Source organism: Carex rostrata, chromosome 32 (assembly GCF_964058835.1).
Source record: "Carex rostrata chromosome 32, lpCarRost1.2, whole genome shotgun sequence".
In the NCBI taxonomy this organism is placed as follows: domain Eukaryota; kingdom Viridiplantae; phylum Streptophyta; class Magnoliopsida; order Poales; family Cyperaceae; genus Carex; species Carex rostrata.
Window position 1 is genome coordinate 1,268,033 of NC_135949.1, and position 60,948 is coordinate 1,328,980.

A 60,948-nucleotide genomic window follows, 5' to 3' on the forward strand; every position below is an offset into this window, starting at 1 on the left:
TGTGCTACTGACAAAAACATGGTCGTTTAGTAATACCCCACTGACAATGGGGCTCACAAACTCGCACGCATATTGAGCTACAAGCTTCCACACACACACACACACACACACATAGAGAGAAGGGTTCAAATGCACCATCATTTTGGTGCTCCAATATGCTCCACGTCTTTTATCTCTATTTTCAAAGTCCGAACAGTTGATCCGAACCGTTCAACATGATCTTCATAATAAAATATTCTTGGAGACCAAATTTTATATTTTTAGATTTTTTTTTACTATTTTGGTAGATAGGTACAATGTGACTTTATCAGATGGTTCAGAATTTCCTTAAAAAGGTAATTTTGTATCTATCTTAAAAAATAGTAAAAAAATTCTAAAAAAAATATAAAATTTGGTCTCCAAGCATATTTTATTATGAAGATCACGTTGAACGGTTCGGATCGACTGTTCGGACTTTGAAAATAGAGATAAAGGATGTAGTCCATGTGGAGCATATTGGAGCACCAAAATGATGGTGCACTTGAACCCTCCTCATATATATATATATAGAGAGAGAGATGGGCTACGGTGAGTTGCGAAGTAAAGCGACTATTTTACTTCACACTCATATTTTGCGATTTTAAAGTACAAAATGTCGATCCGAACTGTTCATCTTATTCTCCATATTGAAATGTGCTTGGAGACCAAATTTTACATTTTTTGGAATTTTTTTACTATTTATTAAGCAATTTTGAAAGTCGAAGATCTAATGGTCCAAATTTTTTTACTGTTTTTTACTGTTCACAGCAAAACAGCAATTTTCAAAAATGCTTAATAAATAGTAAAAAAATTCCAAAAAATATAAAATTTGGTCTCCAAGCACATTTCAATGTAGATTAAACATCTAACGGTTCGGATCGGTCGTTTGAACTTTCAAAATAAAAATACGGCGTGAAGTAAAAATGCGTTTTACTTCGCAACTCACCGTAGCTCATCTCTATATTTATACATATATGAGTAAAGCTTAGGTGCTATGGATAGCATAAGGTCATTCCGTGCTACAGCCTCAAAAACTTATCGTATGACCTTCAAACTTTGATTTAAATAGCTCAATAAATTGGTTATATAGTAAACTTATAGAATACTAATTTTTACTATTTTTGAAATTTTTTTACTCAGTTCATTTTTTGCCATCTTTCGTAAATCATAATAAATAGTAAAAATTAGTATTCTACAAGTTTTTTATTATATAACCAATTTATTGAGCTATTTAAATCGAAGTTTGAAGGTTATACGATAAGTTTTTGAGTTCGTAGCACAGGATGGCCTTATGCTATTCATAGCACCCAAGCCTTACTCTCTCTCTCTCTCTCTCTATATATATATATATATATATATGAGTATGGCTAATGCGCTTCCTCTAGTATATTGACAATATGCTTCCGACTTTCAAAATCTATCGAATCGGCTTCAAATGACAAATCTAAACCGTTCAAACCAATCTTCTTAATGAGAGCTTCGTTTCCATATTAAAAAAATTTAAGTTTCAAATTTATTTACTATCAAGTCAAGTGGTCAAAAAAATGAGTAAAATAGTGCATTAAAATGCGCACAAAATCCTTCATATTTTGACCGCTTGACTTGATAGTAAATAAATTTGAAACATAAATTTTTTTTTATATGAAAACAAAGCTCTCGTTAAGGACATTGGTTTGAACGGTTTAGACTTGTCATTTGAAGCCGATTCAATAGATTTTGAAGGTCAAAAACATATTGTCAATATACTAGAGGAAGCGCGTTAGCCATACTCTCTCTCTCTCTCTCTATATATATATATATATATGAAGAAGCTTATGATGCTATATGCTTCTCCATACTATTTGTGATCTTATATATGATGATATATGCTTTGATTTTCTACAATGGATGATTTTCGATAAAATTTAAGAGTGCTAGCTTGAGGAATTATGTGACCCACAATATCGACAAATTCAGCACTTAAATTTCTAATTATTTAGCCACTAACCTTAGAAAAATGTAATTAATTTTCTATTTTATTTACTGTTTTTATCGGCTTAATTTGTTAATTATTCCAACAATTATTACGTAATGACAAAGTTCAAAGAAAAACTTGATCGCAGTATAACAGTTCTTCTTCTTTTTCAAAACCAGTGAAGCATTAAATCATGTTCTGACATACAATTTTGATTCCACATTGAACAAATTATATGTACCAAATATGCACTAATTTTTTGTGGGAAATTTTCTTTTCTAAATTTTACGTTTCTCATGAGGAAAACAATGTCATTTTTGTGACAATTGACGCCATGGTGATGAATAACTAAATTTTCAGAAAAATGCATTAATATTTTTACGTATTTAATATTGATCAGAGAATAACCAAACTCTATGAAGCAACTACTTTCTAAAAATATGTACATGCATTTTTTTAATATAAAAGCACACAAATTTTTCATGAGTAAACCAATGTAAATAGACCATCAAATAAGTATGATGTTTTTATCTTTAATATAATCCATCATCAATTACCCTTCCAAAATATACTAGCTGTTAAAAGATGCACCAAGAAAACACATTATCAAATATGTCTTAAAATTTTCTCATAATAAAAATCGATATTATTTTCCTACAATTTGGAGAAAAAGAAAAAAAAAATCAAAGAATAAAGTATCAGAGGAAATCAATGTTAACCATTTACATATTTTGGGCTTGAAGATGGCTAGCAACTCATCACTGTTGAATGGAAGAACTAAACTCCCCTACCTCTCCTACTTTGTCTTGAAATAGCAGTCTGATAAAAATATACCGCATCTAACAGACATTTTGAAGAGAAATGGAATTGGTAATCGGAATCTGACTCTTCATAGTTTTTCTTTTTCTGGAAATGATTGCTTGAAAATGCTTTATAATGTCTGGCATTGGATAAATTATTAATTGGTTACACATAACCTACTGAAAAAGAATTCCTTTTAGACTGCTCTGAGTGCATATTCTTTTTTGTGTGTGTATTGGGAAGGGGATACAACTGTACAAGTTCAAACCTGTTTGATATTATGTGTTGCTTGATCTAATTCAGTGTTGGTCATTTTGCACTTGTATGTATTTTGCCAGCTAATATTGTAAATGTGGAGTAATGTGAATACTGTAAAGTTCCTTTTGTTCCTTTTCTGATTCACTAACATAGCTCCTTATTATACTGGTAAGGCTTCATAGCCCAAATTGCATTACTAAATATTTTTACAGATACAGCTAAACAAACCTTATCCAGAAGTAAAACTAAAGAAAACCTGCTATGTGAACTAGCTATTGTGCAAGCAATAGCAAGGTTTCAGCTACTCTTTTGGCATCAATAGTAGCGCAGTCAGCATGGGACTCAAACCTATAACTTAGTCAATCCAAAAAAGACAACAGCTCAGATTGGTACCAACACTGGTACATCACAGCCTGGATACCAGCATCCAACGTAAAACATTCACAGTAAAACAGCATCTAAAGTACAACTCTGGTACAGCACTCATATCACAACATAGACTAAGCATTTGGCAATAGTGATACCAGTGGTACCATCTTTTGCTCAATTTCTTAAAATACAACGTTTAATAAGGAAGAAAAAGAACTTTCCAGTATTCACATTACATCAACGTTTACAAAATTAGCTGCTAAAGGCATACAAGTGCAAATTAATGACATCAATTTAGCAAATTAATTCCAACACTGATTTTGATCAAGCATCACATATCATAATATCAAACAGGTTTGAACTTATACCCCCTCCCCAATCCACACACTGACACACAAAAACTAGATGCACTCGTAGCTGTATAAAAGGGATTCTTCTTCAGTGGGTTATGTATAAATCATTTGAAAATGTATCCAATGCCAGACATCATTAAGCATTTTCAAGCAATCATTTCCAAAAGACGAATCACCCAAATCACCCAAATCACCCTCAGTCGGATTCAGATCAGCAAGTCCATTTCTCTTAAAAATCTGTATTAGATGCGGTATATTTTCATCAAACTTGCTGCCTATTATATCAACTGACTTCAGATTTTTGCATTGGAAACACAAATCACTCGACATGTTAACTGGTTCCACATCTTTCCAATATCCAGGAACCTACAAATAAAAAATAAAACAATCATACTACATAAAACATCAAGTGTTGCACTTCCAGGTGATACTATCTATCATGAGTTGTAGCATTGTGCCTGATAGACCAAAATATTCATGAATACTCAACAAGTAGTTGGAACTTGAACAAAGAAATGGTACCTCATTGCAGATTAGAGTAAGCTTTTCAAGAATAGGTGAGTGCTGAAGAAAGAATGTGACAGAAGCAGGATAACGGGCAACCCAATATCCACCAAGTATTAAGCTCTTCAAATTTGGGACATCTAGCTTCAAACTTTGGGAATCTAGCTTTAACTGGCGATAAAACTAAAGACAGAGAAAGTTATAGTTAGAACACACACCGAAATGGATCTCCACTTCATACAGGTTTAGCCCACCATACAATTACGTACCAATTGAAAACTAAGTTCCAATTTCAATATCATCTTTTCTTTTGTGTGGTTAACTCCAAGTTCTTGCCCAAAAAGAAGTTACATTAATAGTAATAAAAAGAGTAGAATAAAAGAAATCACTCCCTTCCCCCTCGGAACCCGAATTCATATCACCTAAGGTAACAGAAATTTTGAGTTTACATCAGGACCATCCGATCTGCCTTGGCACAAATATTAAAGGGGCACCCCGTGCATTCCACATAGGGCCAGATTGGCCCGGCTTCTGATCGGATGATCAGGATCTAAACTCAAATGTTGTGTTACCTCAGAGGATGCGAACTTCTCCGAACCCACCCACTAGACAAAGTACCTTTCCTTTCTCACAGATTCTGTAACTTGAGAGAAAGAGAGAGAGAGAGAGAGAGAGAGCATGAGATTTTCATAATAACTAAAAATCTAAGACTAGAGATATACCAAAACATACCCTTTCATTGAGCACGTCATAGGGCGAGGATACTTTATATTTTTGATTAAAACGCAATTTTTCAAGGTTAGGCGTACAAATGTAGAACTTGTTCAGTATTCCACAATTTTCCACAACCAAATTTCTCAACATCCTTGAAGAAATCCCCGAACAGCTTAACCAGCAATAATGCAAATTCAAATTTTCAAGCCTCGGGCACCCAGAAATTATCTTCTCCATAAAAGCTGACTTCACATCCATCCGTTGTAGGCTCAAAATTTTGAGTTGGCTTAAACTTATAACATTTGGTGTAATTATCCTCACTTTTGGAAAACAAAATAAACTCAATTCCTCTAAAGACTGGCTAGTTAACATAGGTCGGGATAAAATCACATTTTTACCAGTTTTAGGCCGGATTATAATGTGAAGAACCCGAACATCGTTCTTTAACACGTGAGTGATCCATCTTGCGCTTGCTGCACGATTAGTGGGAGAAGCACTGAACAAAAATGTTTTGAAAACTTGAAGATCTTGTTTTAAGCAGTAAGGCAGTGCGGCATTGACATAACTGATGAACTTATCGGACTTGTACTTGTCAAATTCATCAATGTAAAATTTCAGGCCTTGCATTGAGGCCCATACATGTCTCCACCTATGTGACAATATACTGGTACGGCCTGCTTGTTCTAGTGGGAGAAAGGAAAGGATGTGATGTAAGAGATGGTCTGGTAATTTACTTATCCTATCTATGGTACTTGAATTTTTTTTGGATCTGGTGCCAGTAGGTTTATGTGATGGTTTAGGTTTAGCTTTACGTCGAGGCATTGTTTTATTTGTAGATTTCAGAGAATTCTTCGACTTGTGATAATCAATGACTCGGCTTCTGAACAGAAGAAGAATAGAAGAACAGGAAATAAGTAACAGCATTGCATTATAAAAATTATAGTACTAGTGAGGCCTACAATAATCAGCTTACGTCAATAACCAGACCAAAAATAATTTAATTGATATTTGAAAGAAAAAAGCTAACAGAAAGTATTTGGATAGAGTAATGATCCAAAAATAATTCTGATTTTTCTTCACCTATTACTAGCTGTTTATTACACAAATTATGATCCAAAAATAAGTTAGTAATGCATTGCATCAATTAATTTAACAGAAATTGTGCCTTATTCTGTTGGAAAAATGGAGCAATGCCTGTCAATTTAATAAGAATCGGTGTTGAATTTAATTAATTAATTAATAAAAAAAAAGTATAGTTAAATGTTAAAGGCAATCCATATGGAAATATTACATCATTTGAGGGTACTATTGTAAAAAGTGAAGTTTCACGGATCAAATTGGAACCTGACCTAATTGTTTGGGAACAACAATCCAATCCCACCTAAAAATAAGAGGTTTAAATCTTATGTTTTGCATTTCACCCACACGAGTATTCAAAGACCATGATCTGGTGTGTGTGTGTGTGTGTCTGTGAGAGAGAGAGAGAGTAGGTACAAACAACCAACCTCGATAGTATAGATTGTTGATCGGCGATGGAGAACTGGAGAAGGAGAGAACAAGGAAGGGGTTCTAGAGAGATACGCTTCCAGGTCGAGAGTCGAGAGGCAAGAGGGTACAAGAAACTGGAAAGCGGAAACAAATATAACTCAGATAAAATAGAGTCCGCTTCCCCCGGTACCTGAGGTGTACTAGCAAAAAATGAACGGTTCAGATTAATTTTATTCAGACCTAGCTTAATTGGGTGGCTGTTAAAGTTGTAGCAGGTCTGCTTTGAGATTCGTACCAAGTGAAATGAACGGTTCAGATTAATCATTTAAAGCTCAGGTACCTGAGATGATGTAGATTCGATAAAATAAGATACAGGCTCATAATAACTTTCTTCATTTAGATATTTTTCCATAAAAAAATTTAAAATAGTTATTTCTTCGTCTAAATATTACTATATTATAAATATATCCATTCCATAATTAAATCAATTAAAATTAATTATTAATAGTATTAAATTATTAATAAAATAAAACGACAGTTAGTGTCTAATTGAGGCGATTGTTCGAGCCACTGTTATATACCAGTTATCAAAAATATATTTATGTGATATTGATTTTCAAAATCTATTGGATAAATTTTAAAAGATAAATTTAAACTGTTCAAATCGACCTACTTCATTAATGTATTTGCATGCAAAATTATCAAGTCAAGCAGTCAAAATAAAACCGATTATTTGGACTTTGAATCTAAACGATTTATAATCTAATGCACAAGAGGATCCCTCTAGAGAATTGTAAACTGTGTGAGTAGTAAACGTGTCTTTAGCAAAGTATTATGTATCAAAACAAGCAAGCAGTCAGCAGTAGCAGTTAGCAGTGGCAGTCTAGTGGAGGGATCCGATTACAATAATTTTGAGTTATCACAAAGTTATCATAATAATTTTTATATTTTCAAATTCCAATTCCCTGATCCAAACCGTTCAATATGATCTCCACAATAAAATATGCTTGCAAATCAAATTTTACATTTTTTTGAATTTTTTACTATTTATTAAGTATTTTACAAAAACTAGTCAAATTTAAACCATTGAATTTTGTACCCATCTTAATAAATAGTAAAAATATTCAAAAAAATGTAAAATTTGATCTGGAAACACATTTTATTGTGGAGATTATGTTGAACAGTTTGAATCGACGATTTGAATTTTGAAAATATAAAAAATGATTGTGATGACTTTATGATAATCAGATCCCTCCTCATTCTAGTGACTGGCATATAAAATCTATTTATTTGATCATAAATACAAATACAAATACAATTTGACCGATCCGTTCACCCTTGCATTTATCGCGAATTATGCAAGGGCTCGTTCGCGCTACGAATAATTGCGCTGCCAATATTTTTGTAACGAAGTTCATCTAAGAGATGGACACAGAGAAATAATGAAAAACAAAAAAAAAAAAAAATCCAAAAATAACTTCTTACAGCGAACTGAAAAACAAATCGCAACAGCACAAATCTCGCAAAGTTAAAGGAATAAAATTAGAAAATTAAGGAACTTTCTAGTGTATACATTAAATTAATCTACGTTTACAAAATTAGCTACTAAAGACATACAAGTGCAAAATAATGACATCAATTTAGCGAATTAATTCCAACACTAATTACATAACTTAATACAATGGCATAATTGGGACAATATTTTTCAATATGCATTATCCTTACCTCACTGTGACAGAATAGGACTCTTAGTAGTGTTGAGTGTTGCGTGTTGGATAATATGGAAACACATAAATGATATGTATTTCAATGACTGTGCACCTAAAACTGCTAGAAACCTTATATTTCTAATAAAATCTTTAATTGATTACTGGTCAGGTAAGATGAAGAAGAAAGCCAAGATAGCTACTCAGTCATGGATGCATGTGATAGAGGATGCCATACCACTGAACATCATTCCATCTAACATGGAGATGGTGCTGTACCAGCCTCCTGGAGTCTCTGACATTTCTAGATGAAGTTCTTCCAAAAATATTTTGTAGTTAATATAGTCCTCAGCCCTTTGTTAAGTAGCTTATGTTTATCCCTTTTATTGTACTTTTGGTTACTGGCTATTATTAGATGTTGGCTAATCTGTAGCTTGTTTGTTTGTTTTACTTTTGTGTTACTGGTGAACATTGTCAGCTTAGGGGGCTCTCCTGACTAATTTGATTTGTAATTAACTATTTCAGAAATGGAATGGGCCTATAAAGCCTTTAAAAAAAAAAAAAAACCTCATCACCTCTTTTTATCTTTTAACCCTAACATAATGCAAAATTTCATTTGCCAATGTTATCCACAATCAACCTATTTTTTTATAAAAGTTGCTTTAGAAGAGTCTATCAAATGATCAAACATTTATTTTCATTCTACAATTAATCAAGCTAATAGACCTAGTTTTTTTTAATCTCATTTGCATTGTCTTTATTGGAAATCAAACAAATAAAAGCCATATTAGAGTAAAAAAAAAAGCTTTGCATGAAATCCTAACTAACTACAGAGAACAAACTTTCATAAAATAAGAAAGCAAACCCCATCAGGGCCAGGGGCCTTTGATGGATTGCATTAAAACACTGTTTTAGTGATCTCATCTAAGAAAAGGGTTTTTCTAAGTTGTCTCTGTGTAAATGTTGCTCTTGATTGATGTTTTTGATGAATTTCTTGTTCTTTTGATACATCTTTCAAGTTTTTTGTTTCCTTCACTTCTAGCATTTAATTTACAGTATGATATGCATCATTGGTCAAGAATAAACATGGTTCCTTCTTTAAAATTTTTTTTTGACATATGGCCATTGCTGTCCATTTCATTCAAAAATTAATATCTTATGGTTCCTTTGGAGTTTATTCATGAAATTTTTACAGTATATCATGGATACTTTGATGCACTTTTGGTGAATTATTTAGAATTTTTGGACAAACGGATTGAGAGAAATTTTAAATAGAAAAGGTGAACTAATAATTGATCAGATTTGAAAAATTCGATTCTAATTCAAATAAAAACCAATAAATTCTCAAATGCATATTTTCATATTCTCTGTATGATTTTGAACTTCTGTGTTATAATAATTTTGCATAAAAATCCAAAAAATTGATACATATTGAAGATTTTCGATTTTTCTTCTTTTACAAAATTGATAAAAAAAGAATCTGATTTTTCCCTTTTCTCTATAATTCGAGGTATGATTGATAAAATCAATGAATACAAAAACACCTGACTTAAGCCCCAATTTTATAAAAGAATGATGCAAAATCAATGAATCCATGATTCTAAGAATTAATAAAGTTCTAGTGTGTCTATAAGTTATTTTTGGTCCAATTAATAAAGTTCTAGTGTGTCTATAAGTTATTTTTGACGGAAACTATAATAACTTTATCCTAAACTAAAATGTAAAGTAAATAGTAGAGTTTAGAGACACTTGATACGAGAGTTGTTTACGGAGTTTGGCACTAACTTCTACGTCTCCGGGGCCCGCGACTTTCGAGATAGTGCGCCTTTCTTTACCCAATGAGAAATGACTATAAGGTGGAACCGGTGAGCCCTTACAATCTTCTGGGAAGTCACATGGCCCGAACAGGAGCACTAAAGGCTCAAAGGAAGACAATATGATTCGCGATGATTCAAGGATTGCTAGGTGAGCACAAGGCTTGAAGTATTAATTGAATTGATCACACAGGATCACTCTAGGAGTTGTTGAATTAATTGAATAAGCTTGAAATTGATTGTGAGTATTGAAGTTGAAGGGCACAAGCAACAATGGCTTTCTCTAGATCTGTAAATACGAAATATTGAAGTTGGGGGGCGGCTAGAATGATACTCCAAACCTTGGTATAGCTTCTATTTATAAAGAGCTGATAAAAAGAAAGTAAGTGGTCCTGACCGTTGCAACGGTACAGGGGACCGTCACAACGGAATCTGAGCGGTTTGGAGTGTAACGGTGGATACTGTTGACAACGGTTCCCACAACGATCCATGACCGTTGCAACGGTTTCCACAACGGTGATCCTCTGTAATGGTTAGCGTTTGATGATGCTAAAACCTATTTTATGCATCACGGGATTTTCAGAGGATTTATTTATTCCGTTGCAACAGTTCCTGAACCGTTGCAATGGTAGACCTCATTTAGATCAATCTCAAGCTTATTTTACCAATTTTACAGATTTATTATCCTTAATCTTGAGTTAATACTTTTGCTATCCAATATCTTGTGCTTCATGACTACATCATTGATATTGTATTACAGTTCATTAATTCATCCTTGATGCATAATTAGTGAACCTTTAGTTGTCATTAACCTGCACAAATTCTCAAGAAGGAAAACTGTAAAATGTAATTATATATGTTTTGCAAATCCAGTCAAACGGATAAATCGAGGACTCCCAAAGCCAACAGAAATGTTTAGAATGGTTGTAACATATTTTTCATTCAAGTTGAAATGTTATATAACTAAAATAAAAACTTATACATAAATTTAATTTGTTTCATTGAAATAAAATATGCACCAAGTTTGTAATTTATAATTTCCTGTAAATTTTTAGTTTTTATTTATACTTTTTATTGTCAATCCAGAATTTTCATAGAAGTCTACTCTTATATAGTCACTATTGCTTTTCTCTTTTTGTTTTCACTCTTTTTCCGCGAGAGTAAAAACATCTTTTACCAATATTATTATCACAGATATCCCTGTCGGTACTACTGATATTATCATCATGGAGTTTGGCTCAATGCTATTGGAGGTACTGATGATTTCATATGCTCAGCAGTCAGCAGTGTTCACACGTGCACCAATTAAAAATGAAAATCAAATAAGGTCTCATCCTTTATCTTTACCTTACCCTAGCTAGCTACCACGCTACCACATAAATCAACACATGGGGGACAAATGACAATGGCCTGTACAGAAATTAAAACAAATTAAACATGCAGAACCTGCAAAAGAGCAAGCTAGGGACCAAAGAAAAAACATTCAATGCTGATAGTGATTTATTTATTAACTAACACATCAGCCTAGGGGTGAAAACGGATCGAATATGGATCGGATAGTGATAAAACCATATTCGTATCCGTTTTTATTTTCCGGATACGGATACGAATCGGATATTAATCGGATACGAATACGGATAGGATATTAATCGAATACGAATACGAATCGAATATTAGTCGAATACAAATACGAATACGGATATAAATCGAATTTCTAATTCGGATATATATATTACAACAAGATTATATAATATCAGTGGAGTGAATTAAATTTTTTAATTGTAAAACAACAAGTATCCACATTTGAAATCAGAACAAAACTAATTAACTAATGTGTTATTTAATAAAAATAAAATGACCCATCATAAACAATAAATTACATCAAAACTCAATTAATTAAATGAGAAAATAATTAAAAAAATGATTATTATTATTTTTGAAAATTTATTATGGATTTTTAAACCTAAGATTTAACTTAATGAGAGAAATAAAAATTTAAGATATTGTTTGAATAACGATGGGGTCTCATGGCAGGACTTCTCACTCCCGGATGGCCACATAGATCCCACCTCTTAATTCTCCTCTCTCTATTTCTATTACAAGCGGACCCCACTTGTATCCGAATATCCGAAAAATTATCCGAAAATTCAAAAATCCGGATATCCGAAAAATTATCCGATTATCCGAAAAATGAAAAATTCGGATATCCGAAAAATCAACGTATCCGGATTCGGATAATTATCCGAATCCATATCCGTATTCGCTTCCGAAATTAAAACCGAATTTGTATCCGTATCCGGATAAATCATATCCGTATCCGTATTCGTATCCGCAAATTATCCGTATCCGACTATCCGAATCCGAAAAATTCGAATACGAATCCGAATTCGGTCGGATAATATCCGACCCGTTTTCACCCCTACATCAGCCACAATTTTAGCAATTGAGGAGATCTAATTACATGTGCAACTCGATCTACATGTGTCATGGAATGGAATTGGTCATAACGAATTAAATGAAAAGACCAAACCAATCGGGTAACTTTCTTCGACCTTGAGAAGTGTTAAAATGTCCCACTTCTTTTATGCCCAACATCTTTATCTTTATTTTTCAAGTTTAAACAGTCGACCCGAACCACTCAGTATAATCTCCATATCTAAAATGTTCTTGGAGATCAAATTTATTTATTTTTTTTGGAATTTTTGGACTTTTTTTTTAGATAAGTATAAAATAATTTTTTTATAGTTCAGAAACAATTATTTTGTACCTATCTAAAGAAATAGTAAAACATTTTCAAGAAAATATATAATTTGGTCTCCAAGCACATTTTAATATGAAGATCATATAGAGCGGATCAAATCGACTGCTTAGCCTTTAAAACCGAAAATAAGAATGTGAGGTATGAAAACAGTGAGACATTTTAACCCTACTCATTTTAGGGGTGCAAACTGATCAGATATTATCCAACCATATCCGCATCCGTGTCCAAAAATTAAATACATATATTTGATATCCAAATATCCTTGCGGATACTGATTCGGATATGATTTTGAATTTTAATTATATGTATCCAAATAGTAGATATATACAATATAGTTTACCATAAATTATACAAATATTTATGTATATATCTACGGATATCCGATCTATATCAGTATCCGAAAATTAAAAACGGTTACAGATATGGTTTTACCACTAGCCGATCCACATCTGATCTGTTTGCACCCCTAACTCATTTTAATAATGAATAATTATATGAATCCCCCCACTTCCAACCCCCCCCCCCCCCCCCCCCCCCCCCCAAATCACCCCCCATCTCTTAAACAGATTTTAGAGGTGGGTTTTTTTTTTTCAATGTCGTCCACATTTCTCATGATCCATGAGGAATTTTACGAATCTAAAATCACGAACGTATTCTACGCAATTTTATCTTTCAAATAAGATCCGTGATAATATACTTTCGGGCTCATCGTCACACAAGTATTTATATCTCATCGTGCAAGTATTTATACCTATACTTGTAAGTATTTATCCCCAATCATGAATCCCACATCTCCTCATTATCTCCCCATCTCTTAAACAGATTTTAACTTCCATAAACTAACTTAACTAACTAGTTTAATTAAATTTATTCAAAATATTGTGGTATTCTAAGTTTAATTAAATTCATAGGTTTAAATACTTGGAAGATAATAAATTAATACTTGCAAACTAAGATATTAATACTGGCATGTCTAACTTGATATGACTATATGGGGGGACTACTCAAACTACATAGGAAAAAGAATCATACACGTTTTTAGAGGTGGATTTTTTTTCTTTTTTCAATGTCGTCCACATTTCTCATGATCCATGAGGAATTTTGTGAATCTAAAACTACGAACGTATTATACACAATTTTATCTTTCAAATGAGATCCATGATAACATACTTTCAGACTCATCGTCACACAAGTATTTATACCTCATCGTACAAGTATTTATACCTATAATTGTAAGAATTTATCCCCAATCGTGGACCCCGCATCTCTGCATCAACATTTCTCAATTGTCCATACGTCAACCTTTCTCTAACAAAAATAGTTGGCCACATAGGTATAAAACTTGTAATACTTGATATTAATATTTTTAAATGTCAGTAGTGTCATATGTGGAAAATACTAGGTATAAATACTTAGATGACGAGGTATAAATACTTGTGTGACGATAGCTCGAAAGTATATCATCATGGATCTCATTGAAAGATAAAATTGCGTAGAAGACGTTCGTGATTTTAGATTCGCAAAATTTCTTGTAGATCGTGAGAAATATGGACGAGATTAAACAAATAAAATTAGAGAGATATTGAGAGAATGTGAGTGGGAGTACAATTATCAGGGCCCTTTAATAATTGCATGTGAGATATACTAATTCGTAACATGTGCAACTCGATCTACAGATATCATGCAATTATTCCTAAGGAAAAAAACAAAAGAGCAGCCATCTCATTTCTAACTACCATTAAAAGCAAGAAAAATGTTAAAAATGTTAAATTTAACAATCAAGGAAAAAGTTAAAATATCTTGATTTCTTCCCTTATATAAATAACAACACCACCTCTTTATGATTATTTCCAAAGAGCACATTATTTTATATAATTCTTATATCATACAAACAATATTCTATCTTGCAGCCATGGGTTTGTGTCTTGGCAAGCCCTTTATACATCCAGACTTCTATGATCTTTTCAGAAGGATGTCTTTTGGTGACAAGCTTGGCTTCATTGTACGTTCTTTAATTTGTTGATATTAATCAAGTTTTTATTTGATCTAATAATTAATTAACCTTTACATATTTCTTTAGCAAATGTAAATGGAGCAAAGCAACATTTATATGGTAGTGTACTTATATATGATGATAAGCATGAGCTTGTTATGGAATAATAATGAGAGATAGAGGGGATGCATGCATATGCATAGACATTTTGGGATAGGTTACATATTAACAACAAATTTATTTATATATTTTTAGCATAGACATCAACAAATTTATTTGAAAACCGTGACAGAGAATATACTCTCTTTTTTTAATAGAATATAATCATGTTTGCTTAATAAGAGAGAAAAGATATTAAGATAGAAACAACTAAAAATTAGGCTTAACAGAAATAAGGTGTGCATAAAATTATTTTTTCTTCGTTGTTCTCTTCTCATAATTAAAACTGAGTGGGATTACAAGTAACATGAATAGCATTAAAAAGGTAATTGAAGCAAGGTCCACAATGGCATTTTGTTTAAAATTTTGACGAGGAAGGTAACTGTTTCAATAAATTTAAAAGAAGGACAATATATAAAATTTCTTATGATTAATATATAGAACACATATATATATTATATACTTTTAGTTTTCAACTTTTAACATTTTATTGTCGAATGAGCTTGAGTACATTATTTCCATATTGTGTGCATGGTTTATAATTATGTACGCATGCATGGCCTTTGGCAGGCTAGCTAGCATACGTATATAGCCCATGATCATGTACTGGTTTACTATTCTAAATTAGATTATTCATTGAAATTAATTATAAGCTTTTCCTCTTGATTCCATGCAGCTGGTTCATGCATTAGATAAGGGAAACCTGTGGCACAAGATGCCGGTGTTAATCGGTTTACTTTACTTGAGCACCCGCCGAACCCTACTTGAAAAATACAATCTGTTAGGTGTTGGCAGTTCTCACGGTACACAGTTTAACCATGAAGACTTCCCGTACCGCGCTGGAGATGGAAAGTACAACGACCCAGATAATGCTGAGGCTGGTAGCCAAAACACCTTTTTTGGGAGAAATATGAATCCGGTCGATCAAAATAATGAGGTACTAAACTAAAATAAATTGACACATGATCTGTTAAACGTTCTAACGGTACTAATGTTCACTGAAAGAAACCAGATCAACCTGAAATAATAGTCAATTAAAGCAGCAAATCACTGATCATCTGCACAATTGTCAGATCATGATCGACTCATGTACAATTGTTCTCTTCTTCTTCTTTTTTCTGTTTGGTGAAGTTGATGAGCCCAGATCCAGTGGTGGTGGCGACAAAGCTGTTGGCTAGAAGAGAATACAAGGACACAGGAAAGCAGTTTAATATAATAGCAGCCGCATGGATACAGTTCATGGTGCATGACTGGATCGATCACCTCGAGGATACAAAACAGGTACGTGATTTCCAGCTCTTAACCAGACAAATGATCAGTACATGATCTCAAATATTCAGTATATATACCAAGCAGCAGTGGCACTACTGGTATCTATACTATTCTATTTCCTTCTTGGTTACACCTAGTACAGATGACCTCTTATGCACTCTAAAATGTTTACACATTTTTAAATAATAAGTATAAACAATTTGTAGCTGAATTGATGTAATATAATATGATTTTTCATGCAATTTCAACTTACACACAATCTGTTACAAAAATATTTACACCTACTATGCAAAAGAAATAATTTTTTACTATGCAAAAGAAATAAATTTTTTTAGACATAGATAAAAGTACTCTTTGAAAGAATATAAACCTTTTCTAGGTACAGATAATAGAATGCAGGACCAATTTTTCATTTGTTGTTGACTTGCTACTTTATTAATAAATCCGGGTCAGAATGTGAAAATATTCACATTCTTCAAGTATAGAGTTTGTTATCAACTAGTTATAACAGTGTAATGAAGTCATAAATTAATCATATCTATGTCATTAATTTTTTTTGCTGAAAATTTAAAAACATATATTGTCAGATCAATCTTTAAATAGGTGCTTCTCTTATTTACTTTTTCCTTTTTCATACAAGTAGATTGAAATAATTGCTCCAAAAGAAGTAGCAAGTGAATGCCCACTCAAGTCATTCAAGTTCTTTGCCACAAAAGAGATACCTACAAATGCTGATGGAATAAAGACCGGTTACTACAATATCCGAACGGCATGGTGGTGAGTAATGTTGAAAATTTTCCCAATTTTAGGGTTTTATCTGAAATTGTTCTTAAGCTCAAAACAATAGACTATGACAAACTGAGGCAACTAAAATAAATGCCATTTAATGCACGACAACAGCCGTTCTGATTTTGTCGAATTGTGTAAATTAAATGAAATAAGGGATGGGAGTGCAACATATGGAGCTAACGAGAAAAAAGTAGAAACGGTCAGGACCTTTGTTGATGGAAAACTAAAGATTGGAGATGATGGCCTCCTTTTGCATGGCGACAATGGCGTGGCGGTTTCTGGAGACGTCCGGAACAGTTGGGCCGGGGTCTCCATCTTACAAGCACTCTTTACTCAAGAACATAATGCAGTTTGTGATGCATTAAAGGTAACAAGCAGCAATAATCTTATTAATTTTTCCATTACATATATAATAGCCACTGCAGTCTATTACATGTACTGGAAATTTGGAATCCATATATATATTAGAAAAAAATAAGATGTTTTTTGTTGCTTGAATTAATTATGTTATATAGAGTAATAAACTGATCATAAAAGAATGATGATATATATTTTTTTACTTGTAGAAAGAATATCGAAAGCTAACAGATGAAGAGCTATACCATCATGCAAGATTAGTAACTTCTGCTGTCATTGCAAAAATTCACACAATTGATTGGACAGTTGAGCTTCTCAAAACAAAAATCTTGAATGCAGGAATGCACGCAAACTGGTAAGCACATATAAGTATATTTATCTCACTTAAATCTTGTATTTGCAAAAATAAATTAGATTCACAGACTACCAATATCAGTACCTGCTGGAAAATTTAAGTTTAAATTTTAAACTATATTTAACTCTGATAACAAGGCATGTATTTTAAACTAAATCAGAGCATATATATATAAGTTTAAATTTTATTATAATTACTGAGTTCTAAGTTTATTATTAAGGATAACAGTTATCAACAATAAACTATATTAATTCCTCGTTTCCATTGTGAAGGTACGGATTGTTGGGTAAGAGAATAAAAGATACATTCGGCCACATAGGCGGACCTGCGTTGGGTGGCCTTGTGGGATTGAAGAAACCAAACAACCATGGAGTTCCATATTCTCTAACTGAAGAGTTCACCAGTGTTTATAGAATGCACTCCTTACTACCGAGCACTCTTGAACTCAGAGATCCGACCGCTGAACCTGACCAAACAAATTCTCCGCCATACCTGAAAGAGTATGTATATATTCTCTAAAATCTTTTTTTTTTCTTTATATTAAAAAAATGATGTAAATATAAAATTGATTAGATTTCCATTTGGCCTTCTATTCAGAGTGCCTCATGAAAGATTGTTAATGCCAGAAGGACTATAGTTTAATATATAGTTGGTACCAGATGCACACACTGGAAATAATACAATTATTTTTCTGTCACAAATAGTATCAATATTGGAGATTTATTGGGTCTCAAAGGGGAGCAACTTCTATCAGAAATTGGATTTGAAAAACAGACAGTATCAATGGGACATCAAGCATGTGGAGCACTTGAACTTTGGAACTACCCAAGTTTCTTTAGAAACCTCATACCACAAAATCTGGACGGTACCAATCGAGCTGATCAAATAGACCTTGCGGCCCTAGAAGGTACAATGCTTAAACCTAATGGATACCAGTACCAATAGAGAATCCTGATACTGTACCAAGTAAATCGGTACAATAATTGCCTCCTTAACAAATAAAAAACTTTTAATGTAAAAAATATTTTATTCTGGTAGCATTTGATAATCAATTCATTTAGTGTTTACTGGAATCAAATACTAGCTCTTCCTATTGAATTGAGAAAAACTACATACTGTGTCCTTTCGCTATTATAAATTATCTTTTTATATAGCATACTCTAAGCAATTCTAAAGTACACAACAAAGAAATGGGTCATTCTGGTACCATTCAATGCATCTGATTCAAGCTTCTAAATAGCGTTTATAGCGGTGTAGCGGGGAGACAAAAAAAAAAAGCTTTAGCGAAAAGCGGAGCTATAGCGAAAGCTATTATAAATAGCGTTTTTTTATTTCAAAAATTATATTTTATATTTCTACTAATAGTAAAAAGAGTGATGCTTCTATGGATATAAGAGCCTATCTGTAAAATGAATATATTTTTATTTTCAAAGTTCAAACAGCCGATCCGAACCGTTCATCTTGTTCTCCATATTAATATATCTTTGGAGACCAAATTTTACATTTTTCTGAATTTATTTACTATTTATTAAGATGGGTATAAAAAATATCAAATTCAGACAATTGAATTTTGTACCCATCTTAATAAATAGTAAACAAAATCAGAAAAATATAAAATTTGGTCTCCAAGCACATATTAATATGGAGAACAAGATGAACGGTTCGGATCGACTGTTTGAACTTTAAAAATAAAAATATGTTCATTTTACAAATAGGTCCTTATGTCCATAGAAGGCTTTGCCTAGTAAAAATGTCTCATCAAGAAAAAAAATATCAAATTAATTAAGAAGTTCTAATATTATTCATATTAAACCAATACAAAGTTCAAATTGTCATTCAAAATATCCCTAATTCAAAAACTATCGATATATTTTATATTCAAAATATACCACTACCATATATTAATGCATGATACAAAATTTAATTGATATAGCGGTATAGCCCGCACATGTTCCATTGTATTGATATAACTTAATAAAGTAAAAAAAAAAACCAATCTAGATATTAAGGCCCATTAAAATTGCAAAATCATGTTTTCAGAAAAAAAAAAATTGCAAAATCATAACCCATGTAGCATAGCGGACCGCTATTGCCGCTATTGCCGCTACGCGCTACACGCTATAGCGGACCGCTATTACCGCTATAGCGGTCGTAGCTTGATTAGCGCAGTTTTAGCCCGTAGCTTAGCTTTCTGGGTCCAAAACCGCTATAGCGGCGCTATAGCTTCGCTATAGCTAGCTATTTAGAAGCTTGATCTGATTACATACTAAAACCAGATAATAGATGTTCTTACTGAGACATATATGAAGTCGTAATACTATTTCTTACTATTATTGTAGCATACTCTACGAAATTAACATGCACACTTTATTTAAAAAAGATGGGGTATATATATCACTGTATCGTTATAAACAGCAGTATAATAATAAAAAAAATGTAATGTTATGTCAAATAAAATGGTTTGCTGATTGCCGTGCGTAGTAGCTTTGGAGTTCATTTCATTGACATTCCCAAAAACATTTATAATTCACATCTCTAATACCATCTTTTGTTTTTCTATGAAAGTATATCGTGATAGGGAGAGAAGTGTACCGAGGTACAATATGTTTAGGAGGAAACTGCTACTAATTCCAATAGAAAAATGGGAGGATTTGACAAGTGACAAGGAAGCAATAAAAGCCTTAAGAGACGTTTATGGAGATGATGTAGAGAAGTTGGATCTTCTCGTAGGACTCATGGCAGAGAAAAAGATCGAGGGCTTTGCCATAAGCGAAACCGCGTTTAACATTTTCATCATAATGGCATCAAGGTCAGATTTTGTTTTAAATTTTAAAAAATATTAATTTAATGTTAGAATGTAAGAATAAAAAGTGTAACATTGGATCCCTAAGTTTTTACATATCACATACAGGATAGTATCAGATACATCCATTTGAAAGGCCAGATTCACGTAGCTAGAAACAAATATATATATATATAAATGTGATAAGTACTAAATTGAGAATCACTGCTCATAAGTAATCGATCTGTTTAGATATGAATACATTGATCGATCTGAAATTTCATGCATGGCAACAGGAGGCTAGAATCAGATCGATTTTTTACGAGTTTTTTTAATGAGAAGACCTACACCAAGAAGGGGCTGCAATGGGTTAATACAACAGAAGGCCTAAGAGATGTGATCCACCGCCACTATCCTAAAATTACCGACAAGTGGATGAAATCCGCTAGTGCTTTCTCAGTATGGGACAGTGCAAACTAAAGGCCCTTTACGTCTATTTGTCACCACTATGCCGCCACGCTGACGAACTGGTTGCTGAGATACAGACCCAATTGGTACTGATCTCCCTTTGAAGATAATAAAACAGTACCAGTAATGGTACTGGACACCCCAAAGTACCCCATGGTGCTCCTTTTTCTTTTATTTTTAGTTTATATTTATATTTCTTGTTAAAATAAGCTCAACTGTTTTGAGCATTTACCGCTTTTTTAAATTATCATTTGGAGTTACAACTCTCTGTAACTAAACATCTTATTTAATGAAATATGGGCTTTGATCCATGTTTTTCCTCAAAAAAAAATATTTGTACATCATAAACATATATATATATATATATATAAAGGTTGAAGGCCCAGTTAGTGTGGATCTACAGTATAGATCTATAGTCTATTTATTTGAAAGTTAAATGTTAATTTGTTTTTGTTGCCTCAGTTTTGCATAGTATGTTTTGAGCTTGAGAACAATTTCAGGTAAAACCCAGGTCGTAGATTGGCTCTGCGGCTCCATTTTAGGTGGGCCGCAGAGACAGTGATAAATCAGGCCTCTTCGGACAATGATAAATCGAACAATGATAAGTTGAGAAGCTTCAAGAGTAATTAGTTGGGGGAGACATCGCCTAGAGTTACTCTAGATAATTCCGAACAATTAATTAATGATAAATCGAAGTATCCATTTCCTATAAATAGGCACCACTATCTCTTCATTAACAAAGAAAAGTAAACCAAAAGAAAAACACAATTCAACTTCCAAATTTCAAACCAGGCCTCTCCGCAGAAAACTAAAGAGTACGTGCCGCAATGGAAAATTTGATATGACCTGAAGTAACGTATTACTATTCTCTGGTTAGAGATGAGGAGCGTGCGATCGGATGATCGAATGGTCAGAATCTAAACTCAAGTACTATGTTACCTTACTTAGAGTATATGACATTATTTTTTCTCCTCTTGTCATGCACACACATATATACACATACTCCCACAATCACGGCTGATTATGTCATAAGATTTCTCTCGGTAGTTTTTTCAAACACCTTCCGTGCATAAATGAAAATAAATTAAAGCAAAGTGATACTAAATTATTTAAAATACTTAGTACTTGATAGTACCAATGTGGATGTAGTACTGAATAAAAAGATTAAATTTCCTTATATATTATGTTAGCAAGTCAAATAATAAAAATAAAAAATGACAAAAACTAGGAAAGTGTTTTAACTTCATTCCACCTGCAAAAATGCTTCAATTCGTCAAAACTATACACAACTCACATGCTCTATCTGGCTCCACGCTCCTGCTTCTAGCTAGGGATGTTTGTTGGGTCTTGTTTAATCAATTTTGAAGTTTTAAACTGAACTGAGAGAGTTCGTATAAAATGGTTTGATTTTTCTGATTAAATGAATCAGTTCGGTTCATTTTTAAAACCGGTTTAATTGTTTCGTTTGGTTCAGTACAAATCAGTTCAGTTCAGAAAATTTTTAAAACCAATTAGACCGGACCAACCGAATCTTTTAAACCTAGCTATCCTCTGTTCGAATCAAAAATTAAAAAAATTCAAAAATAATGAGATAATGTATATCTCGATTTAAAATCGGTTAGACCGAAGCAAACAAAAATTTTAAATCAATCACAAAAAAATTTAACATAAAATGTTTATTTTCTTAATTAAGGTTTAGTCGAACAAACTAAAATTTAATTCGGTTTGTTTAGTTCGGTATTAATTCGGATGATAAATTTATTTCAATCAGTTCAATTATACTTTTGAAAACCGAATAAAATTTTAATTTATTTATTTTATCTCGGTTTTATACCGAACTGGACTGATAAACACCTCTACTTGCTTCTCCTACCTTTCCTAAGAGCCCTATTCGGCATGCAACTATTCCCGTGGGAAAAAATATTAACTTAGAGTAAAATTTTTTTCCCACACTCACAATATTTCGGTCACTCAAATTGAAACTGAACCCAAACCCGTTCTCGTTCCCAACTAACAGCTGAAAATATTCTGGAGCAGTCTAAAGCATCTGAAATATTTGCTTTTCGGTGCATAAGTGCCCGAAATTTTTAAAAATACCATTTTCGGAAAATTAATAAACCAAAACACCATTTTCAGAATTTTTTATTAAAAACAGCATGGCCGCTTCTGTAGAAAGCGGCCACATACAATCGGGCCGCTTTGGTGGGCAGCGGCCACTGGAAAACAGAAATTTTCCTTTTTTTTCCTTTTTTTTTTTTTGAAAACAGAAATTTTTTTATTATTTTTATTTTTTGTATTAAAATATTAGAAATGTTGAATATATTTCTTTGAATATAGATGGAATGCAATATAATTTGATTTATTAGAAAGACTGCAACAAATAACCCGGATCAATATTTTTCAGGCCGGATTTTTCGCGGCTGTAAGAAAAATTAATATATTTCTTTATGTGTTATTGGAAAAAAATAAAAATATTTAGATTCTGAGTTATTGATCCCGGTTCAAAAGTCACTTCTAGATAATTCAGAAAATATTGTGATCTTTCTAATACATTTAATTTATAAAAAGTTGTATCTATTTTGAGAATTATTTTTTAAAAACAATCATTAAATAAATTAAAGTTTTTGTTTTTTGTCAAAAATAGATACAACTTTTTATAAATTAAATGTACTAGAAGGATCATAATATTTTCTGGATTACCTAGAAGTGACTTTTGAACCGGGATCAATAACTCAAAATCTAATTATTTTTATTTTTTTCCAATAACACATAAAGAAATATATTAATTTTTCTTACAGCCGCGAAAAATCCGGCCTGAAAAATATTGATCCGGGTTATTTGTTGCAGTCTTTCTAATAAATCAAATTATATTGCATTCCATCTATATTCAAAGAAATATATTCAACATTTCTAATATTTTAATACAAAAAATAAAAATAATAAAAAAAATTCTGTTTTCAAAAAAAAAAAAAAAAAAAGGAAAAAAAAGGAAAATTTCTGTTTTCCAGTGGCCGCTGCCCACCAAAGCGGCCCGATTGTATGTGGCCGCTTTCTACAGAAGCGGCCATGCTGTTTTTAATAAAAAATTCTGAAAATGGTGTTTTGATTTATTAATTTTCCGAAAATGGTATTTTTAAAAATATCGGCATAAGTGCACTATAACATTTTAAATTACTTCAGTCACCATTACTTCACTTTTGGCAAACACACACTATACTAAAAAAAAGAAAAAAAAAATAATAAACAAAGCAACATTGGACTTCAGCTCTAATTCAATAATTGAAATTAGAAAACCCAAAATTTTAACGGATTAATGTATAATTTGGGTATAATTCAGTGGCTGCTTACCAATTAATTAGAACCAAATTAAAATCCTTGATTTCTTCCAAGTGTCAGACTGTCAGTGGCAGAGCCAATAGAACTAAAAACCTTATCAGTTAAACACAGCTCGCTCTCTCTCTCTCTGTATACGGCTACAAGCAATTATCTGGTAAATATATTAACATTACAGTTTTAATTTCATACAGCGCACAAACAATAGGGTCAAAGCAGAACTACATATGATTGGTACGCTGCATGAAGCAAGAACTGTTCTGTCAATATATTTACCCCATTATCCTAAAGAAAAAGCCTCTCCTCTCATCCCTCCCCACTGGCCTAAACCCCCTCCACGTCACCTCCTACAATCCCATCTCTCCCTCAAAAACCTTGTTCTTTCCCTCCCTTCTATTTTCTCTCTCTCTCTTACACTTTCAAAAATGGCAGCCTCAGCCACCATAAGCTCCTACATCTCCACCATCAACAACCATCTCACCTCCAAATCCATCCCTTCGCTACAACGAGTCTCCACTGCTCGCGTACCCCGCGCAAACTCCATGCCATATCTCACACAACAACTCTACCGCACAGTACACATTACTCCCAAACCTCGCATTTTTGGTCGGATTTTGGCCACAGTTTCGCAAGAAGAAGCCCCGGCTACTGCTGTCGAAGAAGGAGAGGAGGTGGTGGAGGCAGTAAAAGAAGAGGAAGTGCAAGTGGAAGAGAGCGAAGCCGGAGAAGAAGAAGTGGCAGTGCCTGAGCCGGAGGAGCAACCGCAACAAAACACAAAATTGTATTTTGGGAATTTGCCTTACAATTGCGACAGTTCGCAATTAGCTGGTATTGTGCAGGAGTATGCCACCCCTGAGATGGTTGAGGTGATTTCTTTTTCTTTTTTTGTTTTCAATTCTCTACTACAAAATTCAGATTAAGAAAGGGAGAAAATTTTGTTTAATTTACCAGTTATTATGCTTATTTACCAGGAATCAGGTTAAATATTATTTCTTGTTGCATGTACTGTGACCTGAAACATTGTCAAAATTTCACCTGGATTGGGCTAAATTGACAACCAATTAATGAATAACTATTTTACCAGAAAAATCATTTTAGTCTTCAATTAATAGGTTTTTTTCCTTTACTTTGTATGATGTTAGGCCTTAATATAAGTAAAAAGGACCTATTCAATTTTCATGTCAGAAAATTAGCAGATCATCTTTCTGTTTTTGATTGTATTCGTATAATTAAACAAGTGTTCATGTCACTTCTCAGGTGCTCTATGACAGGCAAACAGGGAGGAGCAGAGGGTTTGCATTTGTAACCATGAGCTCACTCGAGGATTGCGAACTCGTCATTCAAAATTTAGATGGACAGGTTACCTTTCTTTCCTATGTTTCGCACTAGGCTAAAATCCGATTTCTTTTCAACATAAAATTCAATATTTTCCAAGACTAAATGCTATATCAACAGTACCAAATATTTTTCTAAAACAAATGAAAAGAGAAAAGTAAAAGTGTATAATATCTAGCCATAAGGTAAGATTTAAAACGGTGCGGTATTTTACTCGAGTTCCAGTGAGGGTAAAAATTTGATTGTGAGATTAAAAAGTGGGGTTGAAATATATTAGACAAAAGGAGCAAATGTCAATTTTCGAGATTGAAATCCATGAACTTAATTTTTTCTCGTAAAAACGGAACATATCATAGTAAGTGCTTTACTTATTTACTTTTATTTAGCAATTTAATGGAAGAACAATGAGGGTGAATTTATCGGACAAGCCAAGACCAAAGGAACCGTTGTACAATGAAACCGAATACAAGTTGTTCGTGGGCAACCTTTCATGGAATGCCACAGCACAGAATCTGCAAGATGTATTCGGGAAATGTGGCAATGTGGTCTCCGCTCGGGTCCTATATGATGGTGACACAGGTAGGTCACGTGGTTACGGATTTGTTTGTTATTCAACCAAGGAGGAGATGGATGAAGCACTTACAAGTATTGATGGCGAGGTAACCTAGTCTCTCTTTCTTCCTAATTTTTTTTTTTTTTTTTTTGACTGACACTGTACAACAACTGCCGGTGACTTATTTTTTATGAAACAACAAATCAGTTGCTTTTGATTAAAACATACACAGTTACTGCACTGGAAATTTCTGATTTTTTAATTAATTCATCTAACTAGCATCTGATAAACTACTAATTGTTTCCTCCAATGATTAGTTTATTATATTTTCTACAAATTATAATCATGATTTTTGGTATAATAACATTTTAACAGGAGATTGATGGGAGAGCGATCCGAGTCAGCGCGGCAGAGGGAAGGAGGAGCAGCTACTAAAAAGGAATTTTGCAGTTAATGCGAGTAGATGAGAAATCAGAAGTACCAGCATTACCAGAATGCAGCACATAAGAAGCCAGAAAGTAGTTTTTGCCATAGCAGATTATGAAAGAAAAATGCTGGATGGCTTTTTTGTATGAATGATCATGAAATGAGCTCATTTACCAGTAGCACCACAGCAATTGCTTAATTGTCAGCCAGATGTAGTAATTATTCAAACAGCTTTTCTTTGTTCTGGTTTTTTCTTGGGTATTGTACAATGCTATAGCTGTTCTTTTCTGGAACAACTCTGTTTTCTACTTTTCTTTGTGTGTGTGTGTGGGTTATTTCCTTGAATTGACATCTCCTCATGTTACCAGACTGAGTACAATTGAATCAGACGGTCCAAAATTGTTCTATTTAACTTGGCACGAATCTCAAAGCACAAATAATGCACACCATCGAGAGCAAGGACCGGCTGAGAGTAAATCTGGGTCGTCTGTTTCAATTGTGTTGAGTGAGGGACCTGGGAGGATACGAATCCTATTTTCTTCATGCCAGCAAAAAATGCCACAAAAAGTAGAAAACAAAAAAATGTGTAGATTATTCCAGTTGAGCATTGCACAGACACTTTTCAATTAATAAATATAACATTATGGAAAATCCAAATCCTTGCATTATAATAGATTTTACGTCATTTTTCATTTGTCTATTTCTTCAGCAAAAATGTTTTCATTGAATTCTCTCTGTTAATGAATCATAATAAATATTAAGATTACATAATTGACACAAAAACCATAGCACAAAATTCACATAAGATGAATGCACATTATTTTTATTTTATGGTTTTACAACACCTCCACAAATTTTGTCCGTAATTACATTGAACAATTGTACCACCGTTCTTACCAATATTATGTTGTCATTTTTTTTTCTTTCAGTGAATTCCAATATTATAAAATATTTACTAGTTAAAAACTTAAAATTCACATGAGATTTTAAGATTCATGTGATGGAGATGAATGCACATTATTTTATCTTATAATTTTTCAGAAACACCACAAGTTTGTTAGTAAATACATTGATTAATTGTATCAATGCTCATACGAATTTATATGTTGTTATTTTCTTCTAATAAATTCCAACATGATAAAATACTTACTAGTTAAACCACTGTAAATTTAATTTTAAGAAGAAAACAAAGATCATCACACAACAAATGAAAATGACAAAAGTAAATATAATTACATAAAATTACGTATATTGTTGAAAGTGCATTTTTTTTATTATTGTTATGCTCGAAAAAAATATACAAAAATAATTTAAAATCAAGAATATTAAATTAGAATAAATCTTTGTATTGGAACTAGTATTTTTATTTATAGTTGCGAAATATCTTATAGGTGCATTGTAAATGGTTGGTAATACTTGTTATGCATTATATATTTATACTCGATATAATTAATCAAATAAATCTTTGATATTAAAACTTGTAATTTTTTGTTTCTAATATTTCATTCTTTTGCAGAGATAATATTAATATACTATTATCAAATAAATCATAATACCATGTCGAAAACTAACAAATTTGAACACTAAATTTGTAAATGATTTGTTTGTTATGAAGGTTTATGAATTATTTAATGCTACTATATTAGTTTTCACGATATATTATAGTTAACACTATATGAATGTAAGCCATAAAAAATCAAATTTGAAAAACGCAATTTACTTGTTTCCATAAAATAATTGGGAAGAATTTAGTAGATAGTTTTCTTTGGAAATAATTTATTAAGTTATAAGAAAATCAGGAAAACATTAATTAGAGGCAAATGCGGTATAAATCTAAAAATTTTAGATTGTGCTCTGAATGTTTGAAAATAAGTTCTGAAAAATTTAGATTGTACTAAAAAAGGATGAGTTCAAATTCTTTGAATGTGTCTTCTTCTAAAAATTTCAGTAAATTTCAGTTGAGTTGATTTTATTTTTTCTATGTTCTTCTAATTCTTATTAGTAAAATAAGTTTAATGCTGAATATATTTTATGACCATCTTCATTAACTTTTAACCATTTTGTTTTGGACCAAAAATACAAATATTAAATACAATAAACATATATTAATTTTTATGTGTGAGCAGTATTGTTATCAATAATATGTAAATTTAAAAAAGTAACTGCGTTTTGGATTATTCGATATTAACTAAATTGACCAAACAAACATACATATAAATTATGTGAAATATAACTTATTCTGTAATTTTCATATATTCGGTTTATGTTTTGTCATTAAATAGAGGGTCATGTAGAATTACAGGTATATAAAAAAAAAAAAATTTAAAAAGTGCATATTTTCAAATGTATAATTTGCTCGTTTTTTAAGCACATGTTTTAACTTTCCTACTAACAAAATGTTGTTATGTAATAAACTAATAATTCAATCATTATTCTGGATTTTTTTTTTTTTGTAATTTGTCTTTTCTCATAAATTATATATATATATATATTTAAAATAGGACCATATTTCTTTTAAAATTCAGATTGATACGAAATTACGAAATTCGTATTTTCTGCATTACCTAAAAAAAATATTTTGAGTTAATGCATTTAGACCGTTCGATCTGTTTTAAGATCAATCCATACATACTAGATCCGTATTAATATTAAAGGGCCCATGCATATTGGGGGAGGAGGATAGCTTCGTTTAAAATCAGACAATCGAAATGTATTAACTGAAAAAAATGCTTTTTTGAGTTGTTGCAGACAATGTGGACTCTGAAATTCCGTATACAGAGGTAACAAAATATTTTCCAAAATTTTTATATTTATCATTAAAATAAAAGATAAACTAATAAACTACGATTTTGTGAAAATTCAAAATTTAGTACCGACGCAATCTCAATTTGGGTCTACGAAAAGGATGGCCACAACTTGAAATTAAGTCCGTCAAAAGTGGAGAAATATATTGGTTCCTACTCGATTTTAACTCTTTTGGTGGACTCAATCTCACGTTGAGACCATTCAATCCGTGGACACAACCTCACATTGCGTCCGTGGTGTTTTTCGAATTTTACAAATTCGTGGTTATTTTTTTCTGTTTGTCTTTTTTTTTTTTTTGGTATGATAAATTTAAAAATTTCGGGAATGTTTTTGCATTCGGTCAGAATTCTTGAAACTTTTGTTTTTACAATTTAAAAAATGATAAACAAAAAACTCTCAAAATCTGAGAAATTTTATTTTTAACACAGACACAATATAAAATTGCAGTCAAAAATTAAGTGGCCGTAACTTCATATTGCGTGCACAACCTTTTTTTTGATCAAAATCACTAATTAAGTATTTTGATTGATTTGGTGATGCAGCAACGTGAAAAAAAAATGTAGATGCAAACCGTAATTTTTTGGTTTTTTTTTTCCTAACAGTAAAAATAAAAATTTCGGTCCGAATACACAGACCTGGTAAATGTTCATGTGAATTCTTATCGGACAATTTGAGATGGAATACATGGAATTATTTTTAAAAACAATATTTTATCAAACTAACTTGATTGCTTTGATTTCTATAAAAATTATAAGAACCGAAATATCATTTTGATTCGAAATTTTTTTTTGGGACCAAAATGCTATTTCAGTCCGAGCTATTTTCATAGATTTCGATAAAAAAAAATGATGATAAAACTTGTAAAAACATCTCAGATCGAAATGACATTTCAGTTCGAAAAAAAAAAATTCAGACCGAAATGGAATTTCGGTTATTATGATTTATGTAAAAACCAAAGCAATCAAATTAGTTTGGTAAAATATTATTTTTTATTTATGATTTTTTTAAAAAAAATTTCGAATACACGGACCTTATAATAATATTCATGTGAATTCTTATCGGACGGTCTGGATCTAAACAGATATTCTCAGACTTGATATGAAATATCTCCTGCAGCCGTAGAGGTAGAGCCCTGAATCCTGATGCCAATCAGCTACTGTTACGTGGCTATTCCCTTCCCAATCAATGGCGCGCTCTCTTTTGTTTAGCACTTGCGTATCCTCCCAGGTACCTGACTTTAAAAAAAATAAAACGGACGGTCCAGATTTAATATCAGCCAGTGCATTTTCGGGATGATGGAGGAAGCCGTATTCTTTGTGCTTTGAGATTCGTGTAAAGTTAAAAATTCCAATACTGAGCCGTTCGATTTAATTGCACTCAGTCAGCTTACCTGAGAGGATATGAATTCGATAAGCACTCGGGTCCTGCACTCTGAATTCGTTTCCCCTGAGATATCTCAAACTTTGCGTGACTTTATGGAAAATCTCAACCGTTTAAATGCGCCCTGCACGAATCTCAAAGCACACATAATACTGACCCCGACAACACCCCCGAATAGAAACCGGACACGTCATTCATGCAAAAGTTGAGATATCTCAGAGAATACGCATTCCTCAACTCTTCACTCCAAAATCTTTTACCTACCTAATCACATTCTCAATTTCCCATCCATTTTCGTGGCCTAAAATCCTTCCAAAAATGGCCACAGCCACCTCATCCTCTCTCCTCCTCCATCCTTCCTCCCTCTCCCGCCGCGCCTCTGTCTCCACCTCTAGCCTTCCCAGTCGAAGACAATCTCTCCTCCTCCTCCTCTCCCTCCCCGCTCCGTTTCTCGCTGTCACCGCTCCCTCCAGAGCAGCCGACATAGGGTTTTTTGGGATAAGGAAGCGTGATCTGGTGAAGCTCGAGCAGGAGGTGGAGGAAGTCGTGAAGGAAGGGGAAGAGGCGGTGCAGAAAGAGCTTACGACGGCTGAGAAGGAGATCGAATCGGCCGCTGCAGCTGTTGCGGCTGAAGCCGGGGGTGCTGGAGCGGGGTTACAGATAGCCGGTGATTTGGTGCAAGCCGGTGCAGTCGCCGGAGCAGAGGCGGTCGGTGTTTTGGTTGGATTGTCAGTAGTTAATGGAATTCTTCGCACCGAGACGCAGAAATAATAATAGATGCACTTGGCTTTGTATTTAATTTTTTTGTCACTTGATGTTTTGATGTGTTTATGAGCTAGCTTCTCATAGATGGCTATTATAATTAATTAATCATATTTTCTCTCAGAAAATGATATCAGTTACAATGAAACTACACAACAAATATGAGCTTCTTTTCCATGTCTCTGTTTTTTTTTCTTTCTATTTATTGGATATTAACTTGTATAAATTCTTTCTGATTACCGCATAGTGGCTTCGTTAAATGCCATGAATTTTCAAACTAATTTGAGAATTTAAATAAGTTGGATTGAAGTTTTGAACTTCTGAGCATCTTTAAATAATAATATTTTTCTTTTTGAATTTTGTATGAATTTCGGCATGACTTATAATTATATAATTTTAATTATACGTGTCTTTAATAATTTAAATAAATAAATAAAAATTAAAAAGAACGTAATCAATTGTAGAGGAGCCCATCAATTGCAACAACGAATAACTTGTTCAATAATAAAAATAATCCTATAAGAACTTGCAAGGAATGTATTTTTTTTTTCAGTTTATTTTTCTTATCCGTTAATCTAAATGAACTAATCTAGAAAAAAAAAAATGAATTGAAAAAACAATATGTAATCTAGAAGGACTTATTATATATTCCTTGGTTATATACTTCTGTGCAATAGAAAAAAAAAAACAGAAAAAAAAACGGACCGGACCGGACTGCCCTACCTGGACCGCCTACCCGGACCGCCCTGCCCCTCAAGGGTACAACGGGCATGGCACGGTTTTTGAAAAAAATACCCGAGATACCCGTGCCCGTACCTGGATATGCCCGCCCTGCCCCTGCCCAAGATTAATACACTAATGCTAGGCAAAGATAGTGTGACTCGAAAGCAAACTGATTCTATGCCTAATTGCAAAAATAAATTTAATTAATTTCTAAAATGCCCGCTTCTTGCGTTAATATCAATTATATATGAGACAAGCTGTCAATTTTGTTTATAATAAGTCCTTTAGAAGATCAGCTTGAAAAATTTACCATGTCCTACTTTGTTAATTATATAATGGTTAGAGGTGATAGACCAACACGTACAGCTATCATTATCGTCAATAATATAACAATATATTTTATCATAGATGAATTCATTTGTTTAATTCAAATTATTTCACATCAAATCCACTGTGATCTTTGAGAACTTTCAAATTTGGGCTTAATTCAAATTTGATCAAGAAGTTATGGCATCACTATTTCAAGTATGGACATGGTAGTAATCAGAAAGATTTGTGAAAGAACATATGAACAGCTTTAATTTTAATATAATATTGTTAAGTAGGTGAAAACATCAACTAAAAATATGAGTCTGAATATTAACTTGTATAAATTCTTTTTTGATTGCCGCATAGTGGCTTCGTTTAAATGCCATGAATTTTCAAACTAATTTTAGAATTTGAATAAGTTGGATTTAAGTTTTGAATTTCTGAGCATATTTAAATAATAATATTTTTTTAATCTTGTATAAATTTCGGCATGACTTATAATTATGTAATTTTCATTATATGTGTCTTTAATAATTAAATTAATTAATTAATTAAAAAATTAAAAAGCAAGTAATCAATTGTAGAGGAGCCCTTCAATTGCAACAACGAATAACTTGTTCAATAATAAAAATAATCCTACAAGAACTTGCAAGGAATGTATTTTTTTTTTCAGTTTATTTTTCTCATCCATCCGTTAATCTAAATGAACTAATCTGATTTGGATATAGGAAAAAAAAAATTTCATATTAAATTTCAATCAAGATTAGTAAGACGTCTCTTCATATTAAAATAATGAGAAATGTGGAAAGTATAAAGAAAGAGGCATAAACGGTATATATTGAGAGAGGTGAAAGAGGAACTTATATAATTATTCATATCTATACAAATCATAAGTTTATTTTTTTCATAATAAGTTAAATGATATATTCGCTAATGCACATATTCCTCAAAAATATAAGTTAAAGAGAAACTAATGCACATAATATAAGTTATAGAGAAACTAATTAAGAGAATCATTTTCTAGAAACTAATTAATGCACATATATATTCCTCAAAAATATAAAATTTTAAATATGAATTACATACATTTAGTTCTGATGCAAGCAGGGACTGATTCAGGATTTTCGTCAGGGAAGAGCAAAAAAAAAATATCGAATCGGATTTAAATATATAATCGGTTTTAAATCCATAACTAATTAGGTACTCGATAAAAAAACAATGCTTTGACTTGTAATTTATTATGCTTTAACTTATAATTTTAATTACCAATCATAATAAGTTCGTTTGATTCTAACTCGGCTCATTATGAGTGAGTTCAAACTTGACTCAACTTAATTAGTAGTAGCTCGTCCCAACAAAGATATTTTTTTTTTCTCATTATTTCTTTATTCTTTTTTATGCCCACTATGAGAGATTGTTGCAAAATGAAAAATTATTTTCTGATTCTTTATCTATACACGACTTATATTATAAAATTGACGAAATCTTTGATCTATACACTGTTCACAGCACAAACAAACTAGCTCGATTTGATATTAAATTGACGAAATCGCCGAATCTGATTTTCGTAGAGCGGAAATGAAGAAAATCCTGTGTTTTTTTTGCTAGAATATTGGAATAGCATAGAATCAAGTATTGCCATGTCTATTTCCTTGTTTATTTGGATCCATATCCTCCCAGGTACCTGACGTAACACAATTAAAATAGACGGCCCAGATTTAATTTCAGCCGGTGAATGCCGTTGGGGGACAGTATTTTGTGCTTTGAGATTCGTGCCAAATTAAAAATTCAAATTTCAGACCGTCCGATTCAATTGTACTCAGTCAGGTAACCTGAGGGGATGTGAATTCCTTTGCAGAAGAAACAAATAAGAGAAACTTCGAGATTTGATTGGAGGATAAGAGATCGGGCCCACAAATCCGAATTTAAGGCCTAGAAATGGAGATCATCTCCTCTCGTAATGGCGACTCTCCGCTTCTCTCCGTTTTTCTCCATTTCCTCTTCTCCTGTTTCACTTCTCCGTCCCTCTCTCTCCTCTTCCCGCCAATTCTCCCCTTTCCTATCTCTCCACCTTCACAGATCGCTTTCCATTTCTCGATCTCGCTTTCTCTCGTTCGCTCTCGCTGAATCCGACTCCACTAAATCGCTTGATGACCAGTCCAGTCTTCTCCTCCTCCAAGAGCTATCCGTAAGTTCTCTCTTTTTCTTTTTCGAAAAAAAATATATTTACACTTCATATATCTTGTTCTTGTTGAATTCCAGGATAGTTTGAAGCTTCCGCCTGATTTCCTCTCTTCACTCCCCAAAGATCTCCGTATTGATGTAAGCTCATTCTTTTCAGAATTATTTTTCCTCCATTTGATTTTCGTTTTCTGACAAGGTGTATATATTTTGTTGATTCTAATATGTACTGAAGCTTAATGATGCGGCATTTGATCTATCAAATGGACCTGTGATGGATGAGGTTAGATTTGATTCTGCACTTCTTTCTTTTTCAGATATCTGATTCAATAGTACAAAATTATGTTAGGTCAATTTGCTAAGACATAAGAAGGTTACTTGAAATATATAATCATGATGGAAATTGATGAGATGCTTATCAACTTAGTTTCATGAAATTTACAATTGTCTATCAACTTAGCTTCTTTTCCCCTCTTCTAAAATTGCTAGGATTTTAATTTTGACATTTAGCAGTACAGTTAACTAATAAATTAGGTGAGCAATCGCTTGTTGTGGCAGGAATATACTTTCAAAAATTAATACCACGTCCAGTAAAATTTAGTTAATGAATTCTTTTTAGAGAAATGAGAACTACATAATGTTGTCTTTAGTTTAAATTCAATTTTATAGAAATGCTTGTAATGATTATTGAGACATACATTTCTTTTTTAAAACAAATCCTTTGATTTCCTGTTACAGTGTGGTGAAGAACTGGGAGAAATGTTGCTAAATCTGTCTCGTGCTTGGGAATGTGGCGACACAGCAAGTTCTAATAGTATTGCAGCGAAGCTTCCATCTATAGAGAGCTCCTTAAAAGGAAGAGCCAAATCAGGCAAGATATAATTTATAGTTCTCAATTGTTTACCCGTATTTCCTCATTTCTGCAATTTGTAATTTTTCTTCTTTTTTTATACTTAGTTTAGCACTCGGCAAGCGCTTGGTTTCTGCTGGGCGAAGATTTCAGGCGATGGGGCAATATGGTAAAGGAGAGGTTCAAAGGGTAGGGTTAATTTGGGATTTAATACTGACATAGATATTTTGTTTATATCTGTTATGTAAAGATGGATTCACTTTATAAATGTTGAAGAAGAAGACCAAAGAATCGGTTGAAGAGTGGCTCCCCATCGTTGAGGATGCCATTCCACTTAGTCAGTTCATGCCTCTATCCATGGTAGTGCACCACCCTCCTGCTGAGGGCTCCGAGGCCACTTGATGGCAGATGAAGAAAGACTCACCATTTTGCTCTACTTATCTAGTTTACCCTAGCCCTATCATGAGGGGCTTAGTTTTAGCTAATCTGAATTATTTTTGGACTTTAGCTCTAGTTTTATTATGGTTGCTGTATGAACTATTTGCTGTTTTTGTGGCTTGCTAATATCTACTCTTAGTTGAGGTGTTCCCTGTTTGGAGGGCACACTACGACTAATTTTGTAATTATCCAATTTTAGTAATATGAAATGGGCTTCTGCCTCTTTTTAAAAAAAAAAAAAAAAAAAAGGATTCACTTTATAATAAACAAGGATTAAATGGCTGGTATGGATAGATACTGGTATCTTACAGTCTGTCTTGACCATAATCTAGTATGTCTGGTATGGTACAGGTATTGTTTGGTTACATTAATCTGCCCGACCACAAAGAATTTACTCGTGATATCAATAATCCCAATTCAATTTAAAAAAATGCCAACAACAAAAAAATAGTACTTCAAAATAATGGCCTTTAGCATCTTCATCAATATGTAACAGTACTATCCCTTACCTCAAGACCAAATTGCCTGAGAGTTCTTTGGTAATTGCATTTTTATCTTGGTATCTTTGTTAGTTGTGTGATTATTTAAATAAACATAATATCTTACGAAAAAGGGATTAATGTTGGTATGTTTATCTCAGATAGCTAATTCAATGATTAAGACTGGAAATGAGTTTTCTAGAACTCCAGTACTTGACACGGATAAAGAACCTGACAAGACAAGCAGGAAATTCAAGGTGGTTATGTTTTTCCTTTTTTATAATTGTTTTATTTATGCGTAGTTGGATTAAGAGAAATGGAAAATTGAGTATGAAGTGATGTTCTCTTATGATTGTTTTATTTCAGTTTGGAGAATTCGAGTTTGAAGTGACCCCAGAGAAAGCAAACATTGGTGCTGCAGTTGGTTTGCTTTTTGGGTAAGAAAATTTGGTTTTCTGGTATCTTAACTTCAGGGATGTTCTCTTATGCGTGATTCAATCTTTTGATCAACCAAGCTGACCAGAATCATTGGTTTAGAATAACTTAGCTAATCTTTCATTAAATAATTGCATCATGACAAGTTAAGTATGATATTTCTTTACTGCGCCTAATGATATAAAACTTGTGAAGTAATCAACAAGTAAATAAAAAATTCATATGAAATAGTTGAAACTGTTTGGTGATTTATGATCTCATCTGATTAGGGCTTTGTCGTGGGCACTAACACAAGGAGTACAAAGCACACCAGAAAGCTCGCTACAATATGCGAATGACAATGCTCTGATGCTAGCAAAGGTATATAAAATAAAATTTCAATCTTTTTCCATTTTTCTCAATAAAAGTTGAAATTTCCTGTCTAACTGAACTCATTGCATGAACTTGGTGTAGTCTTTAAGGGGAACACTTCTTGTGCTGTGTTACTCATCAACTATCCTATCTGTAGTTACTTCAATAGGACTTCTCTTGCTAGGAAGGCAACTGAGCTCAGAAAGTAAACCTGAGTAGAGATATATTTTATTGTTTGTAAAGGTTATGTTTTGAGGCATGATCACTGTATCTATGCTTGTACAAAATATGTCATAAATGGAAGTTGATATCATATGGGATGATTAATATCTGGTGGTAGGGGGACAAGGGATTCGTATCCTCCGAGGTATTGTAGAGGATTACCCTCACTTTACAGATTAAACGGTTTAAGATTAAATCTCAGCCGATTTGAGATTCGGGTTAGCATAGGAGGCAGTATTTTTGAACTTTGGGATCTGTGCCAAGTTAAAAAGAACGGTACAGATCTACTTATTGCAAAAGATTCCCTTATCAGGTTTTGGAGAGGATGTGAATTCGGAGGACAAGTATCCTTTCCAAAAGATTCTCCACACTTTGGTTTGAGATTAAGTTCTATCCGCTTTGAGATTCGGGCTAGCACAAGGGACAATATTATTGGGCTTTGAGATTCATGCCAAGTTAAAAAGAACAGTCCAGATCCATTAATTATAAAAGATTCCCTATTATGGTACCGGGAGGATCTGATTTCGTGGTAGGGGCACACTTTAAAATTTCGGAAATTGAAGGTTATGTTTGGAATTTCTTTTTTTTTCTTGAGGATATAAATACAAATTTCGGTCGGCATGTCATCGACCGCACAAAATTTTAGGCTGCATATCGTCGGCCGAAGGAGAAAAATTAAGAGAAAAAGAAAAAAATGCCACCTTGCAGAAGAAACAAATAAGAGAAATTTCGAGATTTGAACAGGGGATAGAGATCGGGCCCACAAATCCGATATTAAGGCCCAGAAATGGAGATCATTTCCTCTGGCAATGGCGACTCTCCGCTTCTCTCCGCTTTCCTCCATTTCCTCTTCTCCTCGCTCACCTCTCTGCCCCTACCTCTCCTCTTCCCGCCAATTTTCCCCTTTCGTATGTCTCAACCTTCACAGATCGATTTCCATTTCTCGAACTCGCTTTCTCTCATTCGCTCTCGCTGAATCAGACTCCACTAAATCGCTTGAGGACCAGTCCACTCTACTTCTCCTCCAAGAGCTATCCGTAAGCTCTCTCTTTTTTCTTTTTTTGAAAAAAAATATATACTCTACATATATATTAGCCACTTCAATTTATCTTGTTCTTGTTGAATTTCAGGGTAGTTTGAAGCTTCCGCCTGATTTCCTCTCCTCACTCCCCAAAGATCTCCGTCTTGATGTAAGCTCATTCTTTTCAAATTTAGTTTTACTTCATTTGATTTATGTTTCCTGACAAGGTATATCTTTTTTGTTGATTTTAATATGTACTGAAGCTTAATGATGCGGCATTTGATCTATCAAATGGACCTGTGGTGGATGAGGTTTAGTGCTTCGCCTCTCTCTTTTCCAGATATATGATTTGATAGAACAAAATTATGTTAGTTTAATTAGCTAAGAAATAAGGTTACTTGAAACATACTATCATGATGGAAATTGATGAAATGCTTATCAACTTAATTTCATGAAATTACCATTGGTTATGGACTTAGCTTTTTTTCCCCTCTTCTAAAATTGCTAGGACCATTTTTGTCCCTATAATAATTAAATGTGGTAAGGGTTATTTAACCATTAATATAATATACTAAGGTCAACTACCAGGACTGAGGTGATTTTGACATTTAACAGTAGAGTTAACTACTAAATTAGGTGACAAAGCCTTATTATAGTCTAAATATATCTCCAAAAATTAATAGCACATATAGTAAAACTTAGTTAATGAAACCTTTTAGAAAAAACGATAACCACATAATGTTGTCTTAAATTTAAATTAAACTTTATAGAAACATAATAATATTTTAGAAAATATTGAGAAATACATTTTTTTTTTATGAAAACAAATCCTTTCATTTCGTGTAACAGTGTGGTGAAGATGTGGGAGAAATGTTGCTAAATCTGTCTCGGGCTTGGGAACGTGGTGACACAGCAACTTCTAATAGTATTGTAGAGAAGTTTCCATCTTTTGAGAGCTCCTTGAAAGGAAGAGCAAAATCAGGCAAACAATAATTCATAGTTCTCAATTGTTTACCAGATTTCCCATTTCTGCAATATTTAATTATCCTTTTTTTTTTATACTTAGTATAGCACTTGGCAGGCGCTTGGTATCTGCTGGCCGAAGATTTCTGGCAATAGGTCAATATGGTAAAGGAGAGGTTCAAAGGGTATGGTTAATTGGGAATTTAATATTAACATAATGTTTTGTTTAAATTTCTGTTTTGTAAAGATGGACCCACTTTATAATAGACATGGAATAAATGGCTGGTATGAATAGATACTGGTATCTTACAGTCTTACTTGACCAAAACCGAGTATGACTGGCATGGTACAGGTATTTTTGATTACTTAATCTACCCAACGACAAACAACTTATTATATTAATAATTCCAAATCAATTATAAAAACAATGCTGACAACAAAAGAGCACTCCAAAATATTGGCCTTTAGCATTTGCATCAATGTGTAACAGCACTGTCCCTTACCTCAAGACCAAATTGCTTTAGAGTTCTTTGGAAATTGCAATTTTAGCCCTGTATCTTTGTTAATCGTATGATTATTTAAACATAACATCTTATGTTTACTTCAGATAGCTAATTCAATGATTAAGACTGGAAAAGAGCTTTCTAAAACTCAAGTACTTGACACGGATGAAGAGCCTGAAAAGACAAGAAGGAAGTTGAATGTGCTCATCTTTTTCCCTTTTTAATTTTTTTTTTACGCTTAGTTGGATTCAGAGAAATGGAAAATTGACAAGAGGGTCACAAAATTTTAATTATTTAATTCAGTTTGGAGTGATGGAGTTTGAAATGACCCCAGAGAAAGCAAACATTGGCGCTGCAGTTGGTTTGTTTTTTGGGTAAGTTACCTTAACATCTGCTCTAAGCACATTTTTTTTTTCTTATTCTAGCCAGTACGAGGTCTAGAAAATGTGGTATTTCTGGTATCTTTACTTCAGGGATGTTCTTTTATGCAGGATTCAATCTTTAGGTCAACCAAGCTGACCATAATCATTGGTTTAGAATAAGTTGCCAAATCTTTCATTAAAATTTGCAATTTAAATAAGATATTTCTTTACTATGCCTAATGATATAAAACTTGTTAGTCAATCAACAAGTAAATAAAGAGTTTAGAGTGAGGCTATGGTACTGTGCATAGTGCACTTTGGTCCGTACTATGGATGCATATCTCCATTTTGAAAATCTAAACAATCGATCCGAACTGCTCAACATGATCTTCATTTGAAAATGTTCTTGGAGGCCAAATTTTACATTTTTTTAGCATTTTTTACAATTTTTTTAGATAGGTAGAAAATTACTACTTTCGGTGGTCCAGAATCTTTAGATCAAGTGATTTTGGACCTATTTGAAAAATAGTAAAGAACTTCTAAAAATGAAAAATTTGGCCTCCAAGAACATTTTCATACTGAGATCATGATGAATGGTTCGAATCAACTATTGGAATTTTGAAAATAAAGATATAGATTTATAGTACGGAGCAAAGTACGCTATGCATAGTACAATAGCCTCACTGAAGAGTTAATATCAAATAGTTGAAATTGTTTGGTAATTGGTATAAATATGCATCACCCATCATTAAGGTTATTTACAGTGATTTATGAACTTGTCTGATTAGGGTTTTGTCATGGGCACTAACACAAGGAGTACAAAGCTCACCAGAAAGCACACTAGAATCTGCAAAGGTAGATAAAATAAAATTTCAATCTTTTTCCATTTTTCTCTATAAAACTTGAACTTTCATGTCTAACCGAACTCATTGCATGAGCTTGGTGTAGTCTTTAAGGGGAACACTTCTTCTGCTGTGTTACTCGGCAACTATCCTATCTGCAGTTTCTTCAATAGGACTTCTCTTGCTAGGAAGGCGGCTAAGCTCAGAGAATAAATCTGAGTAGAGATATTTTTATTGTTTGTAAGGTTGTGTTTTGAGGCATGACCACTGTATCTATGCTTGTACAAAATATGTTTTTCTAAATGGAAGTTGATATTATACTGGGATGATTAATCTCTGGTGATAATTATATAAAACCTGTTTATAATTGGACCATAAAACTGAAAGCTTGTTAATTCATTACAAATGAAACAGTGGTGGCTTCTGTGATTTTTTGCTTGCTTTCTACAGTAATCATGAAAGAATCAATTATATCTCTTGTTAGTTGTTGCAATTGCCTAAGAAGGTCAAACGATATCAAATTTGTTGAATTTCATCCGAAACGTCTAAACATCACAATTGACTACTTGCTAGACAAATCACTGAAGGTGGTAAAGAAATAATAAATGAAGAAATTTAAAAAAAAAAAGCATCTCAGAGCATCTACATTTTTGAAACTCTTGGAGTTTCTAATCTGATGTGGCAGTTTTTAAATCAGTTTCAAGAATGCAGATGAGTTTCTTATTTAGCAACTTTGTTTCAAAGTTTCTTAATAAGAAATCGTTTATAAATTTTGACGTGGCTAAATAATTTACTGAAATTCTTTTTTCCTGTAATTTTTTTTGCTGATGTGGCAATTAAGAAACTCTAATTTTAGTTTCAGGGATGTGGGGGTTTAGAAACTTTCAGAGACAAAATTTCTAAAAATTATACTTATATAAGTTATACGAGGACGAGGGATCCAATTACATCTTTTTTGGTAACACCGAATTACACTCTCCGTTTACAAAGCCACAAAGCTCCATTAAATTTTTATACCCATCTTAATAAATAGTAAAAAAATTCAAAAAAATGTAAAATTTGATCTGCAAGCACATTTTAATATATCTATCATGTAGAATGGTTTGAATCGGCTGTTTAGATTTAAAAAATGTAAAATATAATCCGGTGTCATAAAAAAAAGATGTAATTAGATCCCTATATTTATTGACTCACAGTTAGGAGTTAGCCATGGAGCTAAGCTGCTGGTGTATACAAAGGATGAAAAACAGTGGAAAAAACAAAGGAAAGAGCGATGCAAACCTTTCTCATCACTTTGAGGCCAAATTACTTACTCTCGCTTGCGTGGAGAATTATTGAAGGAGACAACTAAAAAGGATCTTTTACTAATTATGGCCAGATTTTGTGTCCTTCCAAAGGAATGTTGTTATTTGCATCAGCTCTGATCTGTAGTTTTACTAAAGCTTCCATGTTGAAAAATTTGAGTTAGGGTATTTTCCAATAAATTTTGTCATGGTGCTTTCTAATATTATAGGCATTGTTTTTTTTTTCTTTTAATAATATAATCAGCACTGTTATAGTCAGTCTTTAGTTATAATGAAAGGAAAGCGCAATGGGATTAATTGCATGATTAACTCATAAAGATTTAAGAACACACTACTTAGTTCTTAAATGGGGGTACATTTAGTTTAGCGTAAGTTTTACCTTAGTTTAATCTGTTTAATAAAATACTAATGAGCATCATATTTTGCCAAATTATTGAAAATCCAATTTTGAATTAAAATGTCTGAATCAAAGTATTGTTTTAACTTTTAAGCCACAGGTGATATAAAGATAAAACATATCTAAAATTATAAAATTTAGAATTTATTTTATACATATTAAAACATTTTTTTAGGTTGTAGCACCTAATTTATTAATTTTATATTTATTTTTTTGGTAACTTTAAAAAGTTCAAGGAAAGTGAGATGATGACTTTGTTTTTAATGAGATACGGAATGAACTGTAGCATTATTTTTAATAAGATATGGAATGAACTGTAGCAATGCTACAGTTCCCTTTGAGTTTTAATTAAAAAAATAATTGTTGCGTTGTTGCGGTTTCTATGAGTCTTTCATGTTGAATGCTATATATAGACTGAGACAAAACTTCAAAGGAATCATACCAATACCAAGTTTTTTCATGTTATTATAGATGTTTTCAATCTGCAAAAAAATTAGCGGCAAACAAACATGGTCCATTGGATATGATGTTTGCCATGACAATAAATCAATTTAATTATATCCCCTCAATTAATAGGTCAATTGTGGAGTATGTATCCTCCCAGTCTCAGGTGCTTGACTGAGTCCAATTAACTTACAGCCCAGCGATTGAAATTTGATACCTATTTAGATACAGAGAGTCTGTTTTGAAATTCGTGCAAAAAGTTAAAACTGGCAAATAAGATCTAATTGTACTCAGTCGGGTATTACACTGGATCTAGAGAAAAAAAAAAAATATGTGACACGCTGTCACGTAGCGTGACATGACAAACATGCCGTAATTTGCTCATGTGACGTAAATCAACCTTTTTTTTTTTTTTTTTTTTAACTGGATCTGAATTCGATGGTCTGTGCAGAGAATAATTTTGTAGGTTTTAGGGCCATTGTCACATATTTTGTTCAATTTGGGCCAATTGTGAAGAATACGCGTCTAGTACCTTTTTTTTTCAACTTGTTTTCAGTTTTTCTGTGATGCAACCCATGAGGTAAACTATGTTGCTTCTTTATCTTTAATTAAATTCAGCCTGTATTATCTAAATTACAAACGTATGAAGAGTAGTAGGTTACTAGTAGGCGCATAAAATTATTGTAAAATGTACCATATTCACTTTCTTTATTTTTTTTTCTTTACTTTGTTGAAAACGTGTTGCTTCATTACTTTGTTGTAAAATTGTTTACAAAGTAGGAACATAGAAATCATACGGATTATTTGTATTTTACTGTAGTAACTAATACAAAATTTATATACTTATATGACAACAATTATGCTATTAAAAATTACTGAATATCACAATTAAATATTTTTTTTAGAATATTTGCATTATATATTTTTCACATCCTCTCTAACATAACACTACAATAGCAATTGAGCATTGTCAAAATTGTTTGCCCATATTTTATGATATTTTTATAAAAATAATTCTCTTATAAGGAATAGCTCAGTATTTGTTTTTCATGTATAGAATTAAGAGCTAATTGGAAACTAATAATGGTAGATGAAATCCACAAAAATCATTTGTAAAAATAATTTTGTAAACTGCACGAAATATATGAGAAATTATCTTCTCTTGAATACTGTTTAATAAGTACTCATTATTTTTACTCCTTGCCAACTTCAATTATCAAAAACTCATTTTTTGGTTGTGCCAAGTTTGATAACTAAATTTTAATTATCAATACTTTATTATTATTTTAATTATAATTTTAAGGTACAATATTTTAAGAAAATAAAATATCACAATTGATTGTTATTAGATTTTTTAAGGAGAGGCCATAATTAAAAGAAAAATAAGAGACAAAATTTTGTAAAGAAAGTTAATTGTATTTCTTGACTTAATATTACATAGTACAAATTATTTATTTATAACAAAATAAAATCTCTAAATGAAAATATATAAATAACTTTATCTTAAAATATCTCATATATTAAATATATACACACTTTCTCATATATTTTGTTAGTCAAACATGAATCTACTATTCATTACACCCGATAAATATCAAATCTGCTATTATTATAAATATATAATGAGATAAGAGTCATGCACAAAAATTTTCTTTCCTTTTTCTATTCATTTAGCTTCCTCCAATGATTTATAAAATATTTATTTCAAACTTTATTACTTATTAAATGCCAACTATGTCAATATCCGCATAACTATAATTTATACTTTTTAAAAAAAAAAAAATGAGTCCTTTGTTATTAATTTATAATGTGAGCCCTCGCATTTTAAGCATGTTGAAACTACTATGGTCACAATTTTTTTCTTTTTCATTAACAATTTTCTCATGACTAATAACTACTCATCTCTAGCTTAACCAATCCTATAATAATTTGATAATGATAAATTATCATCTCTTGAATCCTTTTCTTTATCTAGTAATTTTGAAACCACGTCCTATCCGTTTTTAGCGAGTGTGTGGATCAGGTCTAATTTGAATATAGGTCGGCAATAATCAAATTAAAGGAATTGTTAACTCAATTCAAATATTTGAAATATTTGAATTTTATCCTTGATTAGTGCACTTTGTTCAATGACCCTCTTTGATTGCATTGATATTTTGGCATTAATTCATCATTTCTTTGAACACTTTATGCCAGTCATCCAAATTTTTTCTATATGGTATATATCAATTATATACATGTTGCCATGAAATGAGACATCAGTACAGTTTAAGTTTGATACCTGTGCCATTTGTAGGGATCGATATAAATAGAGCGGATTCAGAGCGGATAATGTTAATATCATATCTGTATCCATCTTTCAATGAGCGGATACAGATATAGATAGTAAACAGATATCAAAATTTTAAATCAAATTCGTCTTAAACGGATACGGATACAGACATGGAGCGAATAATATACGCATATGGATACGGAACAAATAATATACACATATGGATACAAAACAAATAATTGTCGGATAATTGAGTTATATACTTTAAGATACAAAAGATTGCCCTGTTGTTGTCTTGAAACAATGACTAAAACTAATTTAACAGATACTAAAAGTTTACTACATTCACGGGCTAAATTAAGTCTTGAATGGAAAAAAAAAATAAAGAGTGGAGAGCACCAGCACCATTACCATTTATCTCGCAACCAAGACTAAAATGAATATGGGATAATTATATAACAGCTTCTATCCAGAGCAATAAAATTGGAGCCGATTGGTAGCAATTTCAGATCCAAATAATTACGAATACATATAGGATATTCACCTTCATAAAATTAATTATCCGTATCCGTGAATGGCCAAATACACATATTATTATGATTTCTATGTGAAAAATAATATTTGCATTTTCATCTGACTTTCTGAAATGCGACTATTGACACATTGTTGCACTCGTATATTTCTTTAAAAAAAAAAATCACACATCGTTTCGCATATTTCAGGTTTAATTTAGAATCAATTAAAATTTCTTTCTTAATTTCTGGGAATTTAATAGAAGACTAGACGCAATTTTTATCCATAACTTAAAAAGAAAAATAGAAAAATCAAACATAACCTCACATAAATTGTAACCATTTATGTCCGAATCTGCTGAAAACGTTTACCTTAGTTTAATCTGTTTAGTAAGATATTAATAAGCATTTTATGCTAGCATATTATTGAAAATTCAAATTTGAAATAAAAATGTCTGAATCATAGTATTGTTTTAAGTCACAAGTGATATGTAAGGATAATCATATCTAAAATTATAAAATTTAGAACTTATATTTTTTACATATCAACAATTTTAGGTTCTAAGCCCCGAATTTATGCATTTTTTATTTTTGGTAATTAAAAAAATCCAAGGAAAGGGAGATGATGGTTTTATTTTTAATGATATAATATAAAAGGAACTGTAGCAATAGACTGAGAGATTAAACATATCTCACAGTGGGAATGCATTTATAAGCACTAAAAATTATAATGCAGTTATAAACATATCTCTTTTCAGTGTATACGGCGTTATATCAAAAAGGCAATTCTTCTATTTAATTTTAGAGATTGACTAACTATCCTCAGTTAATTTCTCCCATTCATTCCCAGTCAATAACTACTTGTGAGGACCGTTAATTAACTTAACTTCATTAATTACTTAGGAAATCACTAATATATTTTATTATTCAATTCTATCTTTTCATTGCATTGCCTAGCAGATGAATTGCCTCGAAATATTTGTGTTATAAAATTTGTTAAATTTCATCAGAAATGTTTAAAGATAACAATTGACGGATTTCTGTTTGGTGCATAATTTAATCTTGCTAAACAAAATCACTATAAATGAAGAAAAAAAATAATGTTTTGGTGCATTTTCTTCCACGCCTCACCTGAGTCGGGGGTATCCACATTCTCTCTTAAATGGATCGCCGCCAGTACTAATTTCCCTCTACTCCCTTTCTCCTTTCCTTGTTCCCAAATTAACCCTAACTAGCTATCTCCTTTCCAAACTTTCAAATTACGTCTCATAGAGTCATACTCTCATTCATATTATCATAATTTTAGTAAAAAAGGAAAGGTGACGCTCATTAATTCATTTTAATGGTAAAGCAAGCGGTAATAGAAGTTAATAAATTGATATCCTTTGGCATTTATGAATTGCATAGCAAGGAGCCAAGGAGTCGCCAGAGTTGGCAATAACTCTTCCTTCGTAATCGCCAATATTTGATGTAAATTAGCAAATTAAGGAAAACTTCCGTATTATTAATTGTGTTGCATTCTAGCGAAAATGAAGTTTTAATGGCAATTAGGCCTGTTTATTATTGGGCCGGGCTCGAGAAAAGGCCATTTCATCCGACAGGCCCACGTATAGAAAACAGCCTGTAAAAGGCTGGGTTCATAAAATATTTTCCAATCTTTGTTCTGACTAACAATATTGTTCAATCTTTTCTAATTTGCCCTCCACCATTAATTAAGAATTAGCTCCAAACTACTCCTATAATCATAAATTAAATCAGTTAAATGCTTTACATCCATGGATTTGGACCTTAAAATCTGTGTCTACACCCCCAACAAAGTTATTAAAGGTTCCCAACTCTTCGCATAAGGCTGTGAATTCCTTTCAGAAAATATATCTTTAGTGAAGTGGAGAAAAGAAAAATCATGAGTTTGATAACTAAATTTTAGTTATCAATATTTATTATTATTTTAATTAGAATTTAAAGGTACGATTTTTTAGGAAAATAAAATAACACAATTTATTTTTGTTAGGTTATTTAAGGATATGCCATAATTTAAAGAGATAAAAGACAAAATTTTATGAAGAATATTAATTGTATTTTTTGACTTCATATTACAAAAAGCCCATTTCATTAGTTGAACAAGTTTTAAATACAAAATAGGGATAATTGTTATGGTGTTTGTATCCTGAAACAACTATAAAGTCGACCAAAACAGAAACTAAACAGTTCATACATAATTACAACCAGCACAGTATAAATTTGTTAAAAGAAGTTAATTCTAACTAATACTAAGCCATTGAGACTAGTACTGAGGTTAAAGCTACTAAATGTGAAAAAATAGTCAAATTTCTTCATCAGCCACCGAGTATAAATTATTTATATATAACAATATAAAATTTCTAAAACAAAAACATATAAATAATTCCATCCTAAAATAACTTACTAAGTACATTTTTTTTTTCATAAAAATAATATGTCAGATGTGAGTCTGCTATTCATTGCACCAGCCTAAATCAAGTATGCTATAAATATATAATGACATGAGAATCCTACAGGAAAATTTGCTATTTTTCTTTTTCTTTTCATTTAGTTTCCTCCAATAATTTATTAATATTTATTTTAAACTTTCTTGCTTATTAAATGCCAACTATGTCAATATTCGCGTAACTATAAATTATACTTTCTTTTAAAAAAAATGAGTCCTTTGTTATTACTTTATAATATGGGCCCTCACATTTTAAGCATGTTAAAATTACTATAGTCACAATTTGTTTCCTTTCATTAACAATTTTCTCGTGACTAATAACTACTCATCTCTACCTTAACCAATTCTACAATAATTTGATAATAAGACAATTAAAAGAATCTAGTTCGGGATTTAATAAATCAGGTCCTACCCGATTTTACCGGGTGTGGATCAGGTCCAATTTGAATCTAAATCGGACAATAATCAAATTAATTAAAGAAATTCTGAACTCAAATTAAATATTTGAATTTTATCCTTGATTATTGCACTTTGTTCAATGGACCCTCTTAGATTGCATTGATATTTTGGCACTACGTCATCATTTATCTGAACACCTTATTCCAGTCATCGAAATTTTTTCTATATGGTATCAATTATATATATGTTGCCATGAAATGAGACATTAATTAACACAGTTTGAGTCTGATACCTGTGCCAAAAATGGATACGTAACCAACGTGTCTAGACACTGGATAAGGTCAGTTCGTTGACGCGCATTGGACACGGCAAAAATACGATTTGAAAGAAGTGACAAAAAAACTAAATGTGTTTCAATCGCGTCGTATAAACTAACATTTCAATCCTATTTTCATATTCTGAAATTCATTTCTTATTTTCATGAATAAAAATTTATTTTTTTATTATTCAATTCTAACTTTTCATTGCATTGCCTAGCAGATGAACCTCGAATTGTGTTATAAAATTTGTTGAATTTCATCTGAAACGTTTAAACATAACAATTGACTGATTTCTGTTTTGGTGCATTATTTAATCTTGCTAAACAAAATCACTATAAATGAAGAAAAAAAAATGTTTTGGTGCATTATTTGAGTTTTGTCAATATTGTATTTTTCAATAATTTTTTTTATGGGGCTCTGTTATTACATGCATTGTTTTTTTAATTATTAATAAATTCAACACTGTTAATTAAGTTTCTAGTTATAATTAAGGGAAATTTTTTTATGCCACTCCAATACATGAAAATTAGGAAATTGCCACCCAAAAATATAAAATTAGTTATTTGCCACTCTAAAGTCATTAAATTTATCAAATTGCCACAATTATACATCTAATCTACATATTTGATAAAATTATTCTTAAAATACAATAAATTTATATACTGACTAAAATACCCTTGAATTCATCTTAGTATCCTGTTTTATTCTGAAAATAAAATCAAATTCCACAGCATCTCTTCTCCCTATTGCTCCGTCTTCTCTCCCTATTACCTCTGCTCTCCCTATTGCCTATGTTTTATTCTGAAAATACAATGAAATTACTTATCTTAATAATAATAAATTCAAATTTATTATTTTGTTGTGCTACGTTTATCTATTGATATTTTATTATTATTTAACTAAAAGAAAAATAAATATTTTCTTATTTCTTTTCCATTCATTTAGTTTCCTCCAACGGTTTATGAAATATTTATTTCAAACTTTTGTTATTTATTAAATGCCAACTATTTCAAAATCATGTATAACTTCAATTTGTATTTCTTTTTCTAAATAATGTGAGCTCTCACATTTTAAGCATGTTTAAACTACCAAGTCACAATTTTTTCCTTTCATTAAGTCACACGTTTTTCTTTTCATTGACAAATTTATTGTGACTAATTTAAGTACTCATCTCTAGCTAGCATAATCATTCATGCAACTATTTGATTATAAGACGCCTAAAATTAATTTGAGCTACACTTATGTGCACATATATATTGATAATTCTAGTACATAATCTCACCCAACTATTTAATAAACGATTAACTGGTCATTTATTTGAGTTGAAGCATTTGCATCAATATAAATTATTTTATTTATTTGCCAAGGGAAGTGAGACAACATCATATATTTTTTTGATATCCAATGATAAATTAAGCTAAGTATCAGAAAAAAAATATTAAACTTCAATAAATTTAAGAAATCATACTTTAGACTACTGATTAAAGTAGTAATAGAGTATGATCAATAGCTTAAATTGAGTCATTTAACCTCAACCGAACACTCCAATCACTCAATTGCTAAAAGAAAAACATTTTTTTTTTTGGCAAGCATACAAATTGTTAAATATTCACACATTGTTTTAGTGCATTATCCGACTAATTTGGTTTTTATTAATTATATTCACTCAAAAAAGAAATTTTTTTTTAATGATAGCTAGCCTCTTGTATTGTTGACCTTTAATGATAGTGCAATACAAAGTCTTTCAAGGTAGTACAATGAACTTTGAATCTTTGATATGTATGAGTGGTAGCACTTTGCTCATGGCAGCCTTGATTTATTCTTAATGCCCTTGTTATTTTGAAAACTCCTGTTGCTTTTCTTTAACAAAATATTTAGTTCCTTGTACATTATTTATCCTTGTTTGTGAAGTGCTGCACCCCAATTGTTTGCTAAGCTTTTGAAGTGCTGCACTCCTATTGTTTACTATTGTCAGAAACACTAACTGAACTACGTAATCCTTATGCAAGTACAGATTCTGTCGAGCCAGATTTGACGAGACCTTTGCGAGCTGATACTTAGTGGCACTTGTTTCTTGATAAACTACGCTATCATATGCAGAGTTTTACGTTTTGTAAGAATTTATTTTTAGGAATTAATTACTAATCCTTTTGTGCATTTTAAACACTCAATTGTTTGACATTTTTGTTTATACTCTGATATTTGAAGTGTTCCATCTATGTTACCAAAATATATAAATGGATATATATGATCGTCTGTACGTAATGAGTAACAATTATGTTTTACCTGTCTGAGTTCAGTTGATCTGTTATGTCTGTGTGTGTACGTGTGTATGTCTATCTTTTCTGACCACCGCAAAAGTGTAAGGAAGGGTGATACACTGGCATTGAATCAATCTGGCCTCTGCTTTTATGTCAGGAAAGGGAAGATGTATCTCTCGTAGTGTCTATCTGTCTGTTTAATGTCTGTGTGTTTGTTTAACTGTCAGTCGGTATGTCTAATAAGTGACTGAACATTGGTATACATGTTTTTATGCATGTATATATATATATATACTATTGTTGTGGCAACTTTGATACCCATTTGGATTATGTTGTTAACCATTGCATGCATTTGAATATATATGTTAATTGTTAAGCATTGCATGTATCTGTATATGTATATGGAGACATTTTTTTTTAACTAAACTAAACTGTGATTATCATGTTGTGGGAATTTAATTCCAGATTTGGATTTTGCAAATCCTCAAACTGGACCTAAATACTCTCGCACTGAGAGGTTTTATTTCTCATCTATTTTTCACTTCTGCGGGATCGAGGGTTAGAGACTGGGTATTTCAAACGATAACTTCACTAACAACTTCACATATTTTCCCTTATATTCATTTCTAGTGCTTAAAATGACAAATATATTTAAGAAAATGTATCCCATACCTTAATTAAGAAATTAAGAAATATTACTCATCTTTCATAAATCGTTGCTATACCAGCCATAACCTGAGTTTGGTTGGCGTTGGAACCTTCATAAACTCAAATTTGTTCAAGCATTTTATTGTTGGTTGTATCCTAAACTATTACTCATTTTATTATGGACGTCCTAAGCGCACTAAATATGTGCATCAAATTTATGATTCATTCACTACCAAATTTTCAAAAAAAAAAAGAAAAAATTATGATTCATTATTAATAAAAATTATACTTGACAACCACTGTCAAGGTTTCAAAAAAAAGTTTATGATTCATTGTAATTCTATTTTTATGGTCCAAAAATTAGTTTATTGTGATATTTGTTCGTTAAGCCATGCATATTCACTCATGTTATAATTCCAAACTTTTGCAGCCTTTTACGCTACGCAATAAGTAGAAAAAACATTAATATTTTTTTTCTGAAACAGCTGATCTGTTCACAAGATATTAATAAGCATTTTATGCTAGCATATTATTGAAAATTCAAATTTGAAATAAAATGTCTGAATTGTCATAGTATTGTTTTAAGTCACAAGTGATATGTAAGGATAATCATATCTAAAATTATAAAATTTAGAACTTATTTTATACATATCAACAATTTTAGGTTCTAAGCCCCGAATTTATTCATTTTTTTTTTTGTTAATTAAAAAAAAATTCAAGGAAAGCGAGATGATGGTTTTATTTTTAATGATATAGACTGAGAAAAAACTTACAAGGAATCATACCAATATTACGGTTTCTTATATTATTATATAGAAGTTTTCAATCTGCAAAAAATTTAGAGGCAAAGATTTGAGTAACAAATGATAAAGATAATCACATATGGAGGTTGATCCATTATATTAATACAACTCAATGATATAACACATATGATACATTTTTTTTTTTTTTTTATTTTCTTCTGATCAATAAATATTAAAATGATATTTTTGTAAATGTACTTACATACTATACGAATAATTAATTATATGTAGAAGTACTATCTGTAATATAAGATCTACCATTCGTATCAAAATTAAGTTTATTAATTCTATAACATAAAGCTAATAAAACATAATAATATCGCTCGGACAGAGACGCAAAACTATCAAAGGAGATCTGCTTTCAAAGACAAAAGTACAAAAAAAAAAAAAAAATAGAAAGAAAGAAAGAAGGAGAAAGCAAAAATATATATAGTCCCCTTCTAAAACATATGCATGTTTTCAATTGTTTGGCACATAATTAACATCATCTTAATCTATCATTTGTGCAACGTTTACCAAAATAAGACAGTTCATTCTTAAAATATCTGTAATTTTAGATTTGTAACTGTAGATGAAATATATTTGATATGATTTGTTTATAATATTTCAAGACATTTTCCCATTGAATGTGATTTTGACATGATCATAAATTAATTTATTTTCTCTTAATAGGTCCATAGTGACTTCAGCCAATCTATTCTATATATGATATATCTATAATCTTTCACAGTATATATCCTCATACCTCTACAGTACGTCACTGACAATCTGGTTCCACTTCAGCCTCTCCAACTCCATAGTTTTTTTTGAACTTTTAACATTTCTCTATTTTGTCGTCGGTGTTTCCTCTCGAAACTTTCTTCGTTTTAGTCCTACGCTAAAAAAAATCACCCTCTCTTTCTGTCAGCTCTGAAAAACTCGTTCTCTCACTCTCTTCTCTTCATAGTGACAAGGTACGCGTTTAATTCGCGAATAATTCATTTTTTTGCTATTACCGAACCGAACAGCGTATTTTACGTTGACTGAACGTTTGACCGTATAAAACGCGAATTTGACGAATTTTCCGAATTAAACCCGTTCTTTTCACTAAAAATTCGTCTGCTTTACTGGGAATAAGCATGAGGAGAGATACTGTGGGCCATGCCCACGTGATTTCCCACTTATACAATTTGAATGGCTTTTAGGATCTTTTGTGCTCATGAATTATATAAAGTTTGTACGGTAACTTGAATTTCAATTTTTTTTTTTTTTTTGCGTTCTGGTTGTACCGAATTATTCCCGAATTATACCCGAATCACGCACTTTTGATCTCGCCGAACCGAACCTGAATTTTTCATTTGTCACTATGCTTCTCTTCATCTCGTATTATCTAATATACAAACGTATGCATAATAGCATACACATAAAATCATTGTAAAATGTATCAGATTTACTTTCTTCATTTCTTTTTCCTTTTATTTAGTTTCCTTCAACAATTTATGAAATATTTATTTTAAACTTTCATATATATTAAATGCCAACTATTTCAAATATCTTATACAACTTTAATTTGTATATTCTTTTTAAAAAAAATTTGAGTCACTTATTATTAATTTATAATGTGAGCTCTCACATTTTATGTATGTTAGTCACAAGTTTTTTTCTTTCATTTGACAAATTTTTTTTGTGACTAATTTAAGTACTCATCTCTAGCATAATCATTCAAGCAACTATTTGCTTATAAGACCCCAAAAATAATTGAAGTTACACATATGTGTCCACATATTGATAATTCTAGTACAGAGTCTCACCCTAGTATTTATTAAACGATTAACCGGTCATTTATTTGATTTGAAGCATTTGTATTAATAGAAATTATTCGATTTATTTGTAAAGAAAAATGAGGCAACATCATTTTTTTTTTTGCATATCCAATGATAAATTAAGCTATGCATCAGGAAAAAAAATTTATTGAACTTCAATAGACTTCAAAAAAATCATACTTTCAACCATTGATTAAAGTAATAATTTACTATCAATAGTTTAAATGAAGTCATTGAACCTCAACTGAGCACTCCAATCAACTCAATTGCAAAAAAAAAAAAAAATTCTGCAAGCATACAAATTGTTAATTTTTTTTTTTTTTTTGAGTAAGAATAGGAGTCGTGCTTCTATTTTATTAACCGCAATTGGTTACATTGTTTGTTGAGGGTTGTGAAAAATAACCCTCTGATGGATATACATGTGATTGCCACACAAAAAAAAAAAAAAAAAAAAAAACCTAGAACATAACAGAAACATGATGATCTTCTTAATCATCTCAATCTTCTTTGACTTGTATAATTCCACTGGGTTTTCACTTCCTCCGTCAATTGTTAAATATTTAAAACAAGGAAATAATTAAGATCATATTCTTATTCACCCATTGTTTTAGTGCATATTCTACTCAAAAAGAAAATTTATTTTTAACCATAGTCACCTCTTGTATTGTTGACCCTTTGTGATAGTGCAATACAAAGTCCTTCAAGGTAGTACCATGAACTTTGGTATTTATGTTGCTATGAAACATTAATTAGTTGCTGGATTGAATTTGAGCTTTCAACTTTTCAAATTCGGCTTCATGCAAGTACAGTACGGATTAATTGAGAAAGAAATAATAAAATATCCTTTACATATTTTTCTTTTTTTGGATTTTTTTTTTTCATTCTTGTAGTCTTGTTGTCCCGAAAATTTTTAAATGTATCATTTTCTCAATAAAAATAAATAAAAAACCACGATTTATGTACAATCACAACAAGAATGAGACACTTTTCGCGATAATAAAAAAATGACTTTTTGCGACGATAAAAAAGTGACTTTTTGCGATGGACAACTCTCATTGTTTAGTTTTTTTCTTTTTGCGACGGACGACTGTCATAAAAGCGTTTTTTCCCTTGCAAAGAGTGTCTACTTTGTTGTAGTGAATTATAAATCTACTACGGCCGCATTTAGGAGATGTGGACCCACTTACTGAGGACCGCATCTAGAGAATGCGGTTCCAGAATAGAGTCCGCATCCACTAGATGCGACCCTATTTTTTTTCTTATTTTTTCAAAATTGAGAGAATCTCAGATGGTACGAATTGATTTTAATATATAATATATTATTTTATTTTATGGTTATTTTTCACCGAAGACTCTAGAGGTTTATTTGTCGATAGCTCTAAATTAATTTTTATTATAAAAAATCTAATTAGATATATATATTATTTTATAGTTATTTTACACCGAAGATTCTTGAAGTTTATTTGCCGATATTCTTAAATTGATTTTTATTACAAATAAGTCTAATAACATATATATTATTTTATTTTGTAATTTTTTTCACCGAAGGCCTTAAAAATTTAATCGCCGATAACCCTAAATTAATTTTTATTACAAAGAAGTCCAATTACATATATATATTATTTTATTTTATTTGTTGATTATTTTTCACTGAAAATCCTACAAGTTTAATCGTTGATAGTCCTAAATTAAATTTCTAGGGATATCGGCGAATAAACTTCTAGGGTCTTCGGTAAAAAATATATATATATATATATTTTTTTAAAAATGTTTCTATTGACTTTCATTTTCGTTGCTCTCTCTTTCATAGTAATAATTGTTGACGTTACCACTAAAAACAATTAAAAATTAATTGCACGATCGTAGAGATTTAAAATTTAAATTAATAATTAATTTCTAGTTAGTTCTTGACAATTGTTTTTAATTTCTTCTAATATAATATAGATGCTTTCTTACTCGCCTCATTCTCCACCAATGCAATTCTCCGCAAATGGCCTAATAAACTTATGATTATTAGAAAAATGATGTAATCGAAGCGTATTCGCGTTAGACATATTAAAATTTCACAATAAAATCTAAGGTCTTAATAGCATTTTTCAATCAGATCAGATCAAAACAGAACAAAATTTGATGATTCGAAACTGAATCAATTTTAAATTGCTCTATAAGTTTAAATTTTGAAATTTGAAATTATGCTTTATATATTTTTTTAAAATTCTGACTGTCTGAGTTTGAAAATTTATCTAACTGCAATAAAATACATATAATTTTAATTTTAATTCCAATATATTAAATTTTAACTCGAATAAGAAAAGTTAATACACTGAATATATATTGGAAGAGTAAAGCTAGTGTGTGCTCTGCTTATCAAAAGAGCTCGGTGAACATAATTCCAAAATATATTAAACTGACTTCAATCGACAAATTCAAACCGATATACTTTTCAAATGATCATGTGTGTACATACAAAATTTTAAATTTTTTGAATCCATTTAGTACAAAATTAAGCGGTCAAAAAATATTATCAAAATTTTTAGCTATATATAGTACTTGTATATTTTTCAACCACTTAACTTTATACTAAATATATTTAAAAAAATTAAAATTTTATATGTAGATACATTATTCTTCAGAAATAGATCAGTTTCACCATTTAAATTCACGTTTGAATCCAATCTCATATTTAAAATTATACTGAACAAACTCTCTTGATAAAAATAACACGCGTCAGCTTTGTTCTGCCTACGAATAAACATATAAGGGGAAAATAATGATTTTAAAAAACTGAACCTGACATGTGGATCCCACACATCAGACTCTTTTCCCTGTGAAGTCAAGTGTACCGCACCACTTGTCTCTCTCGCGCTCGCTCTCATTCCTTCTCTCTTGCGTGTCCCTCTCCGGTTCTCTCCCATTTCTTTTCATCACCTTTCTTTCTTTTGTTCTCCGCTCCTTTCTTGGTGAATCCGTCGCAATATCTCTCTCTTCCTCCTCTTTCCAATCCTCCCTAGCTCTCTTCTCTTGTGGCAAATCGAATATGTAAACCACTAAGCAAGAAAATTAAGTGTGTAGTGCATCTGTGCATGTCCTTGTTCCTTCCTCCATCCTCCTCTCTGATCTTCAATTTTGATATTTATTTTTCTATATATCCTTCTTATTAAATCCAGGTGTGCACATATCTATGGCAGTTGGAAGCAAACACCGGTTACTTAATTTGGTTCAAAATGCTTTTGCATTGCGAGGGCACAGAGGTGTGGCCATAGACAACCAAAATGTGATAACAACGGCTGCGTACACATGCTCGGTCGATGGGTCTTTCAAGATGCCGGATCAAGGTGGGGCCGCCTATGTTCTCAAGCATGACTATATACTGATGCAATATGGCATCAGGTACTACTCAGCAGCTTTCTCCCCTTTTCATATGGAGGCGGCTGCTCTTCTGATGGGCATGCGCGCTGCTGTGGATTCTGGTATTGACTCGTGCACTTTCCTCACGGATTCGGAGCAACTGGTGCGTGTACTTAACACCAAACAAACACCCGTAAATGAAAATTTGCGGGTGCGTAAAGAAATGAGGCGCATTCATTCGATATTGTCGCAGCACAGTTGCTATAAATGTGTCCATATTCAGAGGGAAGGAAACAAGTTGGCCCATGATATAGCAAATTTAGCAAGAACAAAAAAGTTTAGTCATGTAGGTATTACTTAATTATCCTCTGTTTCTTAATGTATGAGAAGTGCATGTTGTACTGAAATTAGAAGTTGGAACTAAGTATCAATGAAGAGCCTCCGAGCATTTTGGACAAGAAGAAATGTGATTTTGAATTCTATCTATCTATCTATCTATCTATCTTTATATATATACAACACGAGAGATATAGATCCTCATAAAGTTTCTTGCTATTTTTCATCTCTGTTTTATCTTTCTACCTTTACCACTGGTACAGGCGCGTAACCCTAGATACATTGTTTCTGTACATTCAATCTCTCTATTAAACTTTTTTGCCATTTTCTTTAATTTTTTTCTCATCAGATATCATTGAAAAAAGAAAGCAAACCCTTCTCTGGCATTTCAAAGAGTTACTTCATATGCTAACTTAAAATACTGTAAAAATTGACAAACTAAGCACAAACATAAGCACAAATAAACAACATAAGCAAATGTTCCAGAAAACAAACAGAGACTAATTAAAAAAAATACACAAACATAACACAGTTTTGCCAGTTACTGGTACCAAGTCCCCCAAGCCACTGATTGCAACCACATCTCCTCATACGATCTCGTCATCGATATGTGTTCCCAAATTGATCCTAAATGGCTGTTCCTCTTCTGTCATCGTAACTCCTGGATTTGTTTCTCCGACAGAAGAATCGTGACTTTGACCTCTTACCTCAGAGGAATTGCTTCCGGCGCCACCACTGGAACTGCTAGGCAAAATTAGGAACTTGTAATTGTCGACACGACAGATTGCGTCGTAGATGTTGATGGTTTCTATGGTGCACACATCATTTTCCTGCGCATCGAGCCACGCACGTAAAATGAGATCCTGTATGAACATCTCACAGGCCTTTGAGAGCACAACAGGCGCTTCTGACGAGACCAACTTCACGTCCCGGTTGGCTTTCATCATCCTCTTCATGCGCGTTAGAGGTAGCTGGTGGTATTTGAAATCTCTCATCTGTTCCACCTCCTGGTTATGGTTCTTCCAAAGTATGTCTAGTTGATATTGCTGATGTGGCGATAGCCCGGTGCGTGATGGTGGTGGGTATCTTGGAGACAACTCTGGTAGCTGTTGTTGCTGCTGCTGCTGTTCTGGTTGATTCTGTGCTTGGTTCTCCATTGGCGTTGTAATTTCTGTAGCCTACTTTTCCTACAAGGATTTGTTAGAATTTAATTAAGAAAAAAAAATAATCTAGTGTAACAAATATATATAAGAATCCTAACTGAAGGGTTCTAAATAACTAGCTATAATTGCACAACAGCTGTATTATAATTTTTTCAGACCTTAAAAGCTATAGCGTAATCAGCTATTTCCGATGCTATAACTAGCTATAGCTATTTTTTAAAGGTTTTCCGCAATGATCATAATAACTATTTAGAACTTTGAAATATTTATAATTGTAAAAGCTATTACCATAATAACGATAACGATAACGATGTAATTAACATCGATCTTAGGTTAACAACCATGCACAAGATGGCACGGCAATGACTAGGACATGTATTGTGTCATAATTTCTTTTCTGAGATAGAGAGATAAAGATCTAGCTTACTAATTTTTATTTAATTGTTTATTACCATCAAAATTTTGAACCCACAACCTCCCAATCTCTCATATATTATATAATTAGTTATGATCGACATAATAATATATATGGTTTTTTTTTTCTTATCCGTATCTTTATTCGATAAATTAAAAAAAAAAAAATCTCTTATCATACTATCTTATCAAGTATAATAAAGATACAGAGATAGATAAAGATCTTATCATATGTACTTTTTTTTATCTGAGATAGAGAGATAAAGATCTAACTGATTAATTTTTATTTAATTAAAAAAACTCTTAATTAAATTTTTAAATCATTCATACCAAACTTTTAGAAATAGGAGAGTCACAACAAAAATTTCGGGTCGCCTATGCCACACGAAAATATTAATTTAGAGAATTGTAGATCAATTTTTTTACCTTAAAATAGAAGATGCTTACTTTATTTATTTTATTTTATACATGTGTGTGCGCGCACACACAATCTGGTACATTAATTTGGACAATTTTCATATGAAAAATTGCACAACTATATATCAAACTTTCTGATTTCCACATAACAATTTAAAAATATTAATAATTTTTTTAGAAAATTGAGACCAAAATGTTAGAAATAGAAGAATCACATTTAAAAAAAACTTGCATCTCCTATGCCACACGAACAACATTAATTCAAAGAATTGTATATCAAAATGTTACCATAAAATTGAAGATGCTTACTTCCTTTTCTTTTATTATATATTTGAGAGCGTGCACACACAATTAGGCACATTAATTTGGACAAATTTTCATAAAAAGTTGCACAATTGTAGATGAAACTTTCTGATTTCCATTTAGCAATTTAAAAAAAATTATTAATTTTTT

The 60,948-nt window shown here is 31.8% G+C and overlaps 5 protein-coding genes and 1 long non-coding RNA gene across 6 annotated transcripts; 5 read left to right on the plus strand and 1 right to left on the minus strand.

The window, feature by feature from the left end:
- Positions 1-3,604: 3,604 nt before the first annotated feature.
- LOC144548182 (F-box protein At5g03100-like) lies at positions 3,605-6,580 on the minus strand. The gene is made up of 4 exons (XM_078296887.1): positions 6,477-6,580; positions 4,990-5,851; positions 4,276-4,440; positions 3,605-4,119 (listed from the first exon to the last, which is right to left on the minus strand). The coding sequence occupies exons 2-4, from the start codon at positions 5,791-5,793 to the stop codon at positions 3,847-3,849; spliced, it is 1,242 nt and encodes a 413-aa protein (XP_078153013.1). The 5' UTR covers positions 5,794-5,851; positions 6,477-6,580; the 3' UTR covers positions 3,605-3,846.
- An 8,027-nt stretch (positions 6,581-14,607) lies between these two features.
- Positions 14,608-21,054, plus strand: LOC144548215 (alpha-dioxygenase PIOX-like). The gene is made up of 10 exons (XM_078296922.1): positions 14,608-14,742; positions 15,569-15,829; positions 16,024-16,173; positions 16,808-16,941; positions 17,107-17,320; positions 17,520-17,665; positions 17,938-18,165; positions 18,370-18,572; positions 20,231-20,474; positions 20,744-21,054. The coding sequence occupies exons 1-10, from the start codon at positions 14,653-14,655 to the stop codon at positions 20,925-20,927; spliced, it is 1,854 nt and encodes a 617-aa protein (XP_078153048.1). The 5' UTR covers positions 14,608-14,652; the 3' UTR covers positions 20,928-21,054.
- A 3,512-nt stretch (positions 21,055-24,566) lies between these two features.
- Positions 24,567-26,858, plus strand: LOC144547886 (28 kDa ribonucleoprotein, chloroplastic-like). The gene is made up of 4 exons (XM_078296566.1): positions 24,567-25,114; positions 25,506-25,607; positions 25,970-26,242; positions 26,512-26,858. The coding sequence occupies exons 1-4, from the start codon at positions 24,674-24,676 to the stop codon at positions 26,569-26,571; spliced, it is 876 nt and encodes a 291-aa protein (XP_078152692.1). The 5' UTR covers positions 24,567-24,673; the 3' UTR covers positions 26,572-26,858.
- Positions 26,859-30,980: 4,122 nt separating this feature from the next.
- Positions 30,981-37,588, plus strand: LOC144547769 (uncharacterized). Its single transcript, XM_078296464.1, has 10 exons — positions 30,981-31,515; positions 34,478-34,729; positions 34,804-34,863; positions 34,958-35,005; positions 35,461-35,593; positions 35,685-35,761; positions 36,651-36,746; positions 36,856-36,926; positions 37,194-37,284; positions 37,378-37,588. Exons 1-10 carry the CDS (start codon positions 31,066-31,068, stop codon positions 37,492-37,494), a joined length of 1,395 nt encoding a protein of 464 aa, XP_078152590.1. The 5' UTR covers positions 30,981-31,065; the 3' UTR covers positions 37,495-37,588.
- A 442-nt stretch (positions 37,589-38,030) lies between these two features.
- Positions 38,031-41,544, plus strand: LOC144547997 (uncharacterized). Its single transcript, XM_078296685.1, has 9 exons — positions 38,031-38,534; positions 38,628-38,687; positions 38,782-38,829; positions 39,368-39,500; positions 39,590-39,666; positions 40,089-40,184; positions 40,288-40,358; positions 41,135-41,201; positions 41,295-41,544. Exons 1-9 carry the CDS (start codon positions 38,307-38,309, stop codon positions 41,409-41,411), a joined length of 897 nt encoding a protein of 298 aa, XP_078152811.1. The 5' UTR covers positions 38,031-38,306; the 3' UTR covers positions 41,412-41,544.
- LOC144547998 (uncharacterized) lies at positions 40,548-40,864 on the plus strand. Its single transcript, XR_013509199.1, has 2 exons — positions 40,548-40,670; positions 40,806-40,864. It is a non-coding gene; the product is annotated as an uncharacterized LOC144547998 (long non-coding RNA).
- Positions 41,545-60,948: the final 19,404 nt, after the last annotated feature.

Bases quoted from the DNA above. Each gene is read 5' to 3' on its own strand.
- LOC144547997 (XM_078296685.1), top strand. From the start codon at position 38,307: ATGGCGACTCTCCGCTTCTCTCCGCTTTCCTCCATTTCCTCTTCTCCT. The intron at 38,535-38,627 runs GTAAGCTCTCTC...GTTGAATTTCAG, and splicing joins TTCTCCTCCAAGAGCTATCC to GGTAGTTTGAAGCTTCCGCC. The intron at 39,667-40,088 runs GTATGGTTAATT...TGTTTACTTCAG, and splicing joins GTAAAGGAGAGGTTCAAAGG to ATAGCTAATTCAATGATTAA.
- LOC144547886 (XM_078296566.1), top strand. From the start codon at position 24,674: ATGGCAGCCTCAGCCACCATAAGCTCCTACATCTCCACCATCAACAAC. The intron at 25,115-25,505 runs GTGATTTCTTTT...GTCACTTCTCAG, and splicing joins CCACCCCTGAGATGGTTGAG to GTGCTCTATGACAGGCAAAC. The intron at 26,243-26,511 runs GTAACCTAGTCT...ACATTTTAACAG, and splicing joins TTACAAGTATTGATGGCGAG to GAGATTGATGGGAGAGCGAT.
- LOC144548182 (XM_078296887.1), bottom strand. From the start codon at position 5,793: ATGCCTCGACGTAAAGCTAAACCTAAACCATCACATAAACCTACTGGC. The intron at 4,441-4,989 runs GTATGTTTTGGT...CTCTGTCTTTAG, and splicing joins ATGACGTGCTCAATGAAAGG to TTTTATCGCCAGTTAAAGCT. The intron at 4,120-4,275 runs GTACCATTTCTT...TTTTATTTGTAG, and splicing joins TTACTCTAATCTGCAATGAG to GTTCCTGGATATTGGAAAGA.
- LOC144547769 (XM_078296464.1), top strand. From the start codon at position 31,066: ATGGCCACAGCCACCTCATCCTCTCTCCTCCTCCATCCTTCCTCCCTC. The intron at 34,864-34,957 runs GTAAGCTCATTC...TATGTACTGAAG, and splicing joins CCAAAGATCTCCGTATTGAT to CTTAATGATGCGGCATTTGA. The intron at 36,747-36,855 runs GTGGTTATGTTT...GTTTTATTTCAG, and splicing joins AGACAAGCAGGAAATTCAAG to TTTGGAGAATTCGAGTTTGA.
- LOC144548215 (XM_078296922.1), top strand. From the start codon at position 14,653: ATGGGTTTGTGTCTTGGCAAGCCCTTTATACATCCAGACTTCTATGAT. The intron at 17,666-17,937 runs GTAAGCACATAT...TCCATTGTGAAG, and splicing joins GCAGGAATGCACGCAAACTG to GTACGGATTGTTGGGTAAGA. The intron at 20,475-20,743 runs GTCAGATTTTGT...GCATGGCAACAG, and splicing joins TTCATCATAATGGCATCAAG to GAGGCTAGAATCAGATCGAT.